We start from the raw sequence: 72,089 nt of genomic DNA, 5'->3' as shown, positions 1-72,089 counted from the left end.
CGCTGACGAGCGGGGAGTTGCGGTTGGCGACCCACACCACGGTCTGGCCCGGCCCCGGGATGCTCGTGTACCAGATGCCGAGGTACGTTCTGCCGCCGGGCGGGCTGAAGAAGCCGAGGGTGAAGACCCCGCCATCCGAGACGAGCGTCTGGTTGCCGGTGATGGACGTGGTGAGGTCGATGGTGTCGGTGGTGGCGACGGAGGGGGAGAAGAAGCTGCTGGCGGCGACAACGATGGCGAGGAGGAGACAGAGCGCACGTGCCCCCATGTTCTCTACGGAACGGGTTGCGCGGCAAGGCGATCTCTTCTCTCAGGACATGTCTTTGTGGCCGTCGTCGAGCGTGAGGAAGAGTGGTGAAGTGGTGATCGTGCGTGCGGCGATGATGATTAGCTCAAGTGCGCCGTGTTGCTGCGTGCGCGGCACTAATTGATTCTCCAAATCCGCGCGCGGCCGCGAATCGGTCGTGGAGCTTCTTCGAACTATGAGCACTGGCTGGAAGCAGAGCACATCTCATAGCTATTGAACTTCCCTCGTTTATTAGCAAAAAAGAGCTGGCGAAGGTGGCAGGGTCAACGTTGGCTGTCGACCAGAGAAGCTGCCTGCCCAGCTGGTCTTCGCGCGAGCTGGTAATCGGTCAGAGACGGATGGGGCATGAGTCCAACTCTCTCCACCAAACCGCCCGCCACTTGTGTGGTGAAAGTGCATAAAACTGCTGGTAGTTTTCTTTTTTGAAACTTCAGCGCAAAATGATCGGATTTGTAGAAAAAACACAAAATAACCTCTTTTCATGAAGCATGGGTCGTCTTGCTAGTAAGGATGTAAATGATACGGATATTGCCCGTGCGGATATCCAATGAATATGGCAGCAAATATAGTATTGCCACTATCTAGCGGATGCAAATTATCCATCATTTTTCGAGGATTATCCGACCTCCTCAATTAGAATAATCCGATTAAATTAGCCTAATCGATCAACCCAAATACGCCAGGTTTGAGTGGGATTACCTCTGGATAATCTATCTTTTATATATACTAAAAGCAAAATAAAGGAATTTTTCGAGGCACCAGGTTAATCCACATATGCTAAAAAAATATGAACCACTGCGTCTCAGATTAAAAAATAAGAAGTGTTACGTAAAATAATATATGTGCGCAAAACTGAACGCCTGGCACGTAAGCACCATATATGGGTACACACGTTCCTTTCCCGTAACAAAACATTAGCGTGTCATGGGTTTCCTTTCATACATAGATTAGCTAGACTGCCGTTAGAAGAGTCCCTTAAAGATTAGAAACCGATCAACAAAAGAAAAGAAAAAAAAAACAGTTGATTGGTTTCTGTTCAATCTAAAGAAAAAACAAAGATATATTGAAAGGATGTAGACATTAACCAGACCATACGATTACACGGCAAAGATGACGCACAGACCGCGCTAGACTGCCGCGCTAGATGTACAAGTATAGGTCGACTGGTGCGCAGCGTATACGAGCAGTCCCATGTCCTGATGTATAAGTTCAGCTCAGACAGGAGCGACTCAGTTCAGCGTATAGCTCAGTGGACCGACGTGGCTCCTCCAGCGTGTAGGTGCAACTCAGACTGGCCTATAGTCTTACAGGTTCAAGACACTGATACGTCGAAATCCCCGGCCGCACGGCATCCTCAGCAACAGCCATGAGCGGCCGTTTGAGTCAAAGATTTAACAGAATTTTTGGATATCAAATTCACCACTTTAAGCATGAATTTATAGAGCGTGCTGGTAGCAAAATTTACCAAAACGATGTTTCTAGATATGGTTGTAATTTCTGTGGAGATTTAATAATCACTAAAATATTTGTAGGTTAGCTTTTGATTTTTTCCTAGCGATGAAAAAACGGAGGTTTGGTATATTTTATTTTGCAATGTTGTGTTGCGATTATATGTTAGATTTCGATTCTCACTCTTGAATGATTAGAAAGCTACATGGCATGACATAATAATCGATCACCCACAAATCGAGTATAAAAGATATTACCTTGCACTAGGTTCTTCTAATTGCGTTGAATAATATTTTTGGTTGTGTGGGAAAGTATTATTTCGTATCACATAATATGAATATATCAAAATAACGTATGAAGTCATAAATTTAATATTGCACTCTCGGGTAACAAAAGACAGTGGCCTCTCACTAACCATATATACTAGATTTAGATGTGCGTCTTGGCCCACGACCCGTAGATCTCGTGTGAAAATTTATTTTGTATATAATACTCTCTACAATAAAAATCAGGTGGTCCCCGGACCTTCCGAACCGGGAAACAACTTGTAAACGCCATATTAAGTGTTTATAGAAATTGATGATAAGCAAGTAGCATCAAGCATGGCTTGAACATAGTTGATATAGAGCAGTACACAGAACACATGCAATAGATACTTAAGAAATAACATGCTACTTGAAATTATAAGGCACAACAACATAATACAATAGTTACTAAAGGGTTAATTTATACATGGCAACCACCCGCCTAGCACATCATGCTTCTCAGCCTAGGATTGCTTCCTCGTCTTCTCGAGACGCTTCTCCATATTGGGACCTCGAGATTGATTCTAAAAGCCCGGTCTGCAATATTGTACCAATGTTTATTATGTGTAGCAACAATATAAGTTAACTCCCAATACGTGAGATAAATAGTGTAATAAATTATTTTTGTTACAAATAGTATGATCGTGCTATTTAGCACACAATGCTCGGAACCAAGGGATTTTACAAAAAAGGTCATTCAGAAAATCATTGTAGGACAATGAGAGAAAAAGACCAAAACCCCCCCAAAAAAAGTATCATATTAGGTGCAGATATCTTTTTGGGACACGCCTCGACCCGCAGGCCCAACTTTCGCACTGATAAACGTTTTATATAATGATATAGTAAATATTTGATACATGGCTAATTTATCTCCTAGTTCAGGGTTGTAGTTAAAATGTAACATATATCCAACCTTCATTCTATGAATATTTGAAAACTTTCATCGTGAACCGTTGGATGATTAACAGATGGTGCGGAATGGAGGTGGGATCTCAAACAAGTAACTTAACCCATCTGGTCATATCTTTGGCAAACAAAATTTAATAGCAGGTTTTAAAGTAAGTAAGAAAGAAAATATTTTGTTCAAACCAAAAGAACATGGTAATCTAATCTAATATAAGCCCATATAAAAATAGCAACCCCATATATGCACACAGATGTGCAGACAGGCTGGCCACAAAAGCAACAACCCCTACTTGGAGTAACCACGGCTTGCCATTCCTAGGGAGCTTAGTGTTTTGAGGAGACCTTATTGTCAAGCAATAGATAATAGTCCGTGTTGTGTGTGTAACGTAGAGCTCCGCAACTGTGAATTTGAATTTACTTCATTAATATGAGATGATAACATATAATTTAGATTTTCATATGTAGTCCATTTTTATCTGAAACTCAATGGAAATAACAGAGGAGAATGATGAACAACACAATAGTTGTTACATTTTTAAATTTTAGTTTACAGCAGCAGTCGTAAATATTACTGACTAAATTGCAAACTATTAGCTTTCATGAGCATTGTGAAGTGGTTTGATGAAAATACCCAGTCCCTTCATGGATTTGCTAATAATATACCATGTTTATACTTGCAAAGCTGCTCTAATAAATATATACTTCCCTAACTAACCAGCAAAATTTCTACCTTTTCTTGTTTCGAAGTGATATCCCAGAACCATCTTGGCTGAAATCTAACTGGAAATACAGTGATATTAGTTCCATAGGTGCTCTAATCAAAATTTTGCAGCTTTCAATTGCAACACAATTCAAAGTAAGTTTGTGAAGACATTTTTTATTGAATCACCTCATGATGTGTTGTTATTACTGATAATCTTTTTTTATGTGGCGATCAAACTATAACCAAAGTGCTGGTATCACCTGTAAATACCCTTGTACGGCAGCAAGGCTGAAGCTAGAAAAATATGCAAATTGTTGTCGCCACTGATGTGAACCATGTGTTGATCCACCGTGAACCTGCGAGTACTAAAACAATAATAGGCTTATGTTATGTGATTATGTCTTCATGCAAGCTTGCCGCAATTTCACATTTGCAGTAGAAATGCGTAATGGGAAGGAACATGTTACATGCCAATGATGCAAAAAAGGGAGCAATATTTGGTGTTAGCTTGACAACTGGGTACACCTTACCTGATATCGAAGATGTTCCATCTGAAAACACTTCGTTACTGGAGCTGTTGTGTTGCTTTTATGTACCCAAGAGGCAGAGAGCGAGTCAATTTCTGATCCAGGAGCATAAACTGAAGACAATCCATCCTTTGAAACAGTATATGAGGTGCAAAAGCTGGAGACACTCTTGCAGATTTAGGAGGACGTCCTAGCTCCACTGGACTTCCTGTAGAAGACATGTCGTCCGATGTTCAATGGGATGCATGCATATTAACTCTTCATCATGAATTATTACAGTAAAACTGTACAAGTATACATAATGAAGGCGCTCCTGCAGGTATAGTTACAAACTACATAGCCTAGACAATAGCAACTTCTAGTGTGAATACAAAGAAATAGGTAAATGGCCAGGAAATAATCCGATCTTGGAAAAAAATTCTGATAAATCAGAGAAGTGATACTTATGGTAAAAAAAATGGTCAATGCCACTTACTGTTTTAATAATTCTATGATAAAAATAAAAAACACTGAAAACCAACTAATTCCTAGAATTAAACCTCTAATTTGGTTCCTCTAGTGCCTAGAATCTGAAATTTTGTACCAGCCAGTAACTTCCAACTCCATGGCCTAAGACCTACAATAAAACACTTTCCTTTTTTAGTTTAAAACTAGGAGAATCCTTATACAGCCAATTATCCCTTTAGTGTAAAACTATGACAAACAACATAAATGAACAAAAAAGATGAGGTGGCATTTGAAAACATTGCATCTCTGGAGCACCTCAACTACACTAAACAGAAAAAAACATGATGATAACTACCAGGATGGAGAAAAATATGACGTGGCTCAATGTATTGGATGTCACCAATACAAATATAGTAGATAAATAGCCCTAGCTTGGCAGCTCGGACACGTTGCCACCCAACCCAGTGCTAGTTTCTTTTGAAGAAACATCAAAATCATATGATAAATAATTATATATCAATCGGTAAGATAATATAAATAGAAATACACTTTACATTGACATAATCAACACCTAAATGTTCAAATCTAAGTTGGAGAATTCTAGAAAATAGGGTAAGGTGCAGATTGCTCAATGAACCATTATCACTTGTAAATTATAGATTATATATTGATGGTAAGATTTTATTTGCTCATTGCCGTTGAAGTACATGAAGAGGCGCTCCAAAAGCAAGACAATACCAAAAAACCTTCATTTCTTGAGTTTCAATTAGTGAATCCCATTCAATGCCAAAAATTTGAGTCACTCCAATATTGCAAGGGCATGGTTCTGGTAAGTAATGCAAAGATGTACCTTTTACTTTTGCTTGATGTCTCGCCACTCAGATAGACATGCCATGATCTGCTACAACCTGATAACTGGAGTTCAGCACAACAATTTTGGAGCATTTACCCCCATAAACAGGTGATTAAATCACTCTCACTACCAACTGCATGGAGATTCCTCGGCTGAGCCTGGACAGCCGCCCAGCCTCACCGAGCCAAGGCTCCGTCAAAGATATATCCATGCAAATCTGACAAAAGGTAGTATTTTGCAGAACAATTAAGGAATGAATATCATGGCATTGCCCAAAGCCAAAACTCTTGCGGTAATTAAATTGGCATTAACCATAAATCTGAAAAAAAAACTTCAAATAAATAAAAAAAGAACTGGCCAAAGAAAATTGCCTGCCCTGAATACTCTCTACAGTGGAGTTCTGGTCCAAAACTAAAACATATGCCTCTTTTTTCCTCCTTAGTCAAGAACCCTAGCCCTGAAACATCAAACAAACAAAATACACATATAGTTCAGCCTTCATGAAGTAAAAGTGCATTGCTAAAAAATCAGACTATTGGTGATGTAACCACACGAGAAACCTGAACCAAAATTCAGGCTATCACCTGTAGAACATCGAGATCAGGGACAATTTGAAGAACTTCATTTTCTTCTTGCATAACAAATCTGAACCAAAAGAATAAGGAGAAATGACAACCTTGCACAATTATATTAGGGTCGAATCTTTCATAGAACTTCATCTACGTCTTTGATCCAGTCTGTTACGGGGCAAGCCAACATAAAAAAATGTAAGCAGGTGAACATTATATATTATTGCATTGTCACACTCCGTTCGAATTGCAGAAACTCTTGCAATATAAAAATTAACCCACCAATTCTGCAAATTCAGTAGTCACAATACTGGAAAGTGATGCTACATCTGCACCAACACTGAAAAATGCATCTTGTTTCTTGTATAGGTACACTTATGAGCCATAGAAGTGCAGGAGTATTGTAATACACAAGTAGATCAGGCAATGTTGTAATGTGACTCTAACTCATTGACAGCCTACTGAAATTTAATTCAATACTTGCAATTTAAGTCATGAAAACAATTCTAAGTCATAAGTCATAACTAATGATGCTGACGTAATGAAGGAATAAAAGAAAAACAAAAAAAAAATGGGATCGATAAGGAGAGTAGGGAGCACGACTGTCACCTCAAATCGCCGGTCGCTGCAGGGGACGGTGAGGTTTGCGGCCACCACCGACGCCGCTCCCCTCACAGTCGGTCGGGTCCAGTGCAAGGCAGAACTGCTCCCAGCGATGGCGATACGGCGCTGCTCCATCTCCTCCACCCCAGCCTCTGTCTCCTCCTCCCCCATATGTTGATGTGTAGTAGTATCCCTGCAAGGCATTTGCAAAAATAACGAGTTAATAGATAACTATGATAATGCATATTTAGTTCTCCGACTTCCTTTCCATCTCCACCTTTGATAAGTATAGTATCGCGGGATTTCATTATGTCGGGAAGTGCTAAAAAAGCCAGTCCAACCAAAAATACTCGAGCAATGGGATTGTATGCAAGATACAGTGAGCGCACCACAATAGTATTGATAAGCAAAAAATTAACACGATTTCCTACACGGTTTGGATCCAATGCAAATAAAGGCTCAAGAAAATAGAACCAGGGGTGCTTATATGCAGAAAACAGTCCTAACATGTACAACTACAATGCATATGAGTAGAGAGTAGAGCTGTACACCTAATAATTTCCATAACATATGATGTAGCCTAAATTCTTCACAATGGCCCTAGAACGGGGAGATAATTTAGCCATGGTTCAAAGTTTCTTTTCTTCCTCTATATCCTCAACCTATCTGCCAGTCACTACATGATTTCCTCCATAGATACTACTACACATCAACATATGGTACTGCCGAAGCCACCAACATTTGATATCCAACTTCAAGGACCTCGCCTAAACATGTAAATCAGAGACTCACCTAGGTGTTGCCCTCTGTTAGGGTTTGGCGGCTGCTCGTGCTCCATGGCGGCTCGTGTGCTCCCTGAGGATGGAGGAAGAGGAGAGGACGAGGCGTCGCAGCCTCCCTCCTCCGTGCGTGCTCCTGTGGCGGAGGGGACGAGGAGAGGCGCGAGGGACGCCGATTGGGAGGAGAAGGGCCGGTGGGTTCGAGGGCGGTGACGGAGCCCTGGAGGCGCCGCAGGTCCCTGTCAAACGCAACCGCGCTACACCGCAGCGCGTCCTCGTCGGCGGCGCGGCGCACGGCGAGGGCCGTCGTCGCCTCCCGCAGCTCCCGCACCGCCTCCTCCTAGCCCCCCGCTGCTGATGTGCTTGGGGTCGAAGAGGAGGACGCCGCGCACGCTGCTGCCGCCGCCGCGCCACCGCCTCCTCCTAGCCCTCCGCTGCTGATGTGCTTGGGGTCGAAGAGGAGGACGCCGCGCACGCTGCTACCGCCGCCGCGCCACCGTACGCCGCCGCGCGGAGCAGCAGGAACGCCGTCGCGCGCCGATGCGGGGCAGGGGACGAGGAGCCGTGGCGTGGAGGAGAGAGCAGGGGTCGAGCGGGAGAGGAAGGGGCAGCCGCCATTGGAGAGCGAGGGGTCGAGCGGGATTGGGGGAAAGTGGGCTAGGGTTCCCTCCGTGGGATGATGCGTTTTATACCCACACCGCTGAAATACCAAAAATACCCCTTGCGGGGTGGAGATCCTGCCCGACGCTTATGCACACCGACGAGAGATCCCGGTCGCGATCAGCGACGTGCGGGGCCGGCAAAGGTTGGGCCCACATGCAGCCGGACGCGGGTAACAATTGGCCGTTGCATGGGGTTAGCTAGTAGATTCTGAGCCAGGAATCAACGGCTGAGATTCGTCGCAAGGAAGATCTAACGGCTCACGTGCGAGGATCGCTGTGAAGCCCCCTATGGGGGGCATCGTTTATACCTTTAGATGGCCCTATGCAATTTAAATCCCATTACCCATTACCTCACCGTCTGTCGTGGATGTGACCACGGCAGGTGCTACAGGGTGCAGCACTTCGTTGATGCGGGAGCAAGGAGACATAGCCATCTACGGAGCGAGGTGCACAGGACGCAAGGTTTTATCCAGGTTCAGCCCATTCAGAGAGTAAAAGGCCTACGTCCTGCTAGACCTTATTGCTCAGTGGAGAATTACAATGGGGGGCTCAGTCGGCGGCTACGCCAAGAGCAATGTAGGAGAGATTGAATCTCAGATGGTGTGTTTTCTAGGGTTTAGCTCGGGGGTTTATATGGACACCCCTGATCTAGGGTTACATGGAGATAAGTCCGAATCATATCAGTTGTTACTAATCCGGGATTCATTGCTCCTTATCCAAGTAATCTTCGTCTTCAGTCGCCTGGGCCTCCAGCCTAGTCGCCCCTCCCGAGGGCTTTAGCCCAGTCACACCAGGGTCTTGGGGCCCAATCGTCCGTGTCGATTGGAACTCTCCGTGGGCCTCCTTCTCCATGGCGAGTGAGACTGGTGACACACCCCCTAGGGCATATCCCCGTTAGTAGTCCCCGAGCGTGTCGATGATGAAGCAAGGGCTTGAGGCAGGGCTTCAAGAGGTCTGGCAATGGATCGAAGCAAGTCGTTGACGGGTTCCTGAAACAAAGGTTAGAGTAGAATCCCAACCCTCAGTCGCCAAGGGTCAGTCGAAATGTTCCAGTCGGTGTTTACCGGTCGACGTATTACAGTCGGTGTTTGCCAGTCGTCGTGTGTCAGTCGGCGCATGTCGTCCAGAAGAAACACATGGCGGGTCCAACGGCTAGTTGACATGAGAAAATAGAGAAGTTTACAAAAGTTAAGGGAACACAATCAAATCCTTAAGAAAATTGTCCACACAAGTTGTGCAACATAATAGGCCTTATATTCTAATAAAATATTCTCAAGAAACTATATACTTTACATCTAAAACGGAGGGAATATGATAAAGGATATGGAGAAAGCATTATTCAGTCTGATCCGATCCGTTACATCCCCCTACCTGCTAGGTAGCATGATGCTCTAGCTTAGAGCATCCCCACTCGTTGGCGCTCCCCACGCCCAAATCCGGCGAAATTTTCGTCCGGATTGGAGGAAGATTTGGCGTGGGGAGGAGTAGTTTCCCAGTCGTGTGCTCCCCAAGCGGCGTTTTTCGGGGAAAAAGAGGATGGCTCGGGGAATCCGGACGAAAGAGGAGACACGTGGGCGTGGACGGTTGGTTTAGCTTCATCCGGAGTCCCCGGGAGACCCCCGGGAAACCGAGGATGGCATGGGGAGTCCGGACGAAAATAGGCTCAAATCCGGACCAAAACGAGGAACCGGGGGCATGACTGGGCGGTTTTTCGCCGTCCGGATGAAAAAAAGTGGCCGTGGGGGGCTCTGTGGGGAGACGAGTGGAGATGCTCTTAGAGCCAACCTAGGGGCGATACACCTCAAACCATGGCGCCATGCTACGAAGCACGATGCACTGGCCCCGAGGGTTATATAGAGAAGCCATTTTGTGAGAAAAAATATCCAGTGTATTTTATGCTAAAGTAATTGTGAAAACTCCATTTTTACTAATTTTAACAAACTTTTCGTACACGATTTTATCCCAAAAGATAATTAGATAATTGTTTTAACAAGATAGTCCAGACCGAAATAAAAAAATACAAGGGTTACACTGTCAGCATTATTTCACCCTGACTCTTTGCGCCCTCTAACACCCACAAACATGCTTCCCTGCTTAATTTTGTCTAAAACTAGGCACACTCTTATTGTTGCAGCTGTTTCAAACTTTACGTGTGACCAGCAAAATGAGGGAAGCAATGACCTTGCACTTCTCCACAAATACTAGATTCAGAGACCCGCCCATTAGGATGGATGTCTGGTCGTCTGGATACCCATCCAAACTTTGATGCCTTGCACTTTTTTTTTTTGCGGGTAAAAAAAAAAAAGTGCTGTCCGAACGAAGCGCTGCATCGGCTGCACATGAACTATGCGGGTTGTGTGGTGGTCAATCCGACTCTTCCGGCCGGTGCACATGCACTGCTTAATTTCCAGGGTGCACTCCCGAAGTAGAATACTCCTGCAAGACACGTACAGCACCAGACAGGGATGCAGACTTTGATGGGCTAACCAACGATGGCTATCACGGTATACGCTTACACGACATGCTCACGGGCTTTCGTCTAAATGGGATTCGGCGGATCGAGCTTATTTCTGACCTAAAACACTGTCTGAAACTCTGAATAAATACAGACAGCGATACGCCTATACCGAATGCCAGTAGTTGTGGCCAAACTTTCTGAGTTCTGATCAGTCGACTTCCCCGGCCGTTGCAGCAACGAAAGATCTGACTTTGCTCACCGCGGAATTAATGGCCTAATATGAACGTTCAGAAAAAAAGTCCTGATATGATTATTTGGTGATGCACCGCCATACAATTCAAATAGGCGTGACAAGTTCTCGGCGTCATTATCCTGTAGCCCGCGGTTTTCTTTGGTTCCAGAACAATCAGATCAGATTATCCACATACAGTCTGTGAGGTCGTTGACAATGTGTTGGATTAAATTTTAACCCCTACCTCTGAACCATCACAAGGTTATAGGGGAACAAAAGTCCACCTTGCTGCAACAATATGAACATCACAAATGTTGAAGAAACCACTTGAACGCGGTAGGCTAGATATCTCTCTAGGATCCGGAGGTAAAAAAAAAACACTAGCCGAACCTCTCCCCACCTCTCCTATATACTCCCTCCGGTCTGTTTTAATTGACGTGTGCGTATACATGCATGCAAGCAATCTTCACAAGTTGGCGCCAATTTAATCTGACCAGAGGTAGTACTATCTATTGAAAACAGATTTTAACAAGGGCAAACCCCACTTTTTTATGGTTTCTAGATGATGTTTTTTTTTTGCAAAGAACACAATTTAGACCTCCTTCCACATTCCAATTCTTCCTGGACATCATGTCCTTGGTATTTATCCGATTCATAAATAGCATCCAGGTGAAGACTTTCATTTTTGGCATAGCTTTGGATTTCCGGATTGCACCAAGTGATGGATCTTTCGGTAGGATGCTAAAACAAAACTATAGAATTTAGTCGACGTGTACTGTGAGCTACCCAGAAAAATCTTCTACTATCTGGTACAGTTAGCGCAGATAATTTCTTTGGCGATTTTTGTGAGCTGCCAAAGTTGATATATCCTTTTTTTTAGATAAAGGAGCATAGCTCCAGCCTCTGCATCAATAGATGAACACGGCTTTATGATATATCCTCGTTGAGAGCACAAGAGAACACATGAGGCAGAGAGTCACTCAAAATCTGATTATTATAGTAGAAATCTTTCCAGAAAAAAAAAGACTTCTAGGCTCCAATTTGCTGATAGAGATGCTCCTGTAGGTGTCCACTGGGCTGAATACAACCGGCCACTAGGAGGACAGAACAACTGCTTACAACTTTGTGCTTGATAAGTTTAAATCTAAGGTGAGCACTTACAAGGCGGACAAGCTTTCCCACGGTGCTAGATTAGAACTCATCAAATCTGTTTTCTCTTCAATCCCTTTTACTACATGTCAAATATTCTTTTCACTAAGAAATTCACAACTAAGCTTACGGCCATCATTCGTAAATTTTGGTGGATGACGGGGGTACAATAGGAAATGAATTCAAAAGCTTTATGTCTTACACCTTGGAAGGACATCTGTGCACCAAAAAGTGAAGGAGGATTGGGCATCCACAACATCCAAGCCATGAACCAAGCCTTGATCCTCATGGCGGCGTGGAGAATTGCAGAAGCTCCAACTCATGATCTCCTTCATGTTGTCCTCAAGTCAATATATTTTCATGCTTCTTCGATTTGGCGCCCAAATCCTAATATCCCGAAATCAGCCTTTTGGGCCTCCATCCTCAAAGTACTTCCTGATACGGGGTTGCCCGATCTTCTCAGTAAGCAAGGTGGATGGTTATGAACACGCGATGAACACATCGGAGATACATGATGATGAAGTGGATGATAACTTGCATGACGCTGACGAGTCTCTCGATTGATTCCTGTCGCCAATGCAACAGCTCCCAACCCTGCAAGATATTCGCAATTCCACACACTTGCGCACGTAGCCACCGACCACGAAGCGATAAATTGAAACCTTCTAATTCCCAATGGAACAGCAGATCGCACAAAACTTTTAGTAGCAACACACCAGATCGATGCAAATTGGTGTATAGATTCAATAGAGTTGCAAAGCAATCAATTGTGAACTAGGATTTATCTTATACGTGGTCTAAATCTAAAAGCCACGACTTACAAGCATATATAAAGGCTACTAGACGTCCAATATAGGGTTGGGGTCGAAATCTATCATATCTCTAACTTTTCTAACTTGAAAACCCTATATCTGGAAACTGGTAGAAAAGCCGTCGACTTGTTTCGTCCAGCACGACTTGTACGTGAAGAATAAGTATGTGTGGGCCTACTCATTGTAAATGACATGAAATTATCTTTCCAATGAGTCCTTATTTGCATAATTTGGAGTTCGTATAAAGAAACCACGTCTGTTTCAAAATCAGAACTTTTGTCTGTCCGAACCGAATGAGAACTGACTTTGACTTCGATTTTGAATCCGATTTTCTTCCTCTCTGATGGCATCACTCCCTCCCTCCTTCGCGCTTGCCTCCCTCTCCTCCCTCGCGCGTCTGTGAAATGTCTTTACGTCCAGCTGTTCCTCTTCTCCTCGTGCAATGCTTGTTTCACCATCAAACCTAATCATACACAAGTGCATAGACTTAGATAGTATAACGTTCTCATAAATCTAAGCATTACTATCAACCAGGAAAAAATTCGCCTTATAGTAATCATCAATTAGACTTAATTTTTTTTTCCAGCTCAAGCATGTACAATCATCATATTCCATGAGTTTATCCTCACCATCCTTCCTTTCTTCAGGAAAAGCCGTCCTCGGCTTTGGGTAAACTGAAAGTGGAAGGAACAAAAAGAACAACATATACGCACAATATATGTATATATAACATGTTATATGATTATAGTGTACATAAGTTGTATTTGCGTTATTCAAATTGCAACTTAACTTGCATGTATAAGTGAAGCATATAGTGATACTATCAGGATGAGGAACACACACATATATATATAGTCTTATTGTTCATTATTAACTCAAGTATCCTCACGGAAGGTCGATGATCAAATTTGATATAAACAAGGTCAAACCAAACCAGAATAGTCAAATATCTATACGTTGGATACCATGTTTTTACTGCGCTACTCTGATATATATGAGAAGTAGGTATGGAATCATTACCATAACTTACAGTGTATAATATGCAACTTAGTTTGAAAATATAAGTGAAGCATACATCAATAGCATTGAAATGCAGCATGTGTTGGGACAAACACAAAGGATGTGACAAAACTGATTCTATTCTAGAAGAATTAGAACAATCCAACATCGGTAAAATTACATTTGTTGGTTGTAGTATATCAACTATAAAGGAATCAATATTCATACAATCATGGAAATTATGTATGATCCCACAGCGAAAAGACTTCATCACATAGCATATATAACTACAAGCAGCAATTTTCAATTCAACAATCTTATCACAAGTAATGCATATGTGATCTACCAGAAAGTTCTCATCCATGCTATAAACACCAATAAGATTAAACATGAAAGAACATGCATATGCGCTAGAATTCACATACGAAATTTCAGAAATCTTGTCCATAGCACATTGCACACTCATAGGTTCATTTAACATGATAGAAGACACAATATTATCAGACGGTATTTTAGCAAGTACTTCTTTATGAGTAATCAATACCACATGATCAAAATTAGAAATTGGGAAGTCATCACATGGTTTTGAAGTATATGTGCAAGTCAATTCCAATGAAGGAACCAACAAAGGAGTAGACTCACAACAGTCAGTCGTATGTACCGGCTGTAGCTCCAAATCGATACCGAATATCTCATTGGCTGGGTGCATACCTAAATCAGTACCATCTAAAATGTCATCCTCCTCAGATGTAGTAGGTACTGAAACTTCTTTCTCACATGGTGATGCACGGTCTAGTGATGCAGGTTGTAACACAAGTGGCTCCCTTTCTTCAAAAGCAACTTGCATAGCACAAGAAACAACACTAGGAGTAGAGATAGTTACGTTAGTAGAAACCTCACATGTTTCCTTAACTCCTACTCTCGGCTTTTCAACTATATGACCAGCTTGTGGTTTTGTGTTGGTGTGTACATGAGGACATATGTCTCGACTTCTAATCTCCTGAAATTTCTTAATGTGTGTATGGTATAACCACATGTTTTTCCCATTCCAAAAGATAGTAGGATCCGGATGAACACCACCAAAAACAACTTTGAATCTATCACACCAAGCATGTCCCAACATTACATGACAAAAATTTAGTGTTCTAGGAAACACATTACATATAACTTCTACAGTATGACCTTAAATGGTTATAGGAACAAATGCAGCTTTAGTAATGTATAGTTGTAGGCAACCGCAACTTTTCAACAATATCAAAACTAATCAGGTTTGTGAAAGAATTATTGTCAATGGTAATAGCAGCAGGTGTATCACCAATGTCTGCATCGAAGTGAAACAAACCAGTTTTAGGCTCCCTATCAAAATCTTGCTCCCAGAAGGTGTTGCTGCAAGAAGACTTCACACGTATCGGAACCTCCTTTTTCTGCATCACATCAAAATCACTAGAAGACATGATTAGTAGATTAATGCAAAAAATCTTTGGTGGCACTCTCACAACTCACTTCAAAACTGATAAGAAAGGAAATGTTACCGCTCCAAAGTGAATTAGAATTGCTTACCAACTTGGATTGATGAACTAGTGCACGGATGTGATAAAGCGAATATCAAGGGTGTAAGACTATCACACAACAGACCAGGGTATATGGTGGAGTTTGGTTGGTATACCAAACAACACCGATTCATAAAGCCTAGTGCTGATCGTATGACATGAGACCAACAGAAACAAACATGGTGGAGATAAATGGGGCAATTGCAACTATAAGGATGAGCTGAAAAAAATTATGTATGTCGGAGTAATGCTCGTGTTGCAATGCGCAGGAGAGACGCTAGCAAATAGCTCAATAATAGAGCACAAGATTGCTCAAAACTACTTAGTGCAATGCATCGATACAAACAGCAAACAATGCTCCAAAAACAATGATATCAATATATATTTCCGGCCCCCTTTCTTTTCCCTTTTTTCGGTACTGTAGCTACAGTATGCTCGCTTTTTCCCTTTTTTTCTTTTTTTTCCTTTTTTTTTAGGCCACAAAGAAACTCATGGAAGCCAAACAGATAGACTGCCAAAAAAAATATGCACTTCACAAACCTACATACGTGAGCAGTCCCTTGAGCAAGATAAAGCCAGTCTCGGTGGGTAAGTTCTATCCGCAAAAAACAGATCGGCTTATACCTAATAAGTTTACCAATAAAAAGATTGCCATGGGATGGAAAAGGAAAAAGAGACCCTAAGCAAAAACTGGACTCTGTCTCAGGAGTCTAAACTGAACGACACGGAAAACAAAAGATGATGGCAAGATGCAGCAATCCACGTGACAGAAAAAGATGCTTTGACCAGGACAAGGAAAATCAACCTGAAAGGATACGTCTAGCAGCACAGTACACGTGAAGGTAAATCTGCCAAAACCTCCCCCTCGCGCAGATGTTTGGAGCACGCACGACACGGGCAGCAGATACATATGAACTGAACGAGAACTCCGACCAAGACACAAGAACCTAGACGCCTAGTAGATCCGATCTGACAAAGAAAAACAAGTGACGCAAAGGAAAAAAGGACACAAACGACCACCAACTAAACTAGATGAACAGATGCAATCTAAGGCTATGTCAAATATTTTTGTGGGGTTTTTTCTGTATAGGACGAAAATAAAACTAATCTAGGGATAAATTTTGTGGATGCTCACCGACTAAACCTGGGGCTCTGATACCAAGATGATATGGGGTTGCCCGATCTTCTCAGTAAGCGAGGTGGATGGTGATGAACACGCGATGAACACAGCGGAGATACACGATGATGAAGTTGATGATAGTGTTAAGCTTCATGACGGGAGAAGAGAAAGTCAACACGTGAAAGAAGAAGAGCACACCGAAACAGGGCATCAGCGGTGGCTAAAGAGGGGGGCAACAACAATTTTTAGGCTTAATTGCGAAAACCAGGATTTGAACTCAAGACCTGGGGCTCTGATACCATGTTAAGCTTCATGCACTAGCCACTTGAACCAAAAGTCCGAACTGATGGAAAGGGCTAGGCAATCCACATATACACTTCACAACAGATAACTTGTATGACGCTGACGAGTCTCTCGATTGATTTCTGTCGCCAATGCAACAACTCTCAACCCTGCAAGATATTCGCAACTCCACACACTTGCACACGTAGCCACCGACCACGAAGCGGTAAATTGCAACCTTCTAATTTTGAATAGAACAGCTGATCACACAAAACTTTCAGTACTAAGACACCAGATCGATGCGAATTGGTGTATAGATTAAATAGAGTTGCAAAGCAATCAACTATGAACTAGGGTTTATCTTAAACTTGGTCTAAACCTAAAAGCCACGACTTACAAGCATATATAAAGACTATTGGACGTCCAACATAGGGTTGGGGTCGAAATCTATCATATCTCTAACTTTCCTAACTTGAAAACACTATATCTGGAAACTGGTAGAAACGACCATCAACTTGTTTCAGCCAGCACAGCTTGTACATGAAGAATCGGTATGTGTGGACCTACTCATTGGAAAGGACATGAAATTATCTTTCCAATGAGTCCTTATGTGCCTAATTTGGAGTTCGTATGAAGAAACCACATCCGTTTCAAAATCAGAACTTTTGTCTGTCCAAACCGAATCAGAACTGACTTTGACTTTGATTTTGAATCCGATTTTCTTCCTCTCTTGTTGGGGGGATGACCCCCGGTATGCCAAAGGCATGCCAAACCGGATGGTTTGAGCCATCAAGATACCGGTTTAATGTTCGTACCGGAACTTAAAGATAGGAACTTAGCTAAGTGAGGCTAAGCCGGTATCCCCAAGATGGGTATACCGGAATCAGGTAAGAAGATACCGGATCTCCGGAAGGACGAGCAGGTCGGCAGGACTGGTCAAAGATTCTCTCCAGAGCTAGAAGACAAAGATGAGCTAAGCAAAGTAACTTTAGACGAAGGGCTGACGATAAAGAGAAGGATGACGGTCAAAGAAGCCGGAGGACGTCAGCGTCTCTGATTAAAGAGGGCTCCGGTGTCTTCTATGATTAAAGTAGCTTTGTAAAGTAGTTTGTCTAGTCAAAGATGCCATTAGGGTTTCTTGCCCTGTAAGCCACCTCTCCCCTATATAAGGAGAGGGGGCAGCCCTTCTTACGGACAGATCGCGCATGAACACAGAATAGCTTGTATTGAGAAACTTGTAGCCTGTTGAGATCAATAAAGATGATGATCTAGAGCGAGTTCTTCCTTATGTCTTTCTTCTTCAACCTCTAGCCTTGGCTAAGTTCTTGAGGAAACCATCCGGAAGTTCATCCCATCTAATCACAAACCCTCCCCCGAATCCTCTTGCGTCCATTCGGCCCCAACTTAAGCCATCCTATGGCATCTGTCTGTTCACCACGACGACAGTTGGCGCCCACCGTGGGGCATGAAGTGGCGCATGCTGGAATACACATTCGGGCGGGCCTCCTCGAGTTCGCCGGCGAGCGGACAGTGTCTGCGCTCGTCCAGAGCTTCTACTCCATCGACTTCATCAACGACAACGCGGGCTGCTTCGCCAACGGCGGCATCTTCCCCAAGAACGGCCGCATCATCGAGTTTGGCAGCCACCGCGTCTACTTCGGTACCGTCCCCGTGCGCCAGCGCCTCTCGCCGGTGCTGGTGGCACCGGACCCGCCAAGGTGGCTTTGTGCAGGCCGCGCCGCCGGAAGCGTCGAGGTGATGATGGCCGGCGTAGCCGGCGCGGGCAAGGAGGCTGCGGACGAAGCTGCTGGTCGTGCGGCTGCAACCCGTGCGGCCAAGCCACCGCTGGAGCGCGACACCGGCGCGGCGGGAGCGTCTTCCGCACCACCGGCAACACCTCTCCAAGCGGAGATGAACGCGCTGGCAACCCCCATCGCGCAGAACATCGACCCGGCAGCGGCTCAGGCGGAGCTGGAGGCGCAGCGCCTGAGGATACTCGAGAGCGGCAAAGACGTCGTCAAGGCGCAGCGCGAGCTGAACCTAACCGTACGTGAGTATAACGCTGCCCATGGCTTTGCTTCTGTTAGCGCTCATGCTGCTAGGATACCGGAAAACCGGCTTAAGGCTCGCAATCTAGATCAGGATTTGCGTAAGGAAGTTCTTACCGGCAAGAGTACCTCTGCATCTGTTAGCATTGTAGAGAAACCTAAGTACAGTAGCCCGGATAAAACCATAAAAGCTGCTAAGGCTGCTGTAGATCTGTGTGACTCGCTTACCGAAGAGGCTCTGGCAAAGCAACAAGAGCGTGTCAGAGAGCTGCCAGATACTGTAGAGCAGCAGAACGCTGAGCAGCTGGCTAAGCTGAACAAGGCTATAGCCTCAAAGTCCGCGCGTTCAACAAAGAATGCCGGAAGCAAGTCCCATGGGCAGGCTTCGTCCCCCCATCCGGACAGAAGAAAAGAAAAAGAAGTGAACGCACGGCAGATGACTGTGTATGATCCGGTCCTTGCCGGTAAACAAAAAGCCGGGCAACACGATGCCGGTAGAAAAAGCCAAGGGGCAGAGCGAGGCTACGCCAAGGAAGGCTATGCCGGAAACAATCATGCCGGTAGACATGAAACCGGGCAAAACTATCCGGCTGCAAGGGCAGCGTATGATGATGAGGAAGAGATGCCTCCACCAAGGTACCGGCAGGCAAGGGCCGCGGCACCAGAACGTTACGATGAAGCTGATTCAACAAGACTCACCGCTTACCGCAAACCTTTGGGAGAGCGGTTGGGAGAAAGAAACTTACCGGAACGGGATGCGAGGCACCGTCTGGACAGAGTATACCTGTCTGAAATGATTGAGGCAGAGGGTCCTCCGGGTCCAAAATGCTTTGGCCCAAGGATCATGAAAGAACCACCACCAGTTCGCAACTTTCAGTTGCCCCGTGACACCAAAACATACGATGGCACCACTAAGCCGGAAGACTGGCTCGCGGATTACGTGACCGCGGTATACGTTGCTGGTGGCGGAGGAGTCATAGCTGGAGGAGGAAACCGGCGTTGGGCCGTGAGAATTGTGCCGACGTTCCTAGTAGGACCGGCAAGAATCTGGCTGAACAACTTGCCGGAAGGAAGCATAAATGGCTGGTTGGATTTCGAGGAAGCTTTTGTGAGCAACTTCAGCAGCACCTACAGAAGGCCAAACAGGCCTCAGCAGCTCGCTTTGTGCGTGCAGCGCCCGCAGGAAACAGACCGGGATTACCTGACCCGGTGGAACTCCACCAGAAATTCTTGTGAAGGAGTGATAGAGGCACAGGCCATCGCTTGGTTTAGTCAAGGATGCCGGCGAGGTTCGCCTTTGTGGCAAAGGCTGCAGAGGAACATGCCAACAACGTTGGCGGAGATGATGCGTGTGGCGGATAACTATGCGTTGGGAGACCCAATACAACCGGCGATACAAGCTGAGCCGGAACAATCAAACCCGCCTCAACAGCAGTATCGGGACAACCGGAACAACAAGAGGAGGGAAGATTTCCCGGATCGAAGGTATGGCTCGCAGCAAGTTGCTGCTGTGCAGGAAAACTCTGATGCCAGCGGCAGCCAGAGACAAAGAACCGGATCGCAGCCATGGGCTGGTCCTAAGAAACAGTGGGTCGAAAAGAAACCCTGGGGCCAGAAAAAGAACTGGCAAGAACCCGCGAAGTACACCATGGAAGCTGCCATGGATCAACCATGCCGGTGGCACACGCCGAATCCGGCTCACCCGTCGAACCACCTGACAAAAGATTGTACCTGGACCAAGTACTTGATGCAAAAGGGGGCGGTAAAGGACACCCAAGGGCAAGGAGGCAATGCAATGATGCCGCCACCGGACATGCCGCGACAGCAGCAGCTACCACCACCACCACCGCTCACCGGGGCGAACGCCTTACCGGTACACCCTCAGCAAAACAGGCAGCGGTATCGGCAAGTCAATCGGGTGGGAGAAGGCCACGGCCAACCACCTCCACCGACACCCTTGGGCCGGAACGTTTATAATGACCCTGATGTGTGCTGTGTCGTGTTCGTAACTGAGCCGACAGACAAGCAAAGCCTGCGCCGCCGTTCCATGGAGGTAAACGCGGTGATGCCGGCAGTGCCAAAATACATGCCCTGGTCAGAGCAGGAACTCTCATGGTCATACTGGGATCATCCTAAAATCATGCCGAACCCGGGTGGCTACGCTCTCGTGGTGGACCCAATCATGAAGGGGTCCACGACTCGTGTCAAGTTCAGCAAGGTGCTGATAGACAATGGGAGCAGCATAAACATAATGTACAAGCACACCATGCATACCTTGGGCATAACAGAGAACATGCTTCAGCCCACGCACACGACTTTCCATGGAATCGTTCCGGGTTTGTCCTGCGCACCGGTTGGAAAAGTCCGGGTGGATGTGTCATTTGGAGGACGTGACAATTGCCGGGTTGAGAACCTGGAGTTTGAGGTGGTGGACTTAGATAGTCCGTACCATGCTCTGCTGGGGAGACCGGCGCTGGCGGCCTTCATGGCCTCGACCCACACGGCGTATCTCAAGATGAAGATGCCGGCACCTCGTGGACCTCTGACTGTGGTGGGAAACTACAAGGTCTCACTGGAAACAGCATCTGCCGGATCGAACCTAGCGGAATCGCTGGTGATCGCGGAGGAAAAAAGAAGGATGCAAACCGCAGTTGCGCTGGCTCAGTCCTCACAGTTGAGCTTAGCGGCAATGAGTGCAAGTCTGAGCGCTCCGGCGTTCAAACCGACAAAAGAAACAAAGTTCATCGTGCTGGACCCGGCTTTCCCTGAGCGTACCGTTCGTATCGGTGCCGGCCTCAGTGAGGCATAGGAAAGCGCGCTCGTCAGCTTCCTCCGTGAGAATCGGAATATCTTTGCCTGGTCTACTGATGACTTGGTAGGTGTTCCGAGGGAGCTGGCTGAGCACTCTCTAAACGTTCGGAAGGATGCCAAGCCGGTGCGACAACCATTGCGCCGGTTCGCTGAAGGTAGGAGGAAGATCATTGGAGAAGAGGTGACAAAGATGCTGGTTGCCGGTTTCATTGTGGAAGTCACGCATACTGAGTGGCTAGCCAATCCGGTGATGGTTGAAAAGAAGAAGGACGAGAACACGGAGGCAAAGGCTCCGAAGGTGTGGCGCATGTGCATCGACTACACCAACCTCAACAAGGCTTGCCCAAGAGACCCTTTTCCTTTACCGCGGATCGATCAAGTGATTGATTCCACTGCTTGGGTGTGAGTTGTTGTCTTTCCTGGATGCGTACTCCGGTTTCCACCAAATCCCCTTGAAAAAGGAAGGTCAAATAAAAACTGCGTTCATTACCCCGCACGGGGCTTACTGCTATATCACTATGCCTTTTGGTTTGCGCAACGCTGGTGCAACGTACCAGCGCTGTATGCAAAAATGTTTGTTTGATCAAATCGGAAAGAATGTGCAGGTGTATGTGGATGACATCGTGATAAAAACTAAGGTAAAAGATACCCTAATAGATGATATCCGGCAGACATTCGATAACTTAAGAAGGTTCCGGATGAAACTCAATCCGGCAAAATGTACTTTCGGTGTCCCTGCCGGCAAGCTGCTGGGTTTCCTTGTCTCAAGCCGAGGCATTGAGGTCAATCCGGTAAAGATCCGGGCAATCGAGAGAATGACGGTACCACAGGATCTGAAGGACATACAAAAGTTTACCGGAAGCTTAGCATCGCTAAGCCGGTTCATAAGCAGGCTAGGAGAAAAGGCCTTGCCGTTGTATGCCTTAATGAGAAAATCCGATAAGTTCGTCTGGACCCCTCAGGCAGACGCGGCATTCAAGGAGCTGAAAATGATGTTAGCTACCGTGCCAATATTGGCTTCGCCGTTGGAAAGAGAACCGATGTTGTTATACATAGCAGCAACCAACCGGGTCGTGAGTGTTGTTGTGGTAGTAGAAAGAGAAGAGGAAGGAAAAACCGTCCAGAGGCCGGTATACTACCTGAGCGAGGTGCTCTCCCTCTCAAAGCAAAACTAGCCGCACTTCCAGAAAATGACCTATGGCGTGTTTATGGCCGCCACCAAGCTCAAGCACTACTTCGAGGAACATCCTATGAAGGTAGTGAGTGAAGCACCCATCTCCGATATCATGTGCAACAAGGACGCTAGCGGCAGGATTGCTAAATGGGCAATACGAGATATCACCATATGTTCCGGTGTACGAAAGAAGAGACGCCATCAAATCGCAAGCTTTAGCGGATTTTTTGGTCGATTGGGCGGAAATGCAGTACAAGCCCCCGGATCAAAGACTGGAATACTGGAAGATGCACTTTGATGGATCCAAGCTCAAGGAGGGCCTAGGTGACGGTGTGGTGCTAACCTCACAAAGGGGAGATCATCTCCGGTATGTTTTACAAGTGCATTTCAGGGCATCAAACAATGTCGCTGAATATGAGGCCTTGATCCATGGGCTTAAGGTCGCAAAAGAAATCGGTGCACACCGGATCATTTGCTATGGAGACTCAGACCTTGTGGTGCAGCAGTGTTACGGGGACCTGGGACGCAAAAGATGCCAACATGGCCTCGTACCGGTTTCACGTGCAAAAGATTGCCGGCTTCTTCGAAGGCTGTGAATTTCACCATGTACCGCGTGCAGAAAATGAAGCTGCGGATGCTTTGTCCAAGATAGGCTCATCCCGACAAGAAATTCCTCCCGGGATAGCCTTGGCACACCTGAGAGTACTATCAATCAAGCCAAGTCCAGAGTCGGAGTCAATTTTCGTACCGGAGTCACACATTGTACCAATGGATATCGACGAAGGAAACCTGGGGACTGTTCCGGTAAGCTCGGGGACTATCCCGGTAAGATCGAACGCTGCCGCGCCGGTACCGGAAGAAACAATGTTGGTAGATAGCATGGACATAGACGTACCGGTATTCCTGGTTCGGGAGACTCCGTCCTGGGTTAAACCTATTAAGGAATTCCTGATCAACGGCACCTTACCGGCTGACGAAAATGAATCAAGGAGAATCCAAAGAAGGTCCAAGGCGTATACGTTCATCAATGGTGAAGTGTACAAGAGAAGCGTTACCGGCGTCCTTCAAAGATGCGTGGAACCGGAAGAAGGGAAAGAAATGCTTGAGGAAATTCACCAAGGGGAATGTGGGCATCATGCCTCATCAAGGGCGCTGGTAGCAAAAGTATTCCGGCATGGGTTTTACTGGCCCACTGCTTTGGAGAACGCTGAGGATTTGGTAAGAAAATGCAACGGGTGCCAGAGGTACGCCAAGCAAAATCATACCCCAGCGTCCGGTTTAAAGACAATACCATTAACATGGCCGTTCGCCGTTTGGTGCCTTGACATGGTTGGCCCATTCAGGACTGCAAGAAGCAGCATGACCCACATCTTGGTTATGGTGGATAAGTTCACCAAATGGGTAGAAGTGAAACCTGTCGCAAAATGTGATGGGCACACAGCAGTGAAGTTCTTAAAAGATGTCATTTTGCGGTATGGATACCCGCACAGCATTATTACTGACAATGGAACCAACTTTGCTCAAGGTGAGTTCAAAAGGTTTTGTGAGGATAAGAATATCCGGTTGGATTTGTGCTCGGTGGCACACCCACAAGGCAACGGCCAAGTGGAAAGAATGAATGCTTTGGTACTCTCCGGTATCAAACCCAGACTCATTGACGCAGTGGAAAAATCACCGGGGTGTTGGCTTGATGAGATACCATCAGTGCTGTGGAGTATAAGAACAACTCCAAACCGGTCTACCGGATACACTCCGTTCTTCATGGTTTATGGAGCGAGAGCGGTCATACCAACCGACATCATCCATGATTCACCAAGAGTACAGCTCTATACTGAGCAAGAGGTCAAAGAGGCCAGAGAAAATGATGTGGACTTTCTAGAAGAAGCAAGAGAGCTAGCTTTGGCAAGAACATCCATTTACCAGCAAAACCTCAGACGCTATCATGACCGGAAAGTTAATCCAAGAGTTTTCCGGGAAGGAGATCTTGTGCTTCGCCTAGTGCAGCGCACTGAAGGCCAGCATAAGCTCTTGCCACCTTGGGAAGGTCCCTTCATTGTAAGCAAGGTGCTTCACAATGATGCATACTACTTGATTGATGCACAGGAATGGAAAGAAGGGAAGGCGGACAAGTCCGGAGAGGAGAGCAAGCGTCCATGGAACGTAGCTCTGTTGCGTCCTTTCTACTCTTGAAGTGGTGGTGTAAGAAGTTCCTTTTTGTACCTTATATGCTATGAATAAAAGATGCCGGAACATTGAATGAGTCTCGGGGACTACCCCAATAAGATTGCATGTAACTTGTCTATTTTTTCAGTTTACCGGTTGCTTATTGAACGTTTTTTCTTTCCGGTTTAGTAGTGTGCTAAACCCTACCGGAGTCTTCGACTCTGCTGCTGTCCGCAAAACCGGCTTCATGGCAAGCAAGATAAACCGGTAGGGGATAAGCACATGAACTGCGGAGAGAGAGAGCAGGAAAGAACAATCCGGAAAATTTAACTAACCCCGGTTAACCCGGTTTTTTGCAAAATTTCGAAGTTATTTCTAAGTTCAAGAAAATGCTTGTTTGGTGAAAGAACCTTGTGCTCATACGCCAAAGGACGCCCAGAGAAGGCAGGCAGAGCCAAGGCAAAAGAACCAAGTGTGCATCAAATTGAATGCAGGAACAATTTGGAAATCTTTGCAGTGCAGGATAAAAGCAAAACCATGAGCAAATGTGCTAAAGCAAACATAAGATAATTAGCACCGGTATAGCATACCGGCACAAAATGTTGTACGGCAACCACAAGCAGATTTAAGTTTTACATCATAAGCCCCGGCATACCGGGGCAGAATTTAACGGAACATTGTTCTAAGCCACGCAGGGCCACACAGCACAGCAAGGTAAATTATAGGACAGGTGATCAGGCAGCAGGGGCTTCCGGAGGAGCATCGCCAGTACCAACGTCGTCAAGAGGCTCCTCCTCGGCTTCATCCTCTTCCTCATCAAGATAATCTTGAACGTCAGGAGGGGGAGGGATGAAGGTGCGCATCTCGGCGTACTCCGCGATATGGTACGCACAATCCTGCCGCTTAGCGGTGAGGATCGGGTCCGAATCGGTTTCCGCGCCTTCGCGCACTCCGGTGAGGGCACCCAGGTCGAGCTCCGGGTACCAGGAACAAGCGACGCGGAGGGCAGCATCTGCTCCAGCGCGGGCAGCAGAGCACTGCCACTCGCGGATCCTCTTGCCGGTGCCCTTGAGACGGTCACTGATAAGGGAGAAAGTATCAGGCACCTCTTCGCCAGGCCACAGGGTCCTGAAGAGCTGGGTAGCTACATCAGGAATGTCAGATAAATTGCGATCAATGGCGCGCATATGGGACACCCGCGCGTTGAGCGCGACCAGATGGTCATTGGGCGTCCATGCCACGACAAGATCTGCTTGGCCTTGGTCCTTGCGGCGCGCGTCAACCTTCTTGACAGCATACTTCTGGGAGTCCGGAAACAGGCCTGTGCAAAGAAAGAAAAAGGCTAAGGAAAAGAATCCGGCATAAAAAGAGACCGGAGGAAAAAGAGTCCGGAAACCGGAAGGAAAGATAGCGAAAAGAAAATGGGAACGGAGGAAAAAAGCCTCGTAGGCAATAGTCAAAGTACGCGAAGGTAAGGGACTCACGGTAGGCAAGCGCGTCGGTCTGCAGGATCAGCTGGTTGCACACTTTCTGCTCCTCCTCCAGCCGCGCGGCTTTCTCCTCAGCACCCTTCCGGGCCTTGGCCGCCTCCTCCAGCTCAGCCAGCAGCACCACGTTGGCATTACCGGCGTCCTCCAGAGCCTCCTCCATCTTGGCCGCTGCATCAGCTTCAGCGGCTTCGAGGGCCTTGGCATGGTCAAGCCCCAGTTGGATGAGCTGGGTCTTGAGCTCCCGGTGGCTAGTCTTGAGGGCGTCCAGCTCCTCCTTATGCTGCCGGATGAGCTGGTCCTTCTCCACTGCAACCCGGAAAAGAAGATATTAACAAGATCATGCTAATAAACATGAGAAGAAAATCAAGTTAACAGGAGAAAGGAGAAAAGTTATACGTTGGGCGGTGGCGAGCTGCTCCTTGAGAGCGTTAATGGAAGCTTCCGGGATCACTGTTAAGCAGAAATTGCGAATGTTAGGAGGGAAAGGTTTCCGGTAAGGAAGATGCCGGCAAAACAAAAATTTACCTTGGCACTTGTCGTGTGCCTCAGCGAGCTCCCGGTGCTCCCATAAGAGCTCCTCGAAGAGGGCCTTCCGAGCGTCAGCCGTGAGCTGGTCAAGAAAAAGAGGTTAGCTAAGTTTTGCGCTAAGAACAAAGTTCTTACCCCGAAACTCTGGGACTGGCAGTGCCGGTTTTGCGCTAAGTTTTTAAGCTAAGTTTTGCGCTAAGAACAAAGTTCTTACCCCGAAACTCGGGGACTGGCAGTGCCGGTTTTGCGCTAAGTTTTTAAGCTAAGTTTTGCGCTAAGAACAAAGTTCTTAACCCGAAACTCGGGGACTGGCAGTGCCGGTTTTGCGCTAAGTTTTTAAGCTAAGTTTCACGCTAAGAACAAAGTTATTAACCCGAAACTCGGGGACTGGCAGTGTCGGTTTTGCGCTAAGATTTTAAGTTAAGTTTTGCGCTAAAAGCTGCGCTCTCACCACAAAACTCGGGGACTGGGAAGATAGACAAGAGAAAAATCGGCATGAAACTAAAGAAAAGATAAAACAAATCCGGAAGCAAAGAAACCGGTAGCAATTAAGGAAAGTTAGAAAAACGTACCATCAAGTTGTTCGTGGCATCATACCACGCACTGTCAAGCTCTTTCACGGCGCTGCGGAGCCGCATGAAATGCTCCTCGGACGACCGGTCCCCAAGCTGGATCGGGTGCCGGCAGCCTGTCCTTGCCCAAGCCGCGGGTCGCCGGAGTCATGTCCGCGGCGTTCCACTTCCGGGCGTAGGGCGGGAGATGCCCCGAGTCTCGGCCTCGGCGTTGGAACTCGGTGATACGGCCAAGAAGACCGGTGGCCTTCGTGGCGGTATCCACGGCGGCCTTGGAGACGTGCGGCACCGGAGGCTGCCGGCCGCCGGAAGGGCGGCCGGAGGCCGTCGCCTTCCCCTTGATAAGCTTGGAGGTCTTGGGCGGCGGCGCGCTAGAAGTGGCCCCAAGAGGTTTGGCGCGAGGAGCACCTGGCGGCGGCATAAGGATGGTTCGTGGAGACTGGGGAGCGCTGGGCGCATCACCCGGCTTGGGACCTCCCGGCGCGGAAGATTCCGGCGCGGAAGTGGTTGACTTTTCAAGGACGGGAGGAGCAGGAGGCTCCGCCCGCCCGGCAGCTTCTTCTTCTCCGGCGCCGATGTTGCTGGCGCCGGTATCCTGGGTCTCTGGAGGGAAGGAAGGATCCTCCTCCGTGCGGTGATCTGACGATGAAGGGGCCGCACGCCCCGAATTTGTTGTGCCCCCCGAAAGGGAGGCAGAGGTGTTACCGGCACCAGGAGGTGCCGGGCTTGAGCGAGGAGGAGGGGTTGAAGTCCTTGCGGAGTCTTCAGAGCCCGATTGTCTTGGGCCAAGCTTGAGCGCAGGGCTGAGAAAAAGAGAAAAAGACGGTTGGAAAAGAGAAACCGGAAAAAGAACTTGGCGAAAAAGAGGCAAGCCGGAAAATGAGTAAATTACCCGGAAGAGGTTGGCATCGCCTTGCGCCCGTAGCGACGCATGCCCACCTGCTTCTCCCCCACGGGCTTGGTCCGGAAGCGCTTGGAGGGAGGAGCCTGGCTGCCACCGGCATCAGAAGCTGGCTGCTTGTTCTTTTGGCCTTGGGCCATGAGTTTCTCCACAAACTCAGAGCCCGCCTCGGCGCGCAGGGGCGGCACGCGCTCATGGATCTATGGATTGAGCATGGCTAAGAAGCATTTCGCAGGAAAACGATAACGGAAGATAAAGGAAACCGGAAAAGAGAGTACCTCAAGCGTGGTCAAGTCGTCAGCGGACCCGGTGGGCTTTGGCGGAGACCGGCCAAGGTGCGCTGCCGGAGTCTTGCCCATCTTCAAATCCTTCCAGAAAATGTAGGGATCTGGGTCGAAGGAGTCAAGGGCGCGTTTCTGGCAAGGTCCTCGCCGCTCTGCTTCGATGAGGGGGAAGCGGTCCTTGGCCTGAAACATGAAAAAAGTAAGATTAGCAAGAGCAGAAAGTTACCGGCTAAAAACAACCCCTGTCGCATAATCCCTTACTTCTTGGGTTGGAGGGTTATCGGTGCTTGAGGGGAGGAGGCCCCATTCCCAATCAGATAGCATAGCAGTTTGGCAAATCTGCTTAGCCTTGCGAACGACATCCCTTTTGCTAAGCGGACGGCCTGTGATCTTGGTAGGATCGCCTGGGCCGTACATCTCGCTCATCCTATGCGCACGGCGCTTCAGATGAAGCACCCGGCGTGACATAAAGGTGCGGATGATATCATCCGAGCAGATGTTGGTCTCCTTCTTCAAAGAGGCCAAGAAGCGTACCACCCGGCTAGTTTCAGCATGATCAGACTTCGGGTTGTAGCTCCAGTTGGTCCTGCTGGGAGGCCCCGCTTCGAAAGGAGGAAGATCGATAAGATCGGCACGGCCGGTGTTCTTCACGTAGAAGAAAGTCCCTTGCCACAACCGGCAAGATTCGAGGCCGGAAAACTTAAAAAGGGGCTCCCTTGACGGGAGCCGATGATGCAAGACCCGCATTGAACGGGGGGTTTGGGTTTAGGAATATCCTTGCCCTGAACGGAATTGATCCGAAGAGCAAAGAAGCGGGCAAACGTCTCACGAGTGGGACGAATGCCGATATAGGCCTCCATAAAGGTGGCGTAGCAAGAGAGGTAGAAGATGGCGTTGCCAGGAAGGTGGTGAGGTTGGAGTTTGTAGAAATCTAGGAACTCACGAAAGAAAGGGGAGGCTGGAAGGCCGAAGCCACGCTCAAAGTGAGCAAGAAAGACAACATATTCGTCGGGTTCAGGGTCCGGTTCGATTTCATCGTCAGGGATCCGGCAAGAAACTCCTTCCGGAATCCGTCGAGACCGGTATAACCAATCGATCTCGAACTCAGTGACACTGGAGCCCATCCAGGCTCCGCGGGTGATTGGGGAAGGCTCGGCGCCGGATAATTGGCTGGAGCTACCGGATGCTTCGCCAGAACTACTCGCCTCTTGGCTACCGGAAGCTTGGCTAAAGCTACCGGATTCTAGAGGTCCACCGGATTCTTGGTGGCTACCGGATCCCTGCTGGTTGCCGGAATCGGTCTCCATCGGATCTGGAGCGTTGGATCCACCGGGAGATTGATCACGGTGTCTAACGGAAGGGGAAGAAGAGGAAGATGCGGAGGAGGATTCGTCGGACATGGAATGGGAAGGTGAAAAAACAGAAATCCCACACTTGAACCCCGCGTGAAGATCTACGAGTAAGAAGAAAATCAAAGAAAAAAGAGGAAATAAGAACACCGAAGACCCAAGATCTGAAAAGCAAGCAAATAGCGAGCAAAGCAAGATTGGTACCAACCTGGAGCGGCGCGATCGCGAGAGGAAGATGTTCGCCGGTGCTGGAACGGACCTACGGTCGCCGACGAGCTCCGTCGATGGTGAGGCGGAGAAGTTCGCGATGAAGCGTGAATGCAGCGGGCGCGGTGGAACTGCTGCTAGGGCCTCCTGCACAGCGAAGTCCGGCGGAGGCACGGCGTGAGTTCGTCGGGCGCCGGAGCTGGTGCGAGCGACGGCGGACGAAGAGCGGCGGAGGCACAGAGGCGAGAAGCACTGTGCACGAAGGAAGAGGAATGCGAAGAAGAGGAAGAAGAAGGGGCAGTTGTGCTTATAAAGGAGAGAGAAGATGGGCTGAAAACCGCTGGGCCGCGGCGGTTCGCCTCGCGGGCCGCGACGGTTCGCGCCGCGGGCCGCCACGTGGCGAAGAGGTACACGCGAGAAAGGAGGTGGCCACACGGAGGCGCACACGAGATCCAGAGCAGTTAGTGGGATCCGCGGTGGTGCATTAAATGAGCGCGCGGGAGTCGAAACGAAGTGACAGCCGACACCTGCTACGACGATCACGGTGCGCATGTCACCGACGGGCGCGGGGCCCAAAATATTCTCGACACCGCCGAGGAAGTATTTAATGACCATAGATGCCGGAGGATAAGATACCGGATAATACCTTAAGAGAAAAGATAGCGCTGATCTGGGCAAAGATGCCGGATCCAAATCCAAGGACAGATATATTAAACCGGTATCCTAAAAAGAAAGAACCTGGCATGGTCTGTTGGATAGGATCCACCAGACTATACCAGCTTCGGGGACTAATGTTGGGGGGATGACCCCCGGTATGCCAAAGGCATGCCAAACCGGATGGTTTGAGCCATCAAGATACCGGTTTCATGTTCGTACCGGTACTTAAAGATAGGAACTTAGCTAAGTGAGGCTAAGCCGGTATCCCCAAGATGGGTATACCGGAATCAGGTAAGAAGATACCGGATCTCCGGAAGGACGAGCAGGTCGGCAGGACTGGTCAAAGATTCTCTCCAGAGCTAGAAGACAAAGATGAGCTAAGCAAAGTAACTTTAGACGAAGGGCCGACGATAAAGAGAAGGATGACGGTCAAAGAAGCCGGAGGACGTCGGCGTCTCCGATTAAAGAGGGCTCCGGTGTCTTCTATGATTAAAGTAGCTTTGTAAAGTAGTTTGTCTAGTCAAAGATGCCATTAGGGTTTCTTGCCTCGTAAGCCACCTCTCCCCTATATAAGGAGAGGGGGCAGCCCTTCTTACGGACGGATCGCGCATGAACACGAGAATAGCTTGTATTGAGAAACTTGTAGCCTGTTGAGATCAATAAAGATGATGATCTAGAGCGAGTTCTTCCTTATGTCTTTCTTCTTCAACCTCTAGCCTTGGCTAAGTTCTTGAGGAAACCATCCGGAAGTTCATCCCATCTAATCACAAACCCTCCCCCGAATCCTCTTGCGTCCATTCGGCCCCAACTTAAGCCATCCTATGGCATCTGTCTGTTCACCACGACGACATCTCTGATGGCACCACTTCCTCCCTCCTTCGTGCATGCCTTCCTCTCATCCCTCGCGCGTCCGTGGAATGTCTTCACGTCCAGCTGCTCCTCTTCTCCTCGTGCAATGCTTGTTTCACCCTCGAACCTAATCATACACAAGTGCATAGACTTAGGTAATATAACGTTCTCATAAATCCAAGCATTAGTATCAACCAGGAAAGAATTCACCTTATAGTAATCGTTAATTAGACTTAATGTTTCTTTCCAGCTCAAGCATGTACAATCATCATATTCCATGAGTGTATCCTCATCACTTCCCATTAAGACCCATTGCTTCTATAAAGTAATGCAAGGTTGCATTTCTGTTTGGAGCACTCCCCGGTGTCAGCACTGGACTACCATCTATGATAATCTCATCATTCACCAGGATATAACTACCCAACCTATTTTAAGGATTTGTGGCTACCTGAGCGACAAGTCTGGAATACTCAACTTATTGATGCTCACTAAAAGTGCTTATCGTGCATGCTTACAGAAATTGCAGGAATTAGGTGAGCCGGCTCCGAGACAAGTACATCCTGCGACAATTCAACTCCTCAAACAAATATGGTGAAACAAGCAACTAACCTCAAGAGTGCAGGCATTTGGATGGCGATTTCTAAGAAGGCTATTCCCACCGGAGCAAGGGTAGGTAAGTACTCAACTCATATAACCACTCTTTGCTCAAGATGTGGCTTGGAGGAAACTGACATACACCTCTTCTTCACTTGCCATTTTGCACGTGTGGCTTGGTTTACATATCCTTGGTTCATTAGATCTGAGATGATTGCAAACAACTGTACTTCTCTTACTCAGATTTTGACAAAACTATTAACCATGAATCACCCTCATGCCTCGGTGGAAAATATGCTAACATTCGTGTGGTGTCTATGGAAATCAAGAAATGATAATTTATTTTGTAGAAAACCTGGGTCTCCTCATCAGGTGTTCCAGGCGACAAAAGCAATTCAGCAAAGCATGGAAATGCAAAATCCTTCTAATGTCTTATTAGTGCAGGTTCAAGCCAATACAATCAAAGAAAGTACAAGACACCAACCCAACTCAGAGACCAATCTCCTTCCACCACAAGGAACTACAATCAAAACGGATCTTCTAATTGCAGGCAACAATGTTTTTTCGGATGCTACATGGAAATTGAAGAAAATATTGGCATGTCATGCATCACATGCAATTGGCATTGGTCTGTTTCTTCAAGTTCAAATCGGCCAGTCCAGATGTGATGTTATGATACAAACTACGACAGATCAGACACCTACCCCTCTTCAAGCTGAAGCAGCGACTCTTCTTCTAGCAGCTATGGTGGCACAAGAACTGCCATTACAAACAACGACATTCTCATAGACAACTTGTCCCTTGCAGCAGCTTCAGCGACTCAATCCATTACTGCCCGATAGGTGCCTTGGGAATAAGGGATATTCTTTCCTCCTTCTTTCAACTTTCTCCTCCACTACAAGCTGCAATCTACCATGTCAAGAGAAATCTCAATGGAGTAGCACATGACTGCGCACATCAAGCTCACAAAGCAAATGCTACAGAGGCTACTTTAAGATGCAATTGTTCAAATCATAGAAATAATCGTGTCCTATCTTCACTGCTCTACATTCGACAAATTTCAAAGGCTATGTATTACACTCGATATACTATACTTGAGCTGAATGATGAATGATATTAGCGCCCCCGGCGCCTCCCTTTGTTCAAAAAAAAATATCGAAGAAAAGCGAACAGGAATGTTGATGGGCCAAGCCCATACCGAAAACTCTTCAGCGAAATGAGCCTCCCTGGCGGCTGCGCGCGCTAGGGAGCAGTTTCCGAATAAAGACTAACAAGCATCTTCCCTAGCATTTCCTATAAAACCGGCTTATGCACGCGCGGCCTGCCCGAAGGACGCACTCCCCTGTCATAAACACCGTCTAGCCGCCGTTCGTTAGGTCAGTATACTAGTTCTATCTCAGAGAGGCGAAAAGAAAACTTAAGCGAGAGTAGACTCAACGAGGTACGTGTGCCCTATTCTTCAGATATTTTACTAGCTTGTGTTTGAATCAGGTGTAGTGCGGATTATTTTGGATTTGGCGTCGTGAGGATTTCAGTTGTATTGTTTTGTCGAGCACCATGGGATTGTTCGTGGTCCGGGTTACTCCCCAATCTGAAATCTGAATCCGATTTGGTTCAGATCTACCGATTTACAATACACACCATTTTTTCCCCTATTCCGGCGGGTAATCGAATCAAACCCACTCGCACGATTCAATTCGATTCCGAGAAGAACCCCCTCATTGGCGCCACTATAAATCTGCATCGAGAGGGTTCTGATTTTTCTCTCGTTAAATCAATTGCAGAGCAAGCTCTAGGCGCACCACAAGACAGCCCAATCGATGGCAGGCTCAAGCAGGTACATACCTCTGGAGGACGAGGATGTGGACTACGAAAATTGCGACGAAGATAACCCGCTCGGAATTCCTAAATACTGCAGCAAAGAGGAGGTGAGGAGAAAAAACAATAAGAAAACGAAGAAGAAGACGCTTCCGGTGCCGCAACACCAGATTGATTTAGTACTTGCCTATAAACGCATGCCTGCACTTCACATGCTCGCTGTCGCTGATTCAGATCCTTCGCTTGCGGCCTTGATGGAGGAAGCCCATGAAAGCATCCTCGCCAGGCAGGAAATAATTAGGCAGGAGGTGGAGGCTACTGGTCGCGCGACGTATGTGGCTGAGGTCACAGACAGTGAGGGGGAAGAAGCAACGGCTCCTCAGACTACTCTGGGAGGAAGTCAGGTTACAGATACTGAAGAGGAAGAAGCAACGGCTCCTCAGGCTACTCTAGGAGGAAGTCAGGTTACAGATACTAAAGAGGAAGAAGCAACGGCGCCTCGGGGTACTCGAGTAGGACGAAGAAGATTTCGCCAGGGAGTCGTGAAGCGTGCACAAGGTGTTAAGAAGCTAAATTAACTAGGCAATTTGCTGATCACATGGTTAGCTGTCTACGTTTGCCATTGATTCAAGCCATATAATCTCGTTTTCTAGTAGAACATGTTTTTTGACGTACAAAACTGTTCCAGATTTTTAGTTTGAGTTTTTTTTTGGTCGCACAAACGTATTTTCCATTGACTTTCTTTGGGTTATGAGTTGACTTTGACCAAAAATGTTTCAAACCAAAAAATCTGAATCCAGTTTGTACATCAAAAACTGTGTTCTACTAGGAAACCAAGATAGAACAGGATTATACGGCTTGAATCAATGGAAAACACAATATCTATGCGATCAGCGGGTCTATTATATGCTAATTCCATCCCCTATGGTTCTATTTGTACGCTTTTAGCTTCTATATGAAGATCCAGTGATGTGATCTGCTCCATATCATTGTAATTTCTGAACATTTATATATCTACTCATGGGTATATTTAGGATTCACATACTGTTTTTTGCATACCCAGTTCACATGTACGATTTTATATTCTTGTAAGCACTGCAATTGTCTAAGTCTCATTGTCTTTTGGTCATTTGGTCCTCTTTTCTTCTAACCGTTTGAACGCAATTGGGCACTTACTTTTAATAATTTGGCCAGATGCTTCGATGAACTTGTAACTTTTTTTTTTCTCTCTTTTTGCGAAACAGATGGGCCTTGAACTTAGGGGATAGGATTTTGCATTAGGAGTTTGTTTTACCTTAGATAGTTGAGATACATGATTGGACTTGAATTGGACCCTTTAGTATGGTCCAATATGCCACTAGACGTTTTGAGTGATTTCCTAAGAAAAGCAAATGCAGTGATAGAAAATCTGTTTAGTAGTAATAGAATCTTCAGATTACATTTTCATGCTTTGCGTGACATGTTTTCTTCACTACAATTTTTCCTGAAGGGTAGGCAATGCTTGTTTGTCATTCAAAGTACAGGACTGCAGGCATGCTGTAATTATTACATCACCAGGAACCATGATCTCGCCAGAGTTGTGTTACGCCAGAGTTGTTACACCAATCAGCAGGTAAATACCTCTTGTTAGCCTGTTGCACAACAATTAGCAGCTCGACAGGATCCAAAAAAGAAATTGTAACGTGTATTTAGAATCCATAAGCGAGCAACCTTGTACTATCCAACCATGTCATCTGATTTTGTATCAACTAGCTGGGTTGATGTGTGGATGGCTGGGATTTATTTCAAGGGAGGCTTGATGTCAGTGTTCATTCTGCGATTTCTTGGCCTGCTTTTCTTGCTTTAAGTGGAGCAACATACGCATTTGATCTCGTTAGAATATCTTCCCGCAAAATTTTGGCTTCCTTTAGATAGCACCAAGACAATCCAACGTCTCTACAGCAAAAGGTCGGGCATTGCCATGTTTAACAAGGTTAGTTATTCATAGTTTCTTTAATCAAAGCTTGAAAAAATAAGTTCATGATTGGATGACTACATTATTTCATTGATTCTGAGGCCAACTATTGTTCTTTGCAAATTCATGGAAATGCAAACGCCCAGGAATATCATCTCGTCTGTACAAGATGTGATCGACAATGTGATCGTTTCTAGCAGGCTTTAAAAAAAGAATGAACTGTCCCTTCCTATCTTGCATTACATGATAATTACTTCTCCTTAGCTAGTGTTGATTGAGCTACTAGTTAGATAGAAGCCATTTTTTCGTTTTTTTTTTCTTTTTTTGATTGAAAGAAGTTCATTTTTCTGGTGCATTAGGAGGTTGCCCTTATCTGTGGCATTCCACAGTTTTGCGACTTACAGTCCATTAGCTTGAACTCTTGAGAGAATCTCTGCTTCATTAGTGCCAGATTGCCACCTTGAATGAAAAGTTCCGCTTAGACAATAATGCAACGAGGTTGCTGGATGCTGATGTTAGCTCAATGCTGATACAAAGTTAGTAGCATTTTGATTTTTTCAGAAGCTGCAGCTTTTGATGGTGTGGTGACATATGCACTTTTGCAGTATTCTGCATCAGCTTATAGATAAACATTTGGATCAACTTTGCATGTTTTCCTTCTTGAAAGTAATCTTTGGGAGTCACTTTACATTCATGAACTGTCCAACTATTATAGCCAGGTGCTCCCACTGTTCAACTCAAGCTTTATAATCCATCGTAGCTTCAGCATTAATGGCACAATGTGGGAAAGTATGTACTGCATCTCTAGCGGACCGACCCATTCGGTTCTGGGCTATTCGTTTCGTTCCGGGTGGACTGGCGGACAGGCCACGCACGCTTCGACGCAAACGGATCGACCCGTGATGCATATGTTCATTAAATTTGGGGAATGAATGCGTCGGCGCGGACGCCTGCGTGGATAGCGCGTGCCGACCATCAGCCGTTGGGCCCGGTATGTAAATGTCACATAACGCTAGTTAATTGTTCATTAGAAATCGACAGCCAGTTTTACAAAAGGGCTCACATAAACTGAAAATAAACGGTCGCTACACTATGCCGGCCGTAAATGTACAACTCCTCGCCCGCGACGTCGTCCTCGTCCAGCGTCGCCCGCGCAGCCCATATGGCTGCTTCCTGGCTGCGTGCCCGACGGTCCTCCCTGCGCTGGGTCTCCCGGCGTCGCTCGTCCTCACGGCAGGTCAATGCGGCGTTGAGCTCGGCAGCCCAGTGCGCCCTCTTGTCCTCCTCCTCCTCCGCCCACACCACCTCCTCCGCTGCTGCCTCCATCGCTTGCCGTGCTGCCTCACGCAACATCGACGCCGTCGCCTGCATCGCCGCAGACGATTCCTCGTCGTGCTCTCTTGTGGCGGACCTGCAGTGCGTCTTGCGCACTAGCCAGTCCTCCTCCTCCTCCTTGCCGAGAGACCTAGCCATGGCTAAGGCCGCCGCCTCTTCCACGTGGTCCTCCTTCGCTACGTCGGCGGCGGTGCGGTATGCCTTGTAGCGCATCGTCTTCTCCGCATTGGCGGCTGCGTCGACCGCCGCCACCTCCGTCGCAGCTACCGCCCCCTCCTGGGTGGCCGCCGCGGCGCGGCGTCGCTCTTCGACGATAATGGTGGCGGCATTACACGCCGCAGACCCCAAGAGTGTCATGGCCGCGTCGTGGCATTCGGCACACACGGCTGCCTCATTGGCCACCGCTTGCTCCGCCAGCTGCAGCGCCTGCTGCGCCACCGCCTCGACCACCTCTGCCTGCGCTTGTTGTGCCACATTGCCTTAGAGCTCGAAGGGTCCACCTAGTGGCTTGCCTGTGCGTGGGTCATCTCCGTGGCCATGATCTCGACCTCCTCGTCGGATCGACGAGGCCAGCGGAAACATAGAAGCAGAAACACACAAATTTTCAACGAATATTAGAAAAAAAGTGAAACTTGGAGTCTTGACTTCACAACTGTCATGGCGGAAAAAAGCTCGCTTTGTTATTGTTGTTGAGACCGGCAAAGTGAGAACAAGTCAAATTAACTTGTCAATCAAGTGATAATCTGTCAACTTCTCGATCTCAAAGAGTTTCTGGCAAAGTTCAGCTATGGTGGATAAGTTCGAAAACTCATGATTTCTTAGCACATCAAGTTCTAAGAGCAACTCTAGTAGACACCGCAAACCGTAAAACTCAAATACGCTGATGAAGAGCACCCAAAATGCGTTTTGCGGGCTGAAAAAAACATCGTGCAGTCTAGACATGCCAAAATTCGAGAATATGCTGTTATGCGGTCCACGTTTAGCGTGTCTGGACTGCGCGGTATTTTTTCAGCCCGCAAACAAAAACTACAACACAAGGTTTATGCAAATGTATGATAAATCGGCTGATAATTCGAGAATATAGAAATATAGAACATGCAAATTGATTTTTAAAGTACTCAATTATACATAAAACAAGACACCAAAAAAAATCAAGCATCACATAATCGAGGAAACGCATGATCAAGCATCACTGTCGGTTGCCGGATCATCCACACGGCCGCCACCATTGGCCATAGCTCGCCTCGGGCACCACTCGTGGCAGCCATAGCAACATGTGTGGCTTCCCTCCTTCGCGTCAAGATCTCCATCTTCGCGTGATTTCACCACTCTAGACGGAACTCATCCATCTCAGCCGGGTTCATCATCATAGTCGCATTCTTCGCCGCAATGAGCTCCGTCATGGCCCCATTCTCCTCGGCGCGTGCTCTCCTCTCCTCAAGTCGGAGGTGGCATCAACTTGAAGAACTTCGATGCGTTGCCAATATCTCTTTCCGGTTTGGTCGGTGCCGGTCACGGCATCCATCGAGACTCCCTCCCAAGCCTTGATCAAGATCACGTCTTCAAATTCACTATAGTTGCCGGTCCTCACCGCCCTCCCCTTCACCTTGGCCACTGCCCCTTCGAACGCTCCCGCTTGCCGTTGGGGAGGACAACTTCCTGGGCGCACCGTTTTTCAAGTGGCACTGATTATAATTTTGACAAAAAATATGGGGGATAAAAAAAGGACAAAAAATGTTTTCGTAGTTAAAGTTGTGGGCTGTCGCAGGAACCAGCCATTTTTAGCGTCTCCTGAAGGGGTTTCACAAACAGGTGTGTCGACCACCGCCTCCTCCACCCGCCACTTCAGCCACATACTTTTGCTCTAGCAGCATTGCCCCGATGCCACCAGGTCGACCGACTTCGCGGAGGCCTTCGCCTCGCTCGGGATGGTATATATTCTCGATTTAATTATGAAATTGCCAAATATTTCAACAATGCTATCTATTTTGAATATATCCAGAGAAAAGAAATCCCATTAATGATCCGATAAGAAAATGAATTAGAAACTCACTAATGGGGTTCATGTTTAAAATTGCAGGTATACACCATATTATGTTCTCTAAAAAAGGCAGAAAAACCTCACATCTAAATAAAGAATACACCTAAAAAATTAACATGTGTTACATCTACAAAAAGCAGAAAAACTCACATCTGTTGGATTCCACTTATTAGGGAAACTACATTAATCATTACTACAATGTAACAATTGGTCCAATAAAAATATAGACATATATTCCATGTAATAAGCCATAAAAATCTCATCTAAAAAAAACCTTGTATTACATCTGGAATCCAGAAAAAATCCAATCTGAAAATAGATCACATCTAGGGGGAAATGTGTTCCATCTACTGTCATGGTATATACAATGTAACAGATTTTACCTACAGAAAAATTGACACATGATTCTTCTACGGGCCAGAAAAACTCCCATCTAATACGTTACATCTAGCACAAAAAAACGTGTCACATCTAGAGGGGATGCCATAGAGGAAACTACCATCCATTGCAGTACATATGTTAGCAAAGAGCATCCAGTAAACTCCCACCCAGTAAACATCCATCTATGCCCAAATTTGAGAAGGATTGCATCTAGAACCTGAAATCCAGGATGGCCCATCCCTAAGCTCCCATTCTAATACACGGTTACCGGATTTTTGATTCAGTAACTAGATTACAGATAATATGTCATCCAAACATTCTACAAAATTAGCTTTCATATATTAAAATAAAGATACACCTGCCAAAGCATACAACAATAGGCAAAGTAACTTGAAAACAAGTATGGGCAAATGCATAAATAATTCCACTACCTGATAATAAGCCCAGAGTTTAAAATATATTTGGAAACATGTACCATCTAGTGATATTATTCGGCTAAAGTATTACATGGCTAAATTAGTTCATCAAGTTTTTATTCCCTGCATCGATTAACAATACTACCGCATATAACACTCAAATGGAGTACTGATGATAACATGCGCCCACTGGAAAAACAGTCCAATCTACTGCAACCACTACAACATGTAACACTTTAGCAGAATAATATGGAACAACTACTGCATGTACCATCTATAGAAAAAAAATCCATCTACTACAGATAGTTCAATGTACCCCCTCTTGTTCCATCTCGTGATGAACAACTGCATATAACACTTTTACAGATAGGATATGGTACCACTACTGTATGTAATACCTACAGAAGAAAAATCCATGTACTAGAGATAATTCAATCTACTCCCTATGGTTCCATCTCCTGATGAACAACATGTAACATGTTACCGAAAGGATATAGAACCACTACTGCATGTAACACCACAGAAAAGAATCCATATACTACCTCCGTTTCAAGGAATAAGGCGTCCTCGTTTTACGTGCTTTTTGTTTGAATAAAAAGTACTTTAAATAGATAAACATTATTTGTATGAAATTAGTATCATTACAAAGTTCTTTTCAATACGAATTCAACGATACTAATTTCATATAATATAATCAAGATTTTGTTCGTCAATTTTTATGGTCAAAGTTCGTTTTGGAATGCGCGTGCACCTTATTCCTTGAAACGGGGGTAGTACTACATATGGTTCAATGAACTCCCATGTTGTGCAGTCTAGAGGATCTAGCAGAGATGGTACAGGGGTACATGATAGCATTGTAAGCCAGCTTCTTACAAAGATACCTTGCAATTTGAAGTACTCGATTTGGCGATGTAACCGCGTGGGGGAGCAGGTGGCGCCATGATGCAGCCAACAACGTGTAGATGTAGCCAGCGACACACGGATGTAGCATATCAAAGCGAGGATGTAGCCCGGGACTAACCAGGACGCAACCGACCAAGCAAGGATGTGGCTGGCACAGACGAGAGGACGACGACGGCACCACCAAGCTTGCAGCCCGCGTCCAAACGATGACGCAGCCCGCACGTGAGGATGTAGCAGGCGCCAATGAGGATGTAGGTGCGGTCCAAATCCTCACTATGCTGGCGGATCGACGGGGAAATTTCCGCCAGCTTGTCGCTTCAGTCCACGCAGTTCACGAGTGCAAGGTCATCAACATGGTCCCACTCCCATCGCTGGTCTGGCTGGGCTGCGCCGTGTGGCGGTGACGCTACCGCGCGGTGGCCTTGGTGCATCCCGACAAGGATATGTCAGACGCCAGCGTGCTGGCGGGCTATGTGGCGGTGCGCATGGAAGGCGGCTGGTTCACGGTGCGTTGGCAGACCTGAGCCACCGACGTTCCTGGAGCTGCCCGGAAGGCGGAGGAGGAGTACGGCTTCCTGCCCGGCGCTCCGTGAAGTCCTCCACCGCGTCTCCTCGTCTTCCGAATCGGAGGACCGCCGCCACCATGGTGACTCGCGGCCGTTACGCCTGCCCGGATCGACGGAGAAATCGTGAAACGAATCAGGGAAAAGGAGGAGACAACATGGGAAATGCATCAAGAAACGGTGATAGTGGAGAGGAAGAGATGCGGAGGAGATGTCGACAAGACCGATTTGGGGAAAGGGCTTCTCTCTCGACCGTGTCGACCGATTTGGGGAAAGGGCTTCTCTCTCGACCGGTCGTATGCAGCCTTGATGCGTGCGGGGCCATACGATTGTGATCGCGCAGCTGAGGAGCGTGACCTCGCTGTAGGACGCGATCGAGGTCAACCTAGTAGGAGTAATAGAAATTGCGTTTTAGAATTGGTTGCACGGATCTTAATGCGAAAAAGGACGTAGTACTCACATGATAAGCCCGGTACATGAAGGTCTAGAATAAGCCAGGTACATGCACGATAAGCCAGCCAGTACATTCAACTATCTTGAATTAAACCGTAGCAACGGACAGGTATTTTTGCTAGTTCTACACAAATGACAAATTGCTAAGGTGCTTTGACTAACTCCAGAATACGAGCACTGACACTTGAACCTGAAACACGAGACTGATCTCAAATAATAGAAAATAGCAAAATGAGAAGGATGAGTCTATTCCTCCACGGTTATAGATAGGAACTAATCTATTGTATTGTGATCCAAATTTATATACTAAAGGCAACCTAACTTCTGACGAGCGGAGCGAGGCCTATCGCCGGTAGGCATGTAGAGAGAAAACAGCTGCACCACTCAATTCATCTAGCATATCCTCTAAGCGGGGAATAGGATGACGATATCAAATAGTAATGATGTTTATCGCTCTACAACTACACACATGCGCTATGTACCATCTTTCTTAGGAACTAGAATAACAGGAACAGTACAAGGACTAAGGCTTATGCGGATATAACCTTTGTCGAGTAGCGCTTGTACTTGCTTCTGTATTTTCTTCGTCTCTTCGGGGTTCGTCCTATATGGTGCCCTATTGGGCATCGAGACGTCGGAGACCAAGTCAATTTGATGCTCAATACCACGCAATGGTGGTAATCCTGCGGGCACCTTCTCCGGAAACACATCGTTGAATTCCTGCAAAACAGTAGAACACCAAGAGAAATAGGGGTCATGTCGTTAGAAACCAAAACCACCCATGTACATGAGCACAAGAGGCCTAGCTGTAGGATCCTCACTAAATTCTCTCATATCTTCTTTGGTGGCTAATGTAACTAAGGAATTCACTCTCTCATTTTTCGTTATATCACTCACGATAGTATAATTCTCTCGCCTATCTGACGAGATTCATTGAAATAGGTGCATCCTCCAAATGTGCTTCAGTTTTCTGACGAGATTCATTGAAAATTTGCTGTGGTGACATAGGCTGCAAGTTGATTTTCTTGCCCTTGAACTCCAAGTGATATGTATTGGCGCGGCCATTGTGTTGCACAGAACGGTCATAGAGCCATGGCCGACCCAATAGTAGGTGACACACCGTCGTAGGAACCACATCAAAATCTTATACGGTCTAATCTCAAAATCAACACGCACCATGTGGTTTACCTTCATCTCACCATTATCGCTCAACCACTAAATATAATATGGATGCGGGTGCGGTAGATACTTCAGTTTCAGCTTGGCACATAACTCCTTGCTTGCTAGATTACGACAACTTCCGCCATTAATAATGACCTTGTAAACTTTATCAGGACCAACTAGTGCCATTGTTTGGAACAAATTGCAGCGTTGAGTAGATGCACTCGGCTGCACATTAAGAGCACGCTGTGACACAACAATAGTGCGAGCTTCAGACGGAAAAGCATCTACACCATCACTGTCATAATCATCTTCTGGAGCATCCGGGTCAGCATCATCTCCAGTCTCATACTCATCATTGTTATTAATGGACATTACTTTCGGTTTGGACAATCTCTCTTGAAGTGACTCTTTCCACCACATGTATGGCAATTCATATCGCGGGTTGCGCGCAGTAGACATGCTAGAACCACTCGTACTTGCAGCAGGTTCGGGCTTCTTCGTTTTGGACACATTGGAGACTAGCTTGCTAGACGAAGTAGGAAAAAGTGCGGAGCTCGAAGATGGCGTTGGCGCCGTAGATAGGGGCGCCCTAGGCGTGTAGCGCCCAGCTCTCGTAGCATGACCTTTGATTTGCGCTTCTTCAGCTAAGTGCGCTTCAGCTTCTCTTGCATGATGTACCAGCTCATTCATAGTAGTGTAACTGTGATGACTAATAATGCTTTTGATATCATACTTCAAACCATGTAGGAAACGTTGCATTGTCATCTGAAGTGACTCACGGACACGGCCACGCTGCATAAGAATCTCCATCTCCATGAAATAAGTATCAACAGTCTTAACACCTTGTCTCAAGAGGGTCAACTTATCAAAGATAGTTCGCAAATAATTAGTGCGAACAACACGAGCTTGCATAATGGCCTTCATCTCGCGCCATGTAAGAACTGGCAATTCGTTATCTTCTTGACGAGCACGTGTAACTCCATCCCACCAACGCAATGCATAGCCATCAAATTCTGAGGAAGCAAGCTTGACCTTCCTATCTTCAGTATAGTCATGTAGGCGCCATAACTTCTCTATTTTCAGCTCCCAAGTGAGGTATTCTTCAGCATCAGCACCTCCTTCAAATTTTGGTATTGAGAACTTTGGCTTATCCAAACCATTGTCTTGCGGTTGTGGAGGGGACACGGTGAGCTCCGAGTTCAACAAAGCCACGACCACGGTTACCACGACCAGCACCACGTGCTTCATCTTGAAGCTCATCATCTTCATCTTCCTGTTGTTGTTGTTGGGACAAATTCTCAACAGCTAGAGTCAATGCTTGAATATTGCACTAAATATCCGTCATTTGTTCTTGCATTGTAGTGACGGTCTCAGTAGTAGTATCCAGCTTCTTGGCGACCTCCTGAACGGTCCCCTTAAGTTCTTCGTCCTGATCAATTTTGGAAAGGAAGATGAAAAAGGGAGATGGCGCCGGGCCCTGGATGCGCTAGCGATCGGCACGGAATTCACGTCGCATCTCATTACGAAGAGCTTCATACTCCCTCCATGTCATAACATCAACTGCATCCTTTTTTTTCTGGTTAACAATTTTTTCATCACTAGAAGACATGGTTAGTAGGTTAGTGCACTAAAACAATATATGTGGTGGTACTCTCACAACTCACTAAAAACTGATAAGAAAATGAAATCTTACCACCCCAAAGTGAATTAGTATTGCTTACCACTTGTAGTGACAACTAGTGCTCGGATGTAGCGAAACGAATATCAAGGGTATAAGAACAATCACACGACAAAGCAGGATATATGTGGGGATGTAGGTGGGCTACCTATTTGCACCAATAATAAGATCTAGCGCTGGCCGTAGAACAACCAATGATACTTACACAAGATGATAAATGTGGCAATGTAACTATATGGATGAAAAAGTTGCAATGCACTCGAGAGACACTAGCAAAGCTCAACGAAACAGGCACAAGATTGCTCAACTACAGGTGCAGAAAAAGTAAACTAGGCCTTCACTTGATCTTACTTAGAACTTCACTTCTTTTTTTTATTTTTCTTTGTATCACACACGCAGCTATGTAGCTCTTTTTGCTTTCTTTTCTATTTTTATTTTATTTTATGACTCAACTCTTTGTAACACGGTCAACAGAAATTGCAAAGCACCAAAAGCCTAACGAGCAGCATGTCGAGCGGTCAAACTAGTCTCTTTTAGGAAAATTCCTAGTCACTTATATCGATAGGCTGTGTCTATGGTTCGAAACACGCAAACTGTATGCTATGTGGACTCAGAGCAAAAAAAAAACTGAAAACTAGATGATAGCGGAGACACAAACCCTAACAATCTACTAGATGAAAGCCAAAGATACGCAAAAACAACGACAAAAAGCAACTAAAACTCGAAATTGATTCAATCTAAGGCTATGGCAAACCCTAACCCTAATATTTTTGGCTTAATCTGGATAGGAAACACTCACAACTCAACTATGGGCTGGATTATGGATGGCTTACCGAGGAAACACTCAAATCTGATACCAAGATGATGAGGGGTCGCCCGATCTTCTCAGTAAGCGACAGTGGATGTGATGAACACGGGATGAACACAACAGAGATACACGATGATGTAGTGGATGATAACTTGTACGACGCCGACGAAGTCTCTCGATCAATCCCTGTCGCCAATGCAACAGCTCTCAACCCTGCAAGATATTTGCAACTCCACACACTTGCGCACGTAGCCGCCAACCACCAAGCGGTAAGTTGCAATCGTCTAATTTCCAATGGAACAGCAGATCACACAAGACTTTCAGTAGCAAAACACCAGATCGATGCAGATTGGTGTAGCGATTCAATAGAGTTGCAAATCAATCAACTATGAACTAGGATTTATCTTAAACGTGGTCTAAACCTAATTTGGGGACGTCCTGGGCACTTATATAGGGGTTCAGGACAACCAGGGGTCGAGAAAATACATTAAAAACCGACCCAGATCGGGATCTGGTCGAGACTGACTCGGACAGGGCCGGCGTGGGGGTCGGTCGACCTGGCCAGGAACCGGCCGGTCCGATTTGGACCGGGCCTGGGACCGGGTGGAAACCGGGCGTGGGATGGGTGGCTCAGTACACCAGCCCGGTTGGCACCGGCGCTGGATCCGACGGGCGCCGGGCGCTCCCGGCGTGGGGTCCGGTTGGACCGGGGCTGGGACCGGGCAGGCCGGCGTGGCGGCCGGTTTGACCGGGTTGTGCACCGGCCTGGACTTGCTCTTCCTCCCTCGCGCATGCCTCCCTCTCCTCCCTCGCGCGTCCATGGGATGTCTTCATGCCCAGCTTCACGTCCAGCTTCATGTCCAGCTTCACGTCCAGCTGCTTCTCTTCTCCTCGTGCGATGCTTGCTCCCTCTTCGTACCTGATCATACATACGTGAAATGACTTAGGCAGTATAAAGTTCTCATCGATCAAAGTATCATTTAGAAACAAGTTCACCTGTTGTTTGAGTAGCTTCGCACGAGTTCTTTTCATGGGTCCAATCCTAACTTCATTGGACTTGAGCTTTACAGCAGCATCGTCTTCATCTTGTAATGACGGAGGTAGTGGTTCGGTAGGGATGTCCTCATCATCTGCGTATAAGGGAATGATAGGACATGACCTTCCCGTTGGGGTTTACGGGAGGTAAAAATGATACAAATTAGCGTACGTACATGAGGTTTGCAAGCACACCTGGTGCTGCTATGTACGGACGTCCGATATGGTGTATGTGCAGTTTATTTCAGCTAGTGATGATGCCGGATGCAGTAGGAGCGCTGCAGAGGAGTAGATGTCCATCACCGCAGGCCCTAGCAGCGGCCCGTCGGAGCAGCTTGCCATCACTGCAACTCCTAGCATCGGCCCATCGGAGGAGATGGCTAGCAACCATAATGCTGACCCAGGATACTGGTCCGCGGTCGTCGACATCAGTGAACACATGGAGGGATTGCCTGAGGCGCTGGACGATGATGCTTGTTCATCTTCATCTGAATCCTCCTCGGACGAAGAAGGTGCTGGTCCTTCCTAGAGGGCGGTTCTAGGTCCCATGGACCCTGACTTCTTATAGACCATGACCATAAGCAATGAGTTTCGCTCTGTTTCAGACCTAGGAGAGGCAAGTATGCTAGTTGGGCATATCTCGGGAGCACAGAATGAAGCAGTCCGATCGAAGTCAGCTAAAAGTGATATGTGTCGAATTGAATGAGGGGTGCGGGGGGAGAGTGATCGCTCGAAAGAGCTCTGGGGTATGTCAGCCCTGGCATATCTCAAAAATAGAACCACATAGCTGCGAGCAGGTTGGGGCTCTGGAAAAGCACCGCAAGATCACCGCAAAATATATGTCACATATCATGCAAGTGGCGGTGGAAAAAGACATCAACGTTAGTGTGAAAACGCTGCAAGAAACTGCAGAAGATGAGATTGGCTTCAAGTTCAGCTACGGAAAGGCAAGGCGTGCCAAGGAGGACATTTTCCAGAGGTTGTATGGCACATATGAGTAAGCATATGACCTAGCTCCTAGACTGCTCCATCAAATATCGTCATCTATCCCGGGGACTCAAGTATGCAGGAGACAACATCAACGCCCTAGGAAGGAAAACGAAGAAATACTTGACGTTTGTTCTGGGCATTCCCCAAGGCTATACTGTCATCCAATATTGTCAATAGATGGTATCTGTCTCACTGGAAAGTACAAGGATACACTCCTCTTGGCGATCGCAGCAGATGCAAATGATCAGCTTCTTTCTATTGCATATGCATTGGTCGTATTCATGTTTTACTAATTTCATTATAGCAGATACAAAAGTTTGTTTACCATAGCATGCAGAACTTCAGCTCCAGCCACAAATAAAAGAGGCGTGCTTTGTTCATGGAACACTTGTCGAGCAAGATCAAAGCACCACTGAGCCAGGCACAAAACTGAAGTGCTCCTCCTTCGATTGGATCGCTTCCTGGACCCCTGCTTTCAAGCTTGCACATGGAGGGAGAGCCTCAGGAGCATCCAGAAGAAGAGGCTTCGGTGCACGTCATGCTGTAGAATGGCCAAGTTCATGCAGTGGTGCTGTAATAGGGGTGTAGCTTTTCCCCCTGATGTTGCTGTCCTGTGTTCCTTGCTGTTGGTTTGTTTAAAATAGACAGAGTTGGGATGAGTTTGTAGCAGATGTTAGTTTGTGGCGTGCTTTTGCGTTGCGCTGGGCTGTTTAGCGAGTTCAGTTTGCTCCTGGTGGGGAGGTGGTGTTTGAGTAGGTTAAAACCTGGTTTTCTAGCTAGGTTTATCAGTAGCAGCTTTGGGTGTGTTCTTAGGTGTTTTTTGTGTTTCCTTCCCCCCCCCCCCCCCGAAACTCCGTTGAGTAGGATCAAAGAAGTGCCAGCTCGAGTTGAATGTAGGATAAAAACACATTACATTATTGGTGCGCTTCATCTAGCACCTGGCTTTGGGATGGCCTAACTAAATTTCCCTAAGGGTAAGTTGGTCAGACGGTGCTCGGTGGCTTGATCCAGCAGCTGTTCGCGTGTTCGGCCGTCCAATCAGATGCTCCTAAAACAAACTTAGGTGAAACAATAGTAGTTTGGAGATCTCCACATTATCGCAGACGAACAAAGTAAGAAAAAACGGCAGAGAAGAACACTGGGTCAAGCAAACTAACTGAAACAACTTTCCAGCTAAAGGTAAAAGACAGACTCGATCGGATCGGACTACTCCAGACAGCACCTCTTTTGGCGAGGGAATTACAAATATATAGCGGAGGCATAATGAAAGAGATCGCCTCCTTATTTATAGCCGTATTCAGCAACGATCGATGCAGGCAGGTCAGGCTGCCTAGGTGCATCCTGTATGGTTAGGCAGAGGAAGCGTCGAGGCAGACCCACTGGCCGATGAAGACCTTGGCGCAGTTGATGTTTGGGTTGAAGCTGAGGAACTGGTCCTGGGTCAAGCCGGAGCCCTGTGCGATGTCGAAGCAGGTGTCGCCTTCCTGGAACCCGAGCACCTTGTTGCACGTCAGCGCCGGCACCGACTTCACGAACGTCATCGCCGCGTTACCTTCCTTCATGCTGCCGCCCTGCACCTGCAAGGTGATCCTGGCGTCGGCGAGGGTCACCGCCACGAGAAGTGACGCGATCAGGAGAGCGGCGGCTGCGTGGTTGGCCATTGCAGATGAGACGCCGAGGCGAAAAGGAAAGATATGCAGCAGATAGGTGCAGTAGAAGCTTATGCTTAGGTGAGTGCGATGCTGATGAGAGCTACCGCTTAGCTCTCGCCTTTTTATAGCGTGGTGAAGACTGAAGAGTGTAAAATTCAGTCGATGAGATGGATGTGACGAAAAGAATCCGGCCAAGGCCTTGGAAACGGCGTGAGCTATGTACGGCGATATTGCTTATGTTGAGGTTAGTAGTTACTATGGACATGGCGTTCAGAACATTTACTCCCAGGTAATCTGATCTGTGATTCCTATGAGACTAGTTTGGAATATTCTTTGTTGTGTTTTTTTTTTCGGTTTGGCTCTACACCTATTTTGACTGAACAAAGGTTTTTACATTTCGCTTTCCTCCATACTTTCCGATTGTGCCACTATGACAGGACAGAAACATAAATTGCTCCCCAAAAAGTATGTCCTAGGAGGAAAAGAGAAGGCCTGTTATTTTCGATCTGATAGAAGCGTTTGAGCAGCTGGGAATATGACGGCATATGACGCATGGATAAATGGGATCTAATTACTGTATCCAGTAGGTGCAGTTAAGTCCCCAGGCTGGTTAGGCTGGATATGCTTTGGATCCTGCAGTTTCAACACCATGAATTATGCATGAGCAAGAATCTCGCAGATTTAACATTTCACTAGGCCAAAGGTTTGCTCGGGGTCTCTCTCTCTCGGTAGCCTATGTCACTTCATATTTTATTGGCACCGTATAAAAAGGGAAGAAGCGATGGCCACGCGAACGACAAGATATGTAGTCTTTGAAAACACCCCTCTCTGGAAAGATTGAGGGGGTCTTTGGAATAAATTTCCAATAAGGCGGCAACCAGGAAATGTACTACTTTTTTCTTCATTTGCAAATTTTAAATTTTAGACTTCTTTCATTGGGATATTATGTATTAAGAGCTGTGTCCATCTCATGATGTATTTGGTAACATGGTGCATTGTGCATGTGTGGTGTATATTATGAACGAAGTTCAAGTTGTCGATATATTGCTTGTGATGTGTAAATGTGCCGGAATGTGTAAATATGTCATAAAATATATAAATGTGTTGTGAAATATGAAAATGTGATAAGTACAAGCAAAATGCACATTGCAAATGGTAACAACCACAAATATGTTACTGATGAAATAGCAACAGAAATGTTGTCTTATAGTTGCTCACTACCCGCATGTCCATTTGAGTTGAGTTGCCTCAATGGAAAAAGTCCACGCATTTATTGTCGGTCCGCCTTTCTCAGCCAACGATGGGATCCCTTCTCCGTTGAAGAAGAGGGGTTTTACCCATTTCCGTAGGGTCCTCTGGAATGAGTGGAATGATGCTTAGTAATATGTACTTTGTGTAATTTTCCTTTAATTTAAGTATTAGGCCTAAACAGTTAATGCCACCACGTCTACATGATTCTAAGCTCATGCGGCCAAAATCTCCAGCCCCTTATTTGACCCTAATCCTAGAATTTAGATATTAAGGTAATATATGTATATATGTGTCCTTTGGGATTAATGTGTTGAATCAAACAACATCGGCCGAGTCTAGGTCATGTTACAGATCACACCCATTGATCGAAGTTATGGGCCATCGGTCTATGGAATTAGAGAACATGGTCCCGAAAAATTACCTGGGAGAACATAGGAAGGATGTCGGCACATATCTTTAAATTCCCACTAAATTGGATAGTTGGCATTAGATGTGGATCGGTAGTTCAAGTAGTTGCAAATGCACTAATACATGAGGCTACCATGATTCACAATATATATAGGATGCCAATGTAAAGAAAAAGCTGGGTTTTTTTTTTAATTCCGGATCCTAATTTCTAAATGATAAGGATGGAGATACTCTTAGTGTTGGAAACTTGGAATTGATCTCGGCTAACAAACCAAGTGAAACAGACAGGGATATGGTCTAAATATGTCCCTCTCACGAAGGTGCTTTGATCGGAGGCTCCTAACACCCTTTTTCGTTCCAGTCTCTATCCCTAACACTTGGTATAAAGGAATAGATAGACCGTCAAGGGACTAAATAAGATGGCACCTATCCACCAAAACTACAATTCTTAATTTGTGATAAGGGGCTGGAACATCGATGGCCATCTCACAGGGGCGGTGCCGGGGGTGTTCAGTGTTGTTCGTCTTCCTTGGATACTATCCGACCATCAAATATCCCGTAGTCATTATCATGGTTTATCACCTAATGGTTTCTTCAAGCAACTATAAGTGCCCAATTCTATAGAGTTTACATGAGTTCTATGTCATAGCTAGATGATGTTTATGTTGATCCTAAAGAGAATGTTCCAACACTTCGGAGTGATAGACTAAGGCCACGTGTGTAATGACAATCTTATTTTTATTATCCATAATATGATATAGACACAAAATAGGTACTAGTTAGTTAGCAAAACGAAAATACAATGCACAAAGCTAGTTTGAATGACTCCATTGGCGGTTCTCTATGGTTATATTTTTTTGTAAGGCACAACAAATTATGATGAAATTTACATGCAAATGGGGATTTTTTTTGGTGGATTCTCTGTTCTGGGCATTAGAATAAAGTAATTTGGAAAATGAAGGGGCCTATGAAAATTAAAATCTCCAAGTGGTACATTCGAATAGGTGCAGTCATAACTAAGAATAATCTTGCAAATTGCAACTGTTCTCAAAGGAAAAAAGTTTTGGTGTTTCCTTCATGATCATACAATCGCAAGTTTGCTATTAATATATGGTCAAAGATCCAGTTGGCTTCTCATAATATGTACCATCTCACGTACTGTCTCAAAAAATATTTCTCAGATGCCTACGAGGCAATCCTTGCTTGGGCAGGAGTCGTAGCCTTGATTTGGTCGCTATGGCAATGTAGCAATGACATGGTGTTTCGTACCAAAAAGTGATTTCCCTTGCAGTATCTGCTAGTGTGTGGCTCCATTCATAGTCTATTTTTCATCAAGTAGAACATCACGAGATGATTATGGTGGTGTATACATATTTTGAGCAGGTTTACCCGACATGGATGGTGGTGTACTGGTGTAGTCTTTGCATGGGCTCTCCACCCCTTTGGCTTAAAATTAATAGTTGTTTGAGGCTATGCATTTGGTTGTGTGTGTGTTTGTGTGTGAGTGATAACATTTCTTTTTTGTGGTGATGTGCAATTTAGTTTATTTCACCAAGTTTAGAACAAGTTGAGATGCTCACTTTCTTTGTGTTATAGTGTATTGTCGTATGCAACTTCATATGTTTCACCTAAGTTTGTTCCATATTGCGGTGCTTGATTTTTTGTTGCGTTGTGCAATTTCTTGTGTTTTGGTGAAGTTGTGAAGTTAACAAGGAGCAGGTGTTAGAGGACTCTTGTTATGGTTTTCTTGACAATTTTCATTCGCGTGTAAAGAGCACTTCATATTACGTAGGATAAAATACGTTGCAATCTTGGTGGGCTTCATATAGCATGTGGCTCTGGATGGTCTAACTCGGTTTCGCCAAGGGTAAGTTGATCTGATGGTGCTCGGCGTGGCTTGATCCAATGGATGTTCGGTCGTCTGGTCATCAGGCGCTCCTGAATGCAAACTTACCTGTTGCAATGGTAATTTGGAGATAGCCACATTTTCCACAATAGTCGAACAAGTTTCAAGAAAAAAATGGCATAGAAGAACACTGAATCAAGCACAACCAACTAAAATAACTTTCAAGCCAAAGCTGCTACGAAGACAGACACGATCGGACTACTCCAGACAACACGCAAGCACCTCATTTTGCGAGGGAAGCACAAATAGGTAGGACTGGTGGAGGTATACGGCAGACCGTCTCCTTATTTATAATGTTATAAGTATTTAGCAAGGATCGATGCAGGCAGGCTGCAGCTAGCCCCACTGCATGGCTATCAGGCAGAGGAGGCGTGGAGGCAGACCCACTGGCCAACGAAAACCTTGAGGCAGTTGAGGTTTGGGTTGAAGCTGAGAAACTGAGCCTGGGTCAAGCCGGCACCCACCGCGACGTCGAAGCAGGTATCGCCCGCCTGGAACCCGCGCACCTTGGTGCATGTCAACGCCGGCACCGTCTTCACGAACGTCATCGCCACGTTACCTTCCTTCATGCTGCCACCCTGCACCTGCAAGGTGATCCTGGCATCGGCGAGGGTCACCGCTACGAGAAGTGACGCCATCAGGAGAGCGGCAGCTGCGTGGTTGGCCATTGCAGATACTACGACGACGCTAGATAGATGCAGTAGAAGCTTATGCTTAGGTGAGTGCGATGCTGATGAGAGTTACCGCTTTAGTTCTCGCCTTTTTATAGCATCATGCAGAGTGTAAAATTCAGTCGATGAGATGGATGTGACGAAGAGAATCCTGCCATGGCCTTGGAAACGGCGTGCGCTATGTACGGGCGATATTACTTATGTTGAGGATAGTAGTTAGTATGGGCATGGCGTTCAGAACATTTACATCCCCAGTAATATAATCTATGATTCCTATGGGACTAGTTTGGAATATTCTTTGCTATGTAATCTTTTGGTTTGGCTCTGCACCGGTTTTGACTGAACAAGGCTTTTACATTTCGCTTTCTCCATATTTTCCATATCGGTTGTGCCACCGTGACAGGACGGAAACAATAAATTGCTCGCCAAAGCCTGCTATTTTGGATCAGATGGAGGCGTTTGAGATCAGCTTGGAATATGACGGCATGAATCTTCACACCCATGTGCCTTGGACCCTGCAGTTCGGATATCCTGAATTAAGCAAGAGAAAGAATCTAGCAAATTGACATTTACCTGGCAGAAGTGGTGTACTTCAATACAACCCCCTTTTCAAAGTTCACGATATTCGATGCAAATCAAATGTGAGAATTAGAAATATCCCAGCATACCCAAGCAAAGGGCCAATTCCTAAAAAGATGGATGAAAGTTTCTAGCTGATCACACTCCAAGGTGTAACAAGTCTCTTGTATTCACTTTGTCATTTTTCGATACTACTCAAAAAAAATTAAGCATTACACCTAGCACACAGCCGTTCGAGTATCAAGTCTGAAACAAAAATCACTTATAAAGAAAGACAAAAAGAGCCAACTAGACTAAGCTTTATTGGCTTCAATCCGTCTATTATGCAGTCACCCATGTTGGAAAATAAACTCCTTGACCGCATTCTCCAACCATGTAGACACCTCCTTCAAGAGGTCTCGATCCTCCAATCGTTGAAGTGGCGACCATAAACGGAGCAAAGCCGTACATCGGTAGATGACCTGCACAAGAGAAGAATTCTTATCATTAAAAATATTATCATTTCTACATAGCCAAAGCGACCATACGTCAGCATGTAATCGCGTCCACTCTGATTAGCGTTTTATACCTAGGATCCACCCTATTTAGCCAATTGCTAAAAATATTTGCAATGCTACAAGATGGGTATAAGGTAGAACCCATCTGAATGATTGACCATATAGATCTAGCAAACCAACAGTTGAAGAAAAGGTTTTTTATTGTCTCATCTTCATGATAAAAAAAACACATTTCTTACAGCCGTACCAGTTGCATTTTACAAGGTTGTCTTTAGTTAGAATCACACCCATCTGAATTCAGTTTGTCATGGAGTAACGAATATAAAAAGAACTTATGTTTTTGCTGATTACCGTTATTTTTTCCATATCCACCTAAAGTGAGGATGTGCAGTATCTATGCCAGCCCATATTGACTCGATGAATCCTTATTTGATTCTAAACGTAGAGTTTAGAACTTGAGGTAATATGTATGTGTACTTTAGGAATATGTTGAATCGAAACAACATAAATCACCGTCAATGCCGTGTTAAGGTCTCGTTACAGATCACACTAGTCGATTGGAATTGTGGGCGATCGGTCTATGGAATTTGAGTAACATGGTCATTTGGCAAATTACCTAGGAAAACATAGGTATACTGCAAGCACATGTCTGTAATTTCACCCTACTTCGGATCATTGGCATTAAATGTGGATCAGCTGGTCAAGTAGTTGTCTATGCGCTGATACACGAAGCTAACGGGATTCACAGGATATAACGCCAATGTAAAGAAAAGATGCTTATTAATCATAGATCCTAATTCTAAATGGTAGGGATGGAGATGATCTTAGTGTTGGAATTGTTCTAGTCTAACTAACCTAGAGAAATGGAAGGGGATGTGGTATACCACATTCCCCTCATGAGGGAGCCTTGATCACAAACCATAGGCGGACCTAGCATCCCTCCTGCCCGGGCAGCCGCCCAGGCTTCCGGCCGGTCGACAGGCTTATTTTCGTCCCTATTTTACATGTATTTGATACAAAATTATCATACTAAGCCTATTTGCCCAGGCTTCAAATTTTTCCTGGGTCCGCTTATGTCACAAACCCCTAATCAACCTTCTTTTGGACCCACTTCCCAGCCCTAGCACCGTATATATAAAAGGATTGGATAGCCCGTTTGAACTATTTGATGTCGCGAGAGTAGTCATGATGTATTTGCTTTTGTTTTTGTAAACACTTTCTTGATTAAAGGAATGGAATAGGGCAAGGCTTTTGCCCTCTTTTCAATAAAACATATAATGTCAAATTTCATTCAAACCAAAAATCTAAACTAATAACAAAAAAAGCAGGTAGTCCACATATACTGTAATAGTATATACACCATTAATATATATAATATTTTGATTAATTATACACTGCAGCAGCCGGATGTTTTATTTCACATATTACTAGTTTTACCGCTCCATGTATTACTATCATTTATAACATGGAAGCTACGGGCAGTTCATTACATGATGGTGCATGCTTCTGGGTTCTCATCGCTGAGTGTCTGCGGTGCCGGTGGGTAGTGCGGATACGGCCGATACATTGCCGCAGGATGGCCAGCATATGGGTACTGATACTGCTGATACGCATATTGTGGGTATGCGTAAGCATAGGGTGGGTGGTAGTAGTATTCATAGAGGCCAGCCTCGGGCGCTACCGCAACAACCGCATCCTGCACAGGCAGTTTAAACTGGTGATCCTTCATTTGGTTCTTCTCCTCTACAAATCCATCGATCCCATCACTTGGCATATGCACTTGGGTTTTTTCCTTCTCAACTCCATCTCCATCCCCTTTGTCTTGTATCTCAGTTTTGGTCTTCTCGTCGACATTTTGCACCTGCCCTTCACCTCCTCCCCCTTTTACCTCCTCTTGTTTGGTCTCCTCTTTTACTCCTTCATTTTTCTCTTTCAGATTGTCAGATGGTTCTTGCTGCTTTGCATTAGCATCCGCTGTTGTTTTCTCGCCCATCGGCGCGGTCATTGCTGATGCTGGCGGCAGATCCAGAGGCTCTGCCCTGATAATGGCAGCTTTCTTTCCCGTGCACTTGTGGATGAATCCTACCAGGGTTGCTGGCTCGACTGCCCCTTTCACCATCAGCTCTGAAGATTTCATGTGTGGCACCGCTTCCTCCACTCCTGATTATCAGTTTGCAACCATATATATATGGAGTTCAAAAAAAAAAATGAGTGGTTTATCCACAATTCCACATACATTTATTAACATGCAGAGATAGTACCTTTTATGTTGAGGATCCTCCTTTTCATCTCCTCGCTGCAAGCTTCACAATGCATTTCTATCTTCATCACTACACCCATTTTCTGGTCCACAATCATATATAGTTCGTATAAAAAAGATGTTGCTTTAAACCAAATATCAACATAGGTACGTAGTAAGGTAAGAACAAAACGGTAATGAATTAATTAAGAGTGATCTTAATATGAAATAGCAACAAGTACTAATGATTTAGTAAAAATACCATATCCAGCTCCGTTACATCATTTTTCATGTCTGCCTTTGCGGCCTCTTTCTTCGTATCCTTATTTTTCACTGCTGATGGTGGCGGCAATTTGGCCGGCGATGGGCTGAGAAGCAGCGCCTTCTTCCTCGTCCTCCTCTCGACCCTCTCGACCACCATCATCGGATCCTCCAGCGCCTTCTGGCCAGTCACGACGACCGTGTTGGTCGAGTTATTGACGATCACCTCCTCAAACCCTTTATTTCACGAACTAATTAGTTGAAAGAAAGATTTCTTAGCAGTTATACAGAGCTATTCGGATGCATATCCACTCCATAGCACGTACCCTCGGTGCGCAGCAGAGACCGTCGCATCTTCCTGGCGCAGCCCTCGCAGTGGACCGGCACGCTTACCACCACCTCGTTCGCCAGGTCACCGCCACCGCCACCCTTCACCGGCGCCATGCCGTCTACCTTCTCCACGACACCTTCCTTGCTCCTGCCATCGCCGGCCGCCGCCGTCTTCTTCGCCGTCCCCTGCCACAGGGCAATAATAGCATAAGATTTACGACGAATTCAAGAAAACACACTTGGCGGAAGAGAAGATAGAACTAGGACGAATTCTACTAGCTCTATACCTTGGCCATACGTTCACTTCACTGTCGTTGTGCTTGGTTCCTCGAGATAGAACTGGGCATGGAGCGTGCGCGTGTGTGCGTGCACATTCAGCCGACGTCTTATGGAGCGTGCGCGTGTGTGTGCGTGGAGAGGGCGCGGGGCGCCACGTTGGGGCAGTGCACCTGCACCGAGCTATGGGATGCGCGGTGCGGTCGTTTGCATGCGGAAATACTATGTGCTTCGCTGGAAACCAACACTCGGTCGATGCAAGGTGGATATGCCTCCATGCAGATGCTGATGCACGAAAAACAATTATGGAGCAACACATTTAATGGAACCTGTGTCTATATACTATACGTATTCGGTGCCGCCCAACGCCCCCATGTCGAGCCTTTAGCTGGAATGGCGATAGATGTATATAGTATCATTTTCATATACGAAGTAGCGTGACGCTCGTCTCCGTCGGTGTTTTTTTTTTTTTTGGATATATCTGGCCTCCTTGGGAGAAACTATTGGTATCTGCCCTCGTAGAAACTATTTCCAAATCTAGCGTTGAGTTTAGCGCTAGCGTGGATGAAACCCAAATAGTGCATGCCGATCTTAGGGATGGTCGGCGCCAAAGCAGACAGCACCGAAACTAGGTTTGCACCAAACACATTGGTGTCAAACCCATTGAGCAATTTCCTGCCGGAATTCCTTGGCGCCGTGTAATTCACAACTTCGGCTCCATCCTCGTTGGTGCCATGGCCAAATTTCAAAATGGTTTCACCCGCGGAGCAAATGAGTTAAATAATTTTGCTCAAGGGCCAGATTTGGACCCAAAAGAATACCGTCGGCCATTGCTTAGCATGAATCATACTCTCTTCATTATACTCTCTTCATTGATATCACCAATCTTCTCTTTTTTAATAGATGGTTCCATTTTGCTGGTCTCACAGCGAGCCACATCACCTCATTAAGAATTTTAGCCTTCCCCTCATTGTTCCCGGGCGTAGCCCATGTTTTTTCTGTCCAGACCGACATGGCAGGAGCCGAACGAGAGCAGCTTCGTCGCCAGACCCACGGCAGGAGCGGAAGCCAGACCCCACGAAAAAATGTCCGCCGTTCGTCTTCCTGGTGCTCTCCGGCCGCTGCCGCTTGACATGCCCTCTCACAAATGCTTATGAAATTGCCATCACGCATAGCATTCATCAGCGCCTGAAACTTCCCCGTTAGAGGAGGCAGCCGAGCGGGCTTCGCTAAAAAAAAAGGCGAGCAGGCGGCTGCCTATAATACTCTCATCTGGTGCTCTTCAGCCATCATCTCCAGGCCAAGACGAAGGGCACCACGCAGCATTGCCATGCCCATTCACACGCGTTAGTCTGTTGTTAGATCGAAATCGCAATCGCCGACGGTGAGACATCTCCTCCCTATTCCCCATCTTCTGTATAACATATCTATCCACATCGTACCAGGTCATCCATGCTCATCGTGTGCGCACGTCTGGTGGACGAATCTGTAGACTTGGGCGTGGTCTGGTGCCGTTTCAATCCCATCACCAAAAACAGGTTAGTCTAGACCAGATTTCCCGAATCCCATCCTCCTCTTAACTTCTTTGCTCTACGGCTGCTATTCTGGAGTTAGGCTTTGGCGCTTTGCCATATTTATTGTGAGTATGTTCCATCCATTGCAATTCCCTTTGCAGGTAGATAAAGTCTGGATTCCCATCGGCTTAAGTGAATCCGTGCAGCCAAACCTTAGTATTAGTATACAAATATGAGTCTTCTCTTGATAGAAGTGTCGCTCATGAAGTTGTTGGGGTGAAGCCAGCGGCGGCATTAGTGCCCAGGTAAACCATTCTTTCTCAAAGGATGTCCATTCCGTATAATGAAGTTGTCATGTGCAGATTGAAGTTGCCTTTGCCTTTAGATCTAACAGCAACAACTTCATTGTCTTTCTGTCTCTCATAATCATTTGATATATTGCTCAAAGATGTATGTGTTTCTTTTCTGATTTTTTAGGATCCCTGCTTTCTGTGAGACCTACAAACTTGCATAAAGTTTGTCTTGCACACAGCCATCTGTTAACGGTAGATGCTCCCAAACTTAAACCAAGACTATATAGGCAAGTTATTTGACTGCTACATGTCCGCACTTCGAATTAAAGTAGGCAGCTTATATATCAGTATGTGTCCTTCGAGTTAAGGGTTCAAGACAGCAGTTTGTTTGCAGTTTTATTTTTAAATATTTATCTCATATGTCTCTTCAAGCTCATAGAAAAACCATTTCCTACAAGACTTTAGAGGTATTTAAGAAATATTTGATTTACATGCAGGTATTATATTATACCCTGCCAATTCCGTACATGGTTACTTCTTGGTACTAATTCTGACAATATACTACTGAATCGACTTACAATAGTCAAGATTTTGCATTGGTGAGGTATAGACTGAAACCAATTTGGTAAGCTCGATCTGAAAGCAAGCAACACTATGTTTTCTAACCATAGTGCTATATTGTTTGGATGTAAAATGTGGGATTAACTATTGGCTTTGCCCCTGTCCAATTACCACAGTGTGCTATGATTCAGTCATCTTCTATGAGTATTTGCAGTTATAATAATTTTGCAGGTGGCATCAAAGGTTGGTGGAGCTATTAAAGCACATTGAGTGGCTTTCTTTCCAATGATCTTTAACTGGTTAACTTATCTTCTCAAATAAGTTATCTATCTATTATGTAAATGAAAATATCAGTGTAGTGCATCAACATAATAGCTGTATATGGAATACAAATATTTCTTACACTATAATGAGAATTGGTAGTCATAGTTTTGTACAATCACTACATATGCAACAACAAACGTCTATCTTATTAGTATGATCTGATTTTCACTTTCGTAAATTTGAATTGCATACGGACAAATCCCGCAGCAACGCGCGGGCTACCATCTAGTTTTAATTAATGCTAATCCCATGCAGATACCGAAACCTAATTGTTAGAAACTATCAGGTCCACTAGTCTTATGATACACTGACCATATAATCTACTATAAGATAGTGAAATCTCAAATGCTTATTTGACTTGCATAGCAGGTATGATGAGTTTAATCGCATATATATAGTGACACCGAAGGATGAGTAGCACCAACTTATAAGGTGAGTTGTTCTACTCATTCTTATAGCATGATGAAAGATAGCAACATGAAGGCCCTCTCCTTGGTTGACCCCTGAAAGATCAGAGATGGTAAACCTAGAGGGGGGTGAATAGGTTTCTACAAATTTTAATTCTTTCTTTGCAATATTAGGCTTTGCGGAATATAGAGATGAGCCTAATGCAAACTAGGTGAGACAACCTATATGACAATACAAGTAACTCAAGCACGAAGGCTCTCACAGGAAATTATATCACAAGTAAGGAGTTCGGTTAGAGATAACCGATAGCACGCGGAGACGAGGGTTTATTCCCGTGTTCCCTTCCTTTGCAAGAAGGTACGTCACGTTTGGAGGGGTGGAGGTCCCACGAAGGATTACCCAACGCCACGAAGGCTCACCCTATTCTCCGGAGCCTATCCCACGAAGGAATAGCTCTCTCACTTGTGGTAGACTTTGAGGTAGCCTCCAAACCTTCACAATCTTGTCAAGAGCAAATCCACAGCCCAGATGCTTCCGGACCACTCTTGCCCGCCTAGGGTTTCCAAGGAACCCTAGAGAGCAAGTTTATTGATGAATACAAGGGGGAATGAGATTTGGCTTGGTAGAACGGTAGATCGGGCCCTCCTCTATCTTTTCCCCGGAGGGATTTGAGTTTGGGTGGAGGAGGAGGGAGATCTGAGGCTTTTGGTGTTTCTAGCAATGGAGTATAAGAGGGAGAGCTCAAGAACAACTTGTAGTGTAGTGCCTACCCATTCAGAGGTAGGAGAAGGGGTATATATAGTGTCACTTGAAATATGGCCGTTGATGACTTGCCACCTCAGCAGTTTTCTCGAGCAGCCCGGTCAACCGGGCCAGGGACCGGGCCGTCCGGCGCAGGTCTGGTCAGACCGAGCCTGGGACCGGACCGACCGGTTCAAACCGGAGCTGAGCTTGGTCTTGACTGGAGTCCCGCAGAACATCGTCAGGGTCGTGGCCGGTTAAGCGCCGGGGCGCCAGGTCCACCACCCGGTCCAACCGGGCCTGCGACCGGATCGGTCGGTCCAAATCGGGCCGGAGACCGGACCCTGGACGGACGAGCTCTCCGAGCTTACTGGACATCGTCCGGTTGGCACCAGTCCTGGGGCCGGTTGGCACCGGGCTGGCTGGTACCAGGGCCGGTCTGACCGGGCCACTGACCGGCCAAGGCTAAAACTCCCTTGTTGATTTTTCATCGAAGTGGGGGGTCTCCCATTGCCTTCTTGTTCCATTGATACACCATTATACCTCTTTGGCTAATACCTGGGAATCATCTTGTAGACATGTATTAGACCAAATACTCTAGCACGGTGTCATAGTTACCAAAATAATGGATAAGGGTAAAATACTCTTACAATCTCCCCCTTTTAGGTATACGATGACAAACCGAGCTAGAGTCACATATAGATATTATGATAAGCTTTAAACCTTGATTCCGTATGAGATATTGAGACAGCTCCCCCATAATGTGTGCACTTGGAGAATTTGCTGCACCATTTGTGGAATATGAGAAGCTCCCCCAATATCTTTAGGAAACAAGCATGGTATGGACATGTGAATATCAAGATATATAAGCATAACACATAATCATCCTAACATAGAGATTAAGCATATAAATACATGTCCACATAGAGATTAAGCATATAAGTACATGTCCATACACGAATTATTTAAAGTAGCAAATGGTTCTTGGAATGAAAAAGTAAGCAAATAAGCACAAGCCAAATAAGAACCAAATAAAATGTCAAGCATGGCTTGTGCAACCAAGGAACCCGTGATCCTAGACTCTACTCTCTTCTCCCCCGTTGGCATCGGAACACCAAAAAGGCGAATAAAAAAGTAGGGATGCTAGCGCTCCCATCAATAGAACTCTGTCCCCGTGGGTAGAGTGCTGCCATCATCATCATCATCACCTTCTTCATCATCATCCTCATTGTACTGTTCCTCGCCGTCATCATCATCTTCTCTATATCCAGAAGTCTCAGGGTCCTGAGCAGATCGAGAAGGAAGACCACCGTGCGCATACATGGAGAGATCAAAATTCTGAAGCATCTCATCATCAATGGGAGGCATCTGCCAGGTAGGTGCAACCACAGGCTCCATCTCAGGTCCAGGAGGAGGAACAGGGGCGTTTCTTGCAGACATGAACTCATTCTGTTGCCTCCTAGTCTCCTGGTTCAAGGCAAGACTTTGATGGGCAACATCATTGGTGTTTTTGCACATCTGCCACAGACTGGTCAAGAAGCGAGAGGCACCGCGCTTGGGGCGCCTAGAGTAGCTGGAGCTAGCAGGGTCATGCCTTTCCTTGGACCGGCGCTCAGAAGACATCATGGATGGGATTTCCGGCCTATCTCCTTGTTGAGGCAGTTTGAAGGGTTCCATCTTGACCCATTGATCTTGCCTATTGCGAGGAGATTGAACAACCATATCAATGAGCTGCTGAATGTACTGAGCATAATTTGGAGTCATCCTTTCGCGAACAGAGCGCCTCAGTTCACAGTAGAGGAGATCACAACCATCAATGGTCTTCACATTTTCAGGACGGCAGTAGTACATCAAGTTCAGATGGTAGGCACGACATTCACTTGTATCTCCTGACTTGCTGATGAGATTCTCACGGAATAGCTTGGCAAGCACAAGATAGGAGTAGTACATGCCGGATATAGTGGGAGGTCCAGCTGTGGGTTCCTAGGGATAGCAGAAGGAAATGTCCCCATGAGTGAACTTCTTCTGAGAGTGAATCTTGAACCCGTGAGCACGGCCACCACCGAACCCCATGGCTTTACAGAAGTCCATGTAGTTGCAAGAATATTTGTCTTGTCCTGTCATCCAAGTCATTGTGCGGGCGGGATCATCATGAAAGAACGCAGTGCAATGGAATTGCCTCACTTGGATTGGACAATAGTACCCATCACCTTTTCCATCACCAGACCTCAAACACATGAGATCAAACTGCCCCATCCTTTGCAAGGTGTCAACAGCAAAGCGATACTTGGTGGCTTGATGCATAGTGAGAACATCCGTGTTGATGGCCTTGGGCATCACAATAGAACCATTCTTCATGCACTCTTGAGAATCATAGAAATCATCCCATAGGTGATGCTGAGTGTTGGTCCAGAAAAACTTATCTCCATGAGTGTATGTGCGTTCCTCATATTGATAGGGGTTCTCTTCTCTGAGTCGTCTCCAAGCAGCAACGTGTACTCTGCCATCATTGAACGTTGGCACCCTCTCAATAAGATCATCATCTTCAGCTGCACGTTTGTCATTCTTCCTCTTGGCAACTGACTTGCTCCGACCCCTAGCTGAACTACCTGGAACACTGGCCTGAGCAGCTTTGCTAGTCGTGCGAGAGCTAGTGCGGCACCACGGAGGCCTCACAGGCCTACCTCTCTTGGCAGCAGTACCACGACCATCACCACTTGAATCACCTGTGAATGAGCAAATAGGGCGAGGATAGCAAATGGGGTAAGTGTACATGTCATCAGAAATAAGGAGGCCAAAGGCATAGCATATGTTCAAGTGTTTTGACGAAGTTGTGCGAAGTTCTGGGCGACCCGGCGGACGGTCCGGTCCAACTGGACAGGAGACCGGATGGGCCGGTCTGCCATCCGGTCGACCGGGCCACACGCCGGATCGGCCGGTTGAGCAGACGGTTCACCGGGCCTGGGGCCGGGTGCTGTTGATTTGTTAGGTTTGCCCAGAAATTCAACCACAAAATCATGCAAAAACTCATAAACTTGAACATATACTATAACATTGTAGAGTGGAACATGTGCATAGTGGTGAGAGACACTCTAAAGGCATGAGGACTTAGTAACCCTAACCCTAACCCTAAATTTTCTCAAATTTCCTCAAAAATATGTGCAATGTGAGAGGAAAAACGAGAGGGAGAGGGAATGGAAGAGGGATTTACCCGAAGACATGGTCCTCCTTGCTCAAGGGAACAAAGAGAACACCTAGAGAGGGCTTGAGGTCCAAATCCCCAAGATCTCCAAATGTGGCTTGAGAGGGACCAAATCCCTTGGTGAAGATGATTCAATGGTCCCGATCTATGAGTGGGTGAAGTTTGAGGGGATTCTAGTGGTGGGAAGGCCCTAGGATGAGGTGGAGATGACAGAGGCGGCGCCCATGGTGTGTGTGGTGGGGAGGGGAAGTGAGGAAGAAGATCCCCAAGGGGTACCCTCCTCCCACTTAACCAGCCGCGCGACAAGCGCACAGGCCGGTCGACCGGGCCTGTGACCGGGTTGCCCGGCGCTGAGGCTGGTCCAACCGGACCAGTGACCGGCCACCTCAATTTTGCCTCGTTTTGCCCCTAATCTTTGTGCAATTGTGTGTGTATGCTCAGAAGATGACATGTACGTACATATAGATAGATAGATGTATGATGAGATGAGCATAGACATGGGGTAGGAAACACAATGTTTTCTATGCATACCCATTGGAGTGAAATCCAAACAAGATGTAAATAGCAACAATGGGCATGATTCGAAGTATATCAAGAATCATAAATCATTTTGGAATAGTTATGCAATAAGATCATTTAGCCTTACATATAGTGAAATCAATTTGCAATTGAGGCTTAATGAGGGGCGCGGGATTACTCCCCCTATGTGAAAGCGCAAATGTCATAAGACCTCGAAGAGACATGCTTGGGTCCATATAATGACATTGGGTCTATTTATGTTGCACACATAGGTATGCATCATACCAAGACATGGTAAGATGACTATCCCCATATGTGCTGCACCTCTAAGCTAGATAACAAGATAAATGCAAGAATATAGTGCAAGAAGTTATTCAATCTAAATTTTTAGGATCAAGAATACCAAGTTATCCTCTCAAGTTCACAAACCGGGCTTCATCCAAAGGCTTAGTGAAAATATCCGCCAATTGGTATGTTGTCCCCACATGAGTGAGATCAATGTCCCCATTGGCAACATGGTCACGTAGGAAGTGATGGCGAATGTCAATGTGTTTGGTGCGACAATGTTGAACCGGGTTATTGGCGATCTTTATTGCACTTTCGTTGTCACATAGAAGAGGCACCGTACCAAGAGACACACCATAGTCTTTCAAGGTTTGCTTCATCCATAACAACTGAGTGCAACAAGATGCCGCGGATATGTATTCAGCTTCGGCGGTGGATAGAGCGGTGGAGTTTTGTTTCTTGGATGACCAACTCACCAATGACCGGCCAATAATTTGGCAAGCCCCGGAGGTAGACTTCCGGTCAACCTTATCACCGGCCCTATCGGAGTCCGAATAGCCAATAAGTTCAAAGGTTGACCCCTTTGGATACCACAGCCCGAGAGTAGGAGTAAGAACAAGGTATCTTAGAGTCCGTTTGACCGCCATCAAATGGCTCTCCTTAGGAGCAGATTGAAAACGAGCACACATCCCTACACTTAGCATGTTATCCGGCCTAGAGGCGCAAAGGTAGAGCAAGGATCCTATCATGGAACGGTATACCTTTATATCCACATCCTTCTCACCATCACATGAGCCAAGTTGCCCCTTTACGGGCATGGGTGTCTTCATTGGACTTGCATTGGTCATGTTGAACTTCTTGAGCATGTCATTTACATACTTTTCTTGAGAGATGAAGGTGCCTTGTGCAAGTTGCCTCACTTGGAAGCCTAGGAAAAACTTCAACTCTCCCATCATGGACATCTCAAATTTCCTAGTCATCAATAGCTCAAAAGCTTTGTTATGATTGGGGTTAGTTCCACCAAAGATAATATCATCAACATATATTTGACATATAAATAAGCCACCCCCTTTAACCCGCTTGGTGAAAAGGGTGGAATCGACCGTACCCATGCAAAACCCATCATGTAGTAAGAAATCCCTAAGGAACTCATACCAAGCACGTGAAGCTTGCTTGAGACCATAGAGTGCCTTATGGAGTAAATACACATGGTTGGGTCGGCGTGGGTCTTCGAAACCCGGGGGTTGAGCTACATATGCAGTTTCTTTTAGGGGACCATTCAAGAATGCACTTTTCACATCCATTTGATATAGTTTGAAGTTGTGGAAAGATGCAAATGCAAGAAAAAGACGAATAGCTTCAAGACGGGCTACCGGCGTAAAGGTATCCTCAAAATCCATACCTTCTATTTGGGCAAACCCTTGCGCCACTAACCTTGCTTTATTTCTAATAATAATGTCATTCTCATCTTGCTTGTTCTTGAATACCCATTTGGTCCCAATGACATTGATGCGATGATCCTTGGGTCTCTCAACTAGAGACCACACTTCATTACGAGTGAAACACTCCAATTCTTCTTGCATGGCAATTACCCAATCCGGATCAACCAAGGCTTCATGTACCTTAAGTGGCTCAAAACTAGACACAAAAGCATGATGTTGACAATAAGTGATAAGTAATGCATGGTGTCTACGAGTTACCACTCCTTTTGAGATGCTACCAAGGACTTGATCTACTTTCATGTCACTTGCCCTTGTAGCAGCCTTGATCTTCCGAATGGTTCCTTCATGATCAATAAATTCATCTCTTGCTAGGACACGATCATGAGGGACAACTTGAGCTTGATCATGTGTTGAGGATGTTTCTTGATCACCATCATGGTCTTGCTCAGTGGGTTGAGGGCTTTCTTCTTGTTCTTCGGAATGTGACTCAACTTGAGTAGAGGATGATTCTTGAGTTGCTCTTGATGGTTCAGCTTGAGTAGAGCTAGGCTCTACTTGGGCTGAGCTTGATACTTCTACTCCATCATTATGGATTTCCGTGGGCCGGATGTGTACAATGCCCATAAGTTTGATGGCACTAGAAGGATCATCATCATTACCTGCAACACATGGAACAACTTGCTCCACTTGGGAGCCATTATCCTCCAAGAACACCACGTCACAAGATACTTCAATAGCCCAGTGGACTTGTTGTAGTATCTATAGGCGTGGGAGTTCTCCGCATAACTAACAAATGTGCCCTCAATAGTTCTAGTTTCAAATTTACCAATCTTCCCTTTATTGTTCTTAACAAGACATTTGCATCCAAAGACACGAATGTACATGACATTAGGCTTGTTACCTATGAGAAGCTCGTATGGAGTTTTGTTGTGTAGAGGACGAAGAAAGAGCCGGTTGGAGTAGTGGACAGCTGTAGAGATGGCTTCTCCCCAAAAATTATGGGGTGAATTGAATTCACTCAACATAGTTCTTGCCATCTCAATAATGGTCCGGTTCTTCCTTTCAACAACTCCATTTTGTTGAGGGGTGTACGGAGCTGAAAACTCATGCTTGATGCCCTCATCATCAATAAACTCTTGCATAGTGTAGTTCTTGAACTCGGTGCCATTGTCGGTCCTTATCGCCTTGATCTCAGATTCATACATACGTTGAGCCTTCTTGGCGAAGATGATGAACTCCCTATGGGTCTCATCCTTAGACTTGAGGAGAAAATACCCAAGAGTATCTTGAGTAATCATCGACAATGACAAGTCCGTACTTTCTCCCACCAAGAGTATCATAATGTGATGGCCCAAAGAGATCCAAATGAAGGAGCTCCAAAGGCCTAGATGTGGTGACAATGCTCTTGATAGGATGTTTCTTCTTGAGTTGCTTTCCGGCTACACATGCATGATACGTCTCCGACGTATCGATAATTTCTTATGTTCTATGCCATATTATTGATGATACCTACATGTTTTATGCACACTTTATGTCATATTCGTGCATTTTCTGGAACTAACCTATTAACAAGATGCCGAAGTGCCGATTGCTCGTTTTCTGCTGTTTTTGGTTTCAGAAATCCTAGTAACGAAATATTCTCGGAATTGGACGAAACAAAGACCCAGGGGCCTATTTTGCCACAAACCTTCCAGAAGACCGAAGAGCATACGAAGTGGGGCCACGAGGTGGCCAAACCACAAGGCGGCGCGGCCAAGGGGGGCCCCGCGCCGCCCTGTGGTGTGGGCCCCTCGTCAGCCCTCCGACTCTGCCCTTCCGCCTACTTAAAGCCTCCGTCGCGAAACCCCTGATGCGAAAAACCACGATACGGAAAACCTTCCGCAGACGCCGCCGCCGCCAATCCCATCTCGGGGGATTCCGGAGATCTCCTCCGGCACCCTGCCGGAGAGGGGATTCATCTCCCGGAGGACTCTACACCGCCATGGTCGCCTCCGGAGTGATGAGTGAGTAGTTCACCCCTGGACTATGGGTCCATAGCAGTAGCTAGATGGTTGTCTTCTCCTCATTGTGCTTCATTGTTGGATCTTGTGAGCTGCCTAACATGATCAAGATCATCTATCTGTAATACTCTATGTTGTGTTTGTCGGGATCCGATGGATAGAGATACCATGTTATGTTAATTATCAAGTTATTACATATGTGTTGTTTATGATCTTGCATGCTCTCCGTTATTAGTAGAGGCTCTGGCCAAGTTGATGCTAGTAACTCCAAGAGGGAGTATTTATGCTCGATAGTGGGTTCATGCCCGCATTGACACCGGGACGAGTGACGAGAAAGTTCTAAGGTTGTGTTGTGCTGTTGCCACTAGGGATAAAACATTGATGCTATGTCCGAGGATGTAGTTATTGATTACATTACGCACCATACTTAATGCAATTGTCATGTTGCTTTGCAACTTAATACTCGGAAGGGGTTCGGACGATAACCTGAAGGTGGACTTTTTAGGCATAGATGCGGTTGGATGGCGGTCTATGTACTTTGTCGTAATGCCCAATTAAATCTCACTTGTACTTATCATGACATGTATGTGCATTGTTATGCCCTCTCTATTTGTCAATTGCCCGACTGTAATTTGTTCACCCAACATGCTTTTATCTTATGGGAGAGACACCTCTAGTGAACTGTGGACCCCGGTCCATTCTTTAATACTGAAATACAAATCTGCTGCAATACTTGTTTTACTCGTTTTCTCTGCAAACAATCATCTTCCACACAATACGGTTAATCCTTTGTTACAGCAAGCCGGTGAGATTGACAACCTCACTCGTTTCGTTGGGGCAAAGTACTTTGGTTGTGTTGTGCAGGTTCCACGTTGGCGCCGGAATCCCTGGTGTTGCGCCGCACTACATCCCGCCGCCATCAACCTTCAACGTGCTTCTTGGCTCCTCCTGGTTCGATAAACCTTGGTTTCTTTCTGAGGGAAAACTTGCTGCTGTGCGCATCATACCTTCCTCTTGGGGTTCCCTAACGAACGTGTGAAATACACGCCATCAAGCATATTTTCTGGCGCCGTTGCCGGGGAACTGAAGAAAGCCTACACCACAAAGATTTCTAACTCCCACGTCAACTACGCGCCAGCATATTTTCTGGCGCCGTTGCCGGGGAGATCAAGACACGCTGCAAGGGGAGTCTCCACTTCTCAATCTCTTTACTTTGTTTTTGTCTTGATTTATTTTATTTACTACTTTGTTTGCTGCATTATATCAAAACACAAAAAAATTAATTGCTAGTTTTACTTTATTTACTGTCTTGTTTGCTATATCAAAAACACAAAAAAATTAGTTTACTTGCATTTACTTTATCTAGTTTGCTTTATTTACTACTGCTAAAATGGCTACCCCTGAAAATACTAAGTTGTGTGACTTCACTAGCACAAATAATAATGATTTCCTATGCACACCTATTGCTCCACCTGCTACTACAGCAGAATTCTTTGAAATTAAACCCGCTTTACTTAATCTTGTTATGAGAGAGCAATTTTCCAGTGTTAGTTCCGATGATGCTGCTGCCCATCTCAATAATTTTGTTGAACTATGTGAAATGCAAAAATATAAAGATGTAGATGGTGACATTATAAAATTAAAATTGTTTCCTTTCTCATTAAGAGGAAGAGCTAAAGATTGGTTGCTATCTCTGCCTAAGAATAGTATTGATTCCTGGACTAAATGCAAGGATGCTTTTATTGGTAGATATTATCCCCCTGCTAAAATTATATCTTTGAGGAGTAGCATAATGAATTTTAAACAATTGGATAATGAACATGTTGCTCAAGCTTGGGAAAGAATGAAATCTCTCGGTTAAAAATTGCCCAACCCATGGACTGACTACTTGGATGATCATCCAAACCTTCTATGCAGGACTAAATTTTTCTTCGCGGAATTTATTGGATTCAGCTGCTGGAGGTACCTTTATGTCCATCTCTCTTGGTGAAGCAACAAAGCTCCTTGATAATATGATGGTTAATTACTCTGAGTGGCACATGGAAAGAGCTCCACAAGGTAAGAAGGTAAATTCTGTTGAAGAATCCTCTTCCTTGAATGATAAGGTTGATGCTATTATGTCTATGCTTGCGAATGATAGGACTAATGTTGATCCTAATAATGTTCCATTAGCTTCATTGGTTGCTCAAGAAGAACATGTTGATGTAAACTTCATTAAAAATAATAATTTCAACAACAATGCTTATCGGAACAATTCTAGTAATAACTATAGGCCATATCCTTATAATAATGGTAACGGTTATGCTAATTCTTATGGGAATTCTTACAACAATAATAGGAATACACCCCCTGGACTTGAAGCTATGCTTAAAGAATTTATTAGTACACAAACTGCCTTTAACAAATCTGTTGAGGAAAAGCTCAATAAAATTGATATTCTCGCTTCTAAGGTTGATAGTCTTGCCTCCGATGTTGATCTTTTGAAATCGAAAGTTATGCCTAATAGGGATATTGAAAATAAAATTGTTACTACAGCAAATTCCATCCAAGTTAGAATTAATGAGAATATAAGATTAATGGCTGAACTGCGTGCTAGGTGGGATAGAGAAGAAAATGAAAAACTAGCTAAAGAGGAAAATGTAGCTAAAGTTTGGACTATTACCACCACTAGCAATGCTAATGATTCATATGTTGCTGCACCTCCTACTATCAATGGTAAAATAATTGGTGTTGGCAATGCTTCTACTCCTAGTGCAAAGCGCGCAAAATTACCCGAAACTGCTAAAACTGCTGAAACCGCTCTGTGATAAAACTGCTGAAATTTTTTCCAACCTTGGGGATGATAATCCCAT

The 72,089-nt window shown here is 45.9% G+C and overlaps 4 protein-coding genes and 1 long non-coding RNA gene across 5 annotated transcripts in view; all 5 read right to left on the bottom strand.

Annotated features, from left to right (window-relative positions):
• LOC124662180 (receptor-like serine/threonine-protein kinase SD1-8) overlaps positions 1–680 on the bottom strand; it is a 4,704-nt gene extending 4,024 nt beyond the window's left edge. Inside the window, exon 1 of the mRNA XM_047200055.1 lies at positions 1–680. This exon is cut by the window's left edge and continues 1,068 nt beyond it. Within this exon, the coding sequence (XP_047056011.1) occupies positions 1–268 (268 nt within the window). The 5' untranslated portion in view covers positions 269–680.
• Positions 681–17,263: 16,583 nt separating this feature from the next.
• Positions 17,264–34,250, bottom strand: LOC124664527. The gene is made up of 3 exons (XR_006990448.1): positions 34,185–34,250; positions 31,746–31,872; positions 17,264–17,437 (listed from the first exon to the last, which is right to left on the bottom strand). It is a non-coding gene; the product is annotated as an uncharacterized LOC124664527 (long non-coding RNA).
• A 14,977-nt stretch (positions 34,251–49,227) lies between these two features.
• LOC124662054 lies at positions 49,228–49,539 on the bottom strand. The gene has a single exon (XM_047199940.1). It carries the CDS (start codon positions 49,537–49,539, stop codon positions 49,228–49,230), a length of 312 nt encoding a protein of 103 aa, XP_047055896.1.
• Positions 49,540–53,451: 3,912 nt separating this feature from the next.
• On the bottom strand, positions 53,452–53,763 carry LOC124662002. The gene has a single exon (XM_047199893.1). It carries the CDS (start codon positions 53,761–53,763, stop codon positions 53,452–53,454), a length of 312 nt encoding a protein of 103 aa, XP_047055849.1.
• A 2,565-nt stretch (positions 53,764–56,328) lies between these two features.
• Positions 56,329–57,968, bottom strand: LOC124662859 (heavy metal-associated isoprenylated plant protein 7-like). Its single transcript, XM_047200645.1, has 6 exons — positions 57,960–57,968; positions 57,669–57,858; positions 57,344–57,579; positions 57,104–57,185; positions 56,623–57,002; positions 56,329–56,583 (listed from the first exon to the last, which is right to left on the bottom strand). Exons 1-6 carry the CDS (start codon positions 57,966–57,968, stop codon positions 56,329–56,331), a joined length of 1,152 nt encoding a protein of 383 aa, XP_047056601.1.
• Between the last annotated feature and the right edge of the window lie 14,121 nt (positions 57,969–72,089).

This window comes from Lolium rigidum, chromosome 6 (assembly GCF_022539505.1).
Source record: "Lolium rigidum isolate FL_2022 chromosome 6, APGP_CSIRO_Lrig_0.1, whole genome shotgun sequence".
In the NCBI taxonomy this organism is placed as follows: domain Eukaryota; kingdom Viridiplantae; phylum Streptophyta; class Magnoliopsida; order Poales; family Poaceae; genus Lolium; species Lolium rigidum.
The sequence above is the reverse complement of the archived record's forward strand: the minus strand, read 5'-3'. Positions and strand labels throughout refer to the sequence as shown.

What these genes read in the sequence shown, in the direction of transcription:
- LOC124662002 (XM_047199893.1), bottom strand. Translation starts at nt 53,763, where the DNA reads ATGGCCAACCACGCAGCTGCCGCTCTCCTGATGGCGTCACTTCTCGTA.
- LOC124662859 (XM_047200645.1), bottom strand. An exon ending in ATGTAACGGAGCTGGATATG is followed by an intron (nt 57,186 to 57,343) that starts GTATTTTTACTA and finishes ATTGTGGACCAG; the next exon opens with AAAATGGGTGTAGTGATGAA. An exon ending in TTGAGAAGGAAAAAACCCAA is followed by an intron (nt 56,584 to 56,622) that starts GTGCATATGCCA and finishes GGATTTGTAGAG; the next exon opens with GAGAAGAACCAAATGAAGGA.
- LOC124662054 (XM_047199940.1), bottom strand. Translation starts at nt 49,539, where the DNA reads ATGGCCAACCACGCAGCCGCCGCTCTCCTGATCGCGTCACTTCTCGTG.